Consider the following 66,421-nt stretch of genomic DNA (forward strand, 5'->3'; position numbering starts at 1 on the left):
CAATGTAAGTGTGTGTGTGTGTCATCTCGGTCATCTCAGTCAGTTGACCCGTGGCACCCGGGTCTGCCCCTTGACCTACTGCCAGCGGGCGTTCGACACTTCACGTGGCCTCAAGGTGCACATGGCCTGGCACAAGCGTCGTGGTGATTTCACCGCCACTTAGTGTCGAATGGCGGTTGTTGTTGTTGTGTGTTGAACTTCTTTCGCACCGTGCGTAGCCGACCGTGCTAATCGCATGTAACAAGAACGAAAGCCTCACCGAGTTCCAACTCTCTTCTTCAGTAGGGTCCTGCCAACTGCATGCTCCTGTGTGTGTGTGTATGAGATCCCAGTTGAGTAAGTTTGCAATGTTTTCTGCATTTGCATATTGCGTGTCGTGTTCAGCTATGGGTGGGAATTTGAGAACCCGCAGTAAACCCATGGCGAGCATACGAACTGCACGCAGAAAGGCGCCCGGGTCGGGAATTGAACCCCAGGCCCTTGTTGCGGTTAGGCATGAGTTGTCACCACCCTGCGACCTGTCAATTCGAGAATGAAACCGATCCCGTGGAACCGTGTTCATCGGCTCTTTGCGGGTTAACGTTCGCTTGCTTCACACTTTGACACAAAAGTAACGAAAAAACTCAACAAAGTCAGTCTATCTGTAGGCTGCCGGGTTCACAACGCAATGTGCTAACTGCTGCTCCAACGCTCCCCACCCCCACCTCGTGATTGTTGTGGTGCTAAAGCTGTGGACAGCAACCGGTGGGAGGGAGGGGGAGGAGGAGATGGGGGGGACTTTGTTATTTGCGACGCTTTGAGTCACTTTTGCCGGCTCGGTGGGACGCGCGGGCAAGAGTCGGAGCGGACCTTGCGTGGAGACGCGGGGTGAGGTGAACCTGCAGGGGTTAACGCACGCCACCTCCCCCACCCCCTTCCCCGTGCAAGGTGACGCTCACAGCTTGTGACGGTTTGTTTCAGGGGCTGCTAAGTCTAACGTGAAGAGATCTCTGCCGATTGCCTGTGCGGTGGAGTAGGGGAGGGAGGGAGGGATGCACTTTTTTGTGGTTCCGTCAGTAACAATGAGATGTCACGCCAATGCGGTTTACGGGGCTTCACGTGTTGCGTCCGTGTCTTTCCCTGTGATTAACCCGCTCGCTGAAGCTGTGAGCAGGAGGAGGGGTGGAGAGGGGTGTGAGTTGTGTAGCCAGTTGACGTGTAGATACTCTCCCGTCAGCGCGAGTGTAGCTGTCGCCGTGTGATGGGAAGGCACACCCCGAAGCTTGCGTTGTCCTCGGCCGGTTTTGTTTTCCGTCGGTTCCGTACGAAGGTATAAATATGGCAATCACTTCCGGTGCTGCAACCGTCGATCGAATCGCCGGGTGATGAATTGTCTCTTTGCGCTCGGCGATGCGTGCGTCGGATTGCGTGTGCGCGAGCAGGGCCGGATTAAGATTTTGTAGGCGTCGTGAGGCCCCCAGTAATATTTTCAAAAGGAAAACAAAGTTAAAGAAAAATCCATTTTATTTTTACAAGGCGAACAACAAATAAAATTCGGCATTCACAAATAAAATATCTTTTCACTCGCCCCCCACGCCTTAATCCGGCCCTGCGCGCGAGTGTGTGTGTGTAAAGAAAGAAAAAAAGTGATTATTTTCTATCTGTACGTGGGCAATCCTGCAAAATCGTGCAGCCTGAAAAATATGAAAATTTCTCGAAATCACCCCAGTAAGCGCGCGAGAGCTGTCTGAGTGAAGTTAAATGTGTTGGCTTTTCATTTAAAAAAAAATCTTTTAAGAAATAACAGCTCTTAGAATAAATTATTGGTTCGACACTAAAATTATTGCACCATCACCACCATTCCGTTGTGGATGAAAAATATCAGGCGGGAATCGAACCTAGGACCTTTTAGCCATGAGGGAGGAGAGAAACTTGCACACCTACGGTTGGTTCCTCAATGTACACCCACGCTCTCTGCACCAGTGGGTTCCCGATCTCTTGTCAGATCAGTGGCTTTGGGATTAATGTCTATTTGGGGTTTGCGTCTCTCTCTCTTTCTCTCCCACCGTGATCGCGTCGATTTTTCTCCCGGGTCTTCCGTTTTTTCCCCCTCCACATTTCGAATCGACGTGCGTTTTAGAGTATTTGGCTGCTATAAATGTCCAAGCCACTTGGTTGAGATATCATTTTTGTGATAGCCAGGTCGCTTCTAAAAAAAAAAAAACTCCATAGCTAAAGTGGGCCTTACCTGGTAAAATTCTAAACGTGTTTTTATTTAAAATATATAGATATTTTTAGAATGTCGGTGAACCGTTGCACCTGTTCTACCCCTGTGTTGGGGAAACCACTACCGGGGCGGGATGCGCGGGGGAACAGTCTACACGTTGCTCCCCCCACTTGTTAACACTTTTTATTGTCAAAGCCATCGGCACGGCGGCTCCTGGCGGCGGCCACCACCGTAGGACGACGCGGATGGTGGGGATTGTGCGCTCCGTGCGTCACGCGGAGCGTGCGTCCTCGCCGTGAGTGATTGCGTTAACCCGCGGAGCGACACGCTCGCTCGGCACGCGATGAACCACTTCGGTCCCGGGCGTCACCCCGAGCCACCACGCGTGCTGCTGCTGTTTCCACTGCTGCTGTCGTTGTCGCAGCTAGTGCTGCTGCTGCTGCTGCGTGTTCGTGGTGACGCGCGCGTTCTTTCGGGGAAAGCGGCCGTCCCCGAAGTCCTTTGCAAGTAACCCCTTAACTGGTGACGCTGCCGCACTGTAACGGTTCGCAACGCTGGACTTTGCCAATCACAAAGGTCGTCCGCTTCGATGCGAATTTCCCCACGGCGTGACAGCAAGATGCGCCACCCGCTGTCGTAGCGACCGCCGCCGTGATGCCGACGCGATGCCGACACGTGTGCCAGGCACAGCCCTCGTCGTGCGCTCCACTGCTGGACGAGGGCTCCTCCCCCCTACTACGCATCGAGCGTGGCGGGTTGGCGAAGGACCAGCGGAGGGCGGGCGGGCGAGCCGAGGCCCGGGAGCATAGACGTACGGCACAACGGCGGATTGCGCCGTGACGCGTGGTCACCTGTCCGGGCACCGTGGTTGCGCTCTGCGCTCAGCCCCCCACCCCCCGTGTGTGTGTTTGCCGCACTATCTGCGAGGACGGACGATGGGTTGATTCGGCGACGGGGAGGGGGTCGTGAGTTTACCGAACCCTGCTCAGGGTTTCAGCCGCTGGGGAGCACTTCTGTAAATGTTTTGCCGTAACAAGTTTTTTTTTTTTGCTCCGATGTGAAATGTGAACGCCCTCATTCTCCCGACTCCTCACCCTCCCCCCACCACCCCCCCCGCCCTCCCCGACTTTGTGATTTCCTTTTGCTGTTTATCGAACTGATTAAAACAATGCAAATAAACTTGTCTTTTTTTTTACCTTCACCTCGTCTCGTTGGCGTTCCACTACGGGCATGTTGCGATCGATGTTCGGTTGCGTTAGTACAGGATTTGTCACTTTACAGGGGTTATTTTATGAATCTAGATCAGCCGGGGGTGCCGTGGTGGTGAGATGTTATCTCCCTCGCCTGACATGCAGGAGGTCGTGGGTTCGATCTCAACCCTGGCACCTGCATATTTGGAGTTTGCGTGTTCTCGCCGTAGTCTCTTTACTTATGCTATGATACACTTAGACGACTAAACTATAAAAATATAACTAAATTCAAGATGGCAAATAGTTTTAATATAAACTTTTTTTTACGGGGGTCTGCGCTTAACAATGCGCGTCACCTTTGAAAATGTTCGTAAATTTTTGAATCGCGATGCTCGCACTCTGCCGTGGCCTCTTGCGAATGAAGTTACGCGGTTTTGTAACGGCCGCCGTGAAGTGTACGGACCGCGGTATTTTTCATGGTTCCTTGGGAACGTGCGCGCTCGTCCCGAGGGCTGCCACGGCACGATCCCGGAAGGTTTGTATCGGGCACTTGAGTCGGGGGGGGGGGGGGGCGGTACATTGCTAACCGGGGGGCGAGCGCTGGGTTCGAGCCGCGAATCGTCGAACGCGCCGAAACCGCTGGGTCTCGTCGCACGACCTGCCCATTCGGGCTGCTGCCTCGCGACGGGGAAATTGTGTACGGGGTGCTTAAACAAAAATGAAAAATTAAATTTAACACGTCTGAGAATTTGCAACAACACCACCAGGAATGTGCTGCCATCCGGGCTCTGGAGAACCACCTGGAGATGCTTTCCAGGCACGCGTTGATACTGATGGCGAACAACTATGGGGACCTCATTTGCCAGTAAAAATATGATAATTGGTTCTTTACCCTTCTATCTGGCAACAAAACTGACACCTTTTTACAAGGAGTCATGTTTGCATAGACCGCAATACCTGCAGTCATAAATACAAACAAAAGACATAACTCTTCAAGGACAGTGCACATTATCAGAGTTATGTCTTGTTTGTATTTATGACTGCAGGTATTGCGGTCTATGCAAACATGACTCCTTGTAAAAAGATGGCGAACATGTTGAGACTCGGACTTTTAGAAGTTATTAACATTACATTTGTTAGAATTGTAACATTACATTAGTTACGCAGTGTATTATCCGTAATTTTTCCATTAATCACGATAGCCCCATGTAAGTGTTAGCATTTTTTTTGAAGCGTGCTGTACAATGGGCTCGTCAGAGAAAGGAGAGGGCAGAGAGATTAACACAGCTGGAGGATTGCACTTTACAGCGTGGGCCCCGTGAATTGGCGGCAGTGTTGCGCCGAGTAAATCTACCGACGGGAGACCTTCATAGTTTAGCTCAGGGGTCGGCAACCAAAATAACAAGAAGAGCCATTTCTTTCCAATTCGGTACAAAATTCAGTATTTCAAGAGCCGCAATGCATCTGAGTACATACGTACTCATCGTCAAGAAGCAGCCCGTAAAAAGCCGCATGCGGCTCCGGAGCCGTAGGTTGCCGACCCCTGGTTTAGCTGCATGTTAATAATGTATGTGGGTGGCGAGGGTGGCGCAGTGGTGACGCAGCAAGAAGGTCACCGGCTTCGACTCCCCCCCTATTCCGGTTGCCTTTCTGCGGTGAAGTTTATTTGAGTTTAACACGTAGGCTTTCGCGACCAATGTTATTCATAATCAACAATTTTTGGGTTTAGATCGCGTTTATTTATAAATGTGTCGTAACCCTCCACCACCCGACACGGCCAATCAGTAAAAATGTGTCACGTTGACAAAGACAAATAGTTCACTGCTTTAGCCCACCGGTGTGTTGAAGCAACAACATTTACAATTTGAGTACGACGTTTCGCTGGTAATTGCAATCAGCATCATCGGGCAATTCGCCAGAATGGTGAGGCTCTCCTGTGTCTCCCGTTCTTATATAGAGCAGCAGCAGGGTGACGTCATCATTAACTCATTAACTCATCAGGTGCAAAGATTCAAGGGGGGAGTGATTGTAATTATATACTAGATTAGTAATCAGCGCATTTTTCGTCCTGTTCGCTGCGTCGGTTTCCTCCCAGAGCTCAAAACATAACAAGAAACTCGCAACGTGTCACGGGCATTGGCCAAAAACATCTCAATGCTCAAAAAAAAAATTGTAACCTCCAAATGACTCTCTTGGGATTGCACACCGCAGCAGCTACATCGCTCCTGTCCTGTGAAAACTTCGGTGCAGGACCCTCTTGACAAAGAGTCTTTGAGACTACTCGGCGAGGCTTTCCGGTCAATAATAACAACAGCAACGTTCGTTTCGCTGTTCAGACTCAACATTATTTACCCCGTCGAGGTGTTGAATCTACCCCGGGCTCACGAACTTAAGTAGGCGTTTAATAATCCACGCAGCCACCCGCATGCTAACCGATTCCATCGCTCCATCTCCTAAGTTGGCTGATCACGTGATAACCTAGGACCTAGGTTATGTCAGAGTTACGCGTTCAGAAATGTGCCCAGGAAACACATTCCTGCGGAGGGAGCTGGTAGGAACGTTGGGTTGCCCGGTCAATTGCCAGGGTCAACGGCGGCGTGGTGTATTCCGCAAATATGGCCGACTGTGAGGGCGGGCACAAGCCGGCGTGAGTAGGTTAAACGTTGAGTTTTATAAGGGCACCACGGGGTGACCAGCCCCACCCAGCCCCACCCTCCCCACCCAGCCCCTCCCCACCCACCCAGCCCCTCCCCAACCTCCCCACCCAGCCTCTCCCCACCCTCCCCTCCCCACCCAGCCCTTCCCTCCCCACCCAGCCCCTCACTGCACGACGGACACAATAATCCCTGTGGGCTGGTGTAACCAGGAGGTTCCTACCAGTATAACAATGTGCCCTCTGCCCATCTCCTGCTGATCAAACGCCTTCCCACCATGTGTCAGTAACGGGGCTTTGTTTGGCCATACTTCGCCACGCCGGTCAGTGCAGCTTCTGGACGGAGGCAGACGAGGACTGGGTCAGGTATCACTCGCCACTGATGTTAGCCGTGTTCGGAAATCGAACTCGGGTTAGCTATATCCGTGTCGCAGTGCGTGAACCACTGTGCCACCCACTGCTGCTGGTCACGTGCAATTGGATTCATTTTGTCTTATATATTTATTTTACTTTTTACAGTGCAGAATGGTCCGTGGAAGGCGATACTACAAAACGACTTCTCAGACGCTTTACAGTGACCTCTCGTCAATCTCAGTTGGCTCCACCTTTCCTAAAACGCCCGAACGAGAGCGATGTTGATCACATGGCACTCGAACCGAGTTTGATATTGTTTTTGTTTCGTGTGCGATGAAGAAGGGCAATTGCCCGAAACGTCGTCTATTATCTGTTTCGAATTTGGTGTAGTTATTTGTGCTCGTGCACCCGTGCCAACGCAACAGCATCACCAAGTAATGTCTTGTTATTTTCACAGACCCTGACCAGTGTAACGCACACAATGCTGTCACGGCCATTGGGTTTGGTTTAGAGTACAGGGTGAGCCAGATTGTATTGTGACCGCCATATAATTCCGTAAAACTTCCTTTTTTTAAAAGTACATTTTATTTAAAACTAAAATTTATATTAAAATTACAAATATGTGCGGGATCAATTAATTTGTGGGAGGGGGGGTGTCACAAGACATTTGGACCGCCCAGTACAGTACTGTAACAGGCTTTCGCAAACTCCAGTCCTCGCGAGCTATCCACCCACCACTCTCCTTCGTCTCTCCGCCTTTACCAACTTACTCCGCCATTCGAAATGCGCAGCGCAAATTAACTCGGTGCGCGCCGCACGCACCCGATGCTTGTTAAGACACTTCCCACGTGACGCGCTAAGCCAGGCATGTCCAAAGTCCGGCCCGCGGGCCAATTACGGCCCGCGGGCAGATTTCATACGGCCGCAGCTTCGGTCTTATAACGTGTTATTAATGGCTCGCTAGCTCTGTCAGAATAAATACATCATAAAACGCATGGAAATTTAAGGTATTCTATACAGTTTGTTCAATGTTATCTGACTGAATGAAAGGCAGAATTGCGTTTTTAGAGTTGTTCCCGTCTGCCTGAGTGGCTTATATTTGGTTACATTGTCATTTGAAAAATGAAGGTAATTGTGACAATGAAAATTGTTTTATCACAGTGTGTATTTCCACGTAACTTTTGTGGTTAAAACAATGTCAGAAGGAACTATTGGCCCCCGGGCATCTTCACTTTATCAAATGTGGCCCGATTTTGCAAAAAGTTTGGACACCCCTGCGGTAAGCAATCGACGAACGCTCGCTCGCGTCAAGAGTGGGACCGCGCGCGTGACGCACAACCGAGAGAATCAATGTATTCGTTTGAGATTCGGAGTAAAATTGAGATCTTGTGATTTCATTGCTTAGCGCGGCCACGTGGAACTGTGTTGTGTTTACCGGCAAATGATCGTGCGCGCGTGGAACGAGTTCATTTTAGTTAGACTGATGGCCTTAATCTAAGTTGTCTTGTGGTTGTTGTTGTTGTTTGACTTGCATCCCACTGGGATGTTTGCACACAGCGTTGGTGTACGGTGTTTTTTTATGCAATATTTTGCTGTCTTTTCTTGGATTTTCTGTTTGCACTTAGTCACATATTCCCTTTAAGATGTTTTTTGTTCATGTTTTTTGTTTGTTGCGGTTGCACCCGATTCAAGAGCCGAATGGCTCACAGGGCTACACCTAATACATGCACTTGAACATTTGTATTTGGAGGTCTGTTAAGAAAAAAGTTTAATAGCTCATCGGATTCCTTTCAGTGTCAATACAGAGTCTGAATGGGGTGGGTAGAGGGGGGGGCGGGAGTAAATTGGCACGGGCGTTGGTGGGTGGTAGGTGGGGCCGCTAGCACTGGAGTTTGGGAAAACCCTGGCTCAGAGAACCCTTAGCCCAGAAAACTCGGCCACGTGCATTTGTGTCATCGTCAGCCGCGTGGCTTCCCCTTGCTGTTGAATCGTTTTTTTTTTTGGCGAACGTTCAGGGTGTAGGCTTCGCTCGCGGTCGTGTCGGCTTCACCTTTCCTGTGTCCAGCTTCGGACGGAGCGAGACACTGGGACGGGCTTGCGGCCAAGGGCATCAGCGACACGGCGCAAACAACGAGTCGACTCCCCCCCCCATCCCCCACCCCCCAAGCTACCGGTTCATTTGTTTTGTTTTTTGTCGAGGCCACTCTCTTTAAGTGAGGGCTCCCTGTTTGCGTTCCACCTCCTTTGCTTCCTTACGCACCCCCCCCGTCCACCGCATCATAACATTGCTAGCTCTCGAAGTGGAGGAAGAGGGAGGGAGGAGGGAGGGAGGCAGGCAGGGAGGGTGCGACACGGCAAGTCTTTTCGAACGTTCTTTCCTCCCGTGTTGCTTGCACCCAGCCGAGGCCACGCTCGCAACGCGTTTATCAAGCTCCACACGCGTGCGAGCAGCAGCGAGTGCGTCATGACCTGGGTAAAGAGAAGAGAAGTCACAGATTCCCCCCCCCCCACAACCTCCCACAACCCCCCACAACCCCCCACCGCCTATCATCCGCTGCCCAAACAACGATTGCTCAACCACTGTTGACTACAGCCCTGAGCCGTTGCCGGAAATTCCACATTCCCGTCGTATGGACGAGCAGCTCGTCCACATTATTCGCACCCTTTGGTTGGTTTTGCATGCCACGTTCGGCATGATGACGCATGTCGTGGTGTCATTGCGGTGTCGAAAAACACGTGGTACAACATGGAAACATGATGTCATATGTCACGACGTAATGTCGAGCTAAACACGTAATTTTCGGTGCGATTTCTAAATTGCACAAATTTGCATCGCCGATGTCGGCACACAATGGCCTACTCTTTTCGAATGATGTCACGTGATTGTTTTATAATCCACTGTATGTACGCACGTTGGACTTCTTTCGCACCGTACGAACGCCAACCACGCGAATCGGAGGTGCGGGGGAATGACGACAACCTGAGCACAAAAAGCAATTCTTAAGAAATTACTTTTAGTTTTTATTGTTTACGGTCAACACCACACCGCGGTATTAACTAGGGGCGGCTCGCTGGGTTAGAACCGCAAACTTCTGCAACGAAGGACGAGCGTTATCCGGCTGTGCCACTTCACTGCCCCCGAAATAAACTCGTGGTAATCTTAAAGCTTTTACAGAATCGACCGCAGAAGCGTCTGATCGGCGAACATCAAATGTTAAACCCGTAATCGTACAAAAAAACGCCGGTGATGTATAGGAAATATCTATCATTGTAAACTTTTCGGGGGGAAAAAAATCTACTTTAAACCAAGAAGATAGGGCGAAACACTAGTTACCTCTTTTCAGCGAGGTCAAATGTATTCTTACGCTTACTTAAGGCCCCACAGAATCACTAATAATACTATTACGATTCTTAATTCATACGTTTTGGGTGAGATCATCGTGTAGGTATAATGTCAATTCTTAACTCGAGACCTCCACCCAACAGAGCTAATCAAATCAAGTTGCCACGTGGGCATCTACGCCAATTTTTCTTTTTTTCAGAAAAATCACGGAGGAATGTTGAAGGGCGAGCATAATTTGACACATTTTACAAATTCGTAAAAAATATATCAATTGGCATATTTGCCTGTGACGTGACAACTCGATTTTATTGGCTGTGTCGAGTGGTGGAGGGCTTAAGAGTTAAAACATTGACATCATACCCACTACACGAAGATCGAACCCAAAGTTAACCAATTGTGAATGATATTGGTTGTGAAAGCATACGTATAAATGACGTGATACTAATAGTCTTATAATATAATTATCCAGTAAAGCCTCGCTGAGTCTCAAGACTATCTTTCAGGCGTATGCTGTCACATTGAGATGCTGGACCATGAATCCTCTCGGTAGTGAAGAGTCTGGCTTCGTGTTGGAGGAGGAAACCCGCCACGCGATCAAGAGAGCGAGGGGAGGGGGGGTAGCGTATAAAGCCCAAAAGATGGATTCAATATTCCATCGTTATACATTGGGATGTTTGACCCAAGTCTATTATGAATGAGCTTGGCTTCGTGTGGGAGACAAGCTACTGGACATCTGTGAATACAAGCTTTGTAGCTCATCGGATTCCTCCAATATAAATACTTCTTCTGATAAAGCTGAGCATGGACCGGTCCACTCTTTAGTTCTTTCTGTTCTGCCCGCGTGATAAATCCCACAGCCCGCCGTGTTTTTGTGAGTCTCACGAATCTGTACGTGATCCGTCAATCATTGCCTCCAAAGCGCTGGATCACAGCTGTTCCACCGCCACCACCGCCACCGCCACCACCACCGCCGCCACCACCACCGCCACCACCACCGCCACCACCACCGCAACAAACAACGCGCTGCCGGGAGGACTCGCGCAGGAATCGAACTGTCCACTCCACGTTCGGGGCCTCGACATTAGAGCTGGAACCAACGAATTGATGAAGTCGAGAAATCTAAACTACAAATCGCGATCGACTAATTTTTTGTGTGGTGGTGGTTTGATTAACTGGTGTCTCAAACAACAACACCTCACCCAGCCCCACCCTCCCACCCCCCACCCAGCCCCACCCTCCACACCCAGCCCCTCCCCACCCAGCCCCTCCCCACCCTCCCCTCTCCACCCAGCCCCACCCCTCCCATTTTTGGATGCACGACGGACGGGCGGACAGAATAATCCCGTGGGCTGGTGTAACCAGGAGGTTCCTACCAGTAAAAAAATAAGATTTCTCCACTCAGAAGTCAACACGAGTACTGTTATGAGATGTCATAAACTGGGAGCAAGCTCGCTCCGCTGACTGCCAGCCACACTCGGAAACAAAACACAAAAGATCCCCCCCGTGTAGGCGACGCAGACTGTTGGGGCAAGTGCTGTTAGCGAGCGCCTATGAAGGCCGCACGAAGGGGAGGTGGTGTTGCCAGTAACGCGCCCGGCCGCCTTTGTCTTCCCGCTTGCGACGTTTACACAGGCTGAGTAAACCTAGGGGATAGTGCCCCGGGACCGCTTAAAATGTTCGTTGGCTGTGAGCGGGAATCGAACTCCGGTGGCCGGGTTCGCAGTGCAAGTGCGGTAACTCGTGCGCCACCGCTCCCAACCCACGTGCGCGCACACCCCAACGCACACCCCAACGCACACCCCAACCCACACCCCAACGCACACCCCAACCACCCCATCCATCCACGTGCATTGAGTCGGCGACCCTCGATACGGGGAAGTGCAGCCCAAAGCTGAAGGGTAAACGAGTCGGACTTGCCCGTGTCACGTGAGTGGTATTCCGTCGCGCCTTATAATAAAGCTATCACCGTCAGTCCACTGCTGGATGAAGGCATCTCTAAGCCACCACCACCACCGTCAGCCTTGGCCAATCCACTGCTGGGTGAAGGCCGACTCCATGCCACCACCACCGTCAGCCTTGGTGAATCCACGACTGGGTGAAGGCATCTCTAAGCTACCACCATCGTCAGCCTTGGCCAATCCACGACTGGGTGAAGGCCGACTCCATGCCACCACCATCGTCAGCCTTGGTGAATCCACTACTGGGTGAAGGCCGACTCCATGCCACCACCATCGTCAGCCTTGGTGAATCCACGACTGGGTGAAGGCCGACTCCATGCCACCACCATCGTCAGCCTTGGTGATTCCACGACTGGGTGAAGGCCGACTCCATGCCACCACCATCGTCAGCCTTGGTGAATCCACTACTGGGTGAAGGCCGACTCCATGCCACCACCATCGTCAGCCTTGGTGAATCCACGACTGGGTGAAGGCCGACTCCATGCCACCACCATCGTCAGCCTTGGTGAATCCACTACTGGGTGAAGGCCGACTCCATGCCACCACCATCGTCAGCCTTGGCTGATCTACTGCTGGATGAAGGCCGACTCCATGCCACCAATCATCGTCAGCCTTGGTGAATCCACAACTGGGTGAAGTCCTCTCTCAAGCTCTTACCATCCCGCACGATCCTGCCATGTAACAATCACGATCTTTATTCATACCGGAGGAATCCGATGAGCTATGAAGCTATTTTTCTACAGATCTAATTTCATCGCTCCATCTCCTTCGGTTGATCGACTCTCTCTCCGACGCGTTCCAAATCACGAGCTGCACAATTCTCTCCCATCCCAGAAACAAAAAAATTCGTCCTCTTCTGCCCTCGTCCGCCCGTCGAAGATGGAGTTGTAAGTTCGCGTGTGCATCGTCCCAATTTGCCGTGCCCCTGCGGGGTAGCTCTATCCCCCCGCTCCCGTTCAGTGGCAGATCCAAAGGGGGAGGGGGTGGGTGGGTGGGTGGGGTAGATCGCCCCCCACCTCATCATCTCGTTGAGACCCCAAAATGTATATTGTATTGATACTTCGTGGCTATATATCACACGTGAATTGTATTATTTTTTATGTCGGGCGCGAGAAATAGGGCCCCTGCGAGCAGTGGCGTGAGTGAGAAATTGCAGGGCTGCGCCTAGAACCTCCCCAAGCGCGTCACTGCCAAGCACGGATGAGTGAATTCGGCGTTGTTCGCGATCTCAGTGTTGCGGGTGTCACATTGCGTGGCGCGTGCGTGTGTGTAGTGTTTAAAGGGCGCACCTTTTAAGCTTAAACAGGAACACATAATGACACGATTGTTGTGATTTCCCTCCGCCGTTGTCTGTTTTGCGGAGCTCCGACGAGGCTGTCAACATTTTGCATCCACGAGGCGACGATGATGAGTCAGTCGCTCATCCACACACAACACCCCACACACCCCACACCCCCCCCGGTGCAATTTGAGGCAATTAACTTCGAGTGCTCGGGAGTTGGTACCCACCCCGGCGCTGACGCAGATCATAGCCCTCCATCTGTACCCTGCTATTTAAACATACTGCCTCCCATTCATTAAACATTCGCCCCGCTAATGTATGTGTGCGTAGAGGGAAAAAAATGCGCTTTTTGTGTGTGTGTGTGTTTGCAATGCGTGACTCATGGCATCTTTATTATAAAAGCGTCGGCGTTCGGTGTGTCCGTTGTTAACTAAATTAGAAGAGAGCCTTTCCGGAGGCTTGAATCAAAAAGTTATAGACCCCCCCTTCCACACCAGATGTGGGAATCAATAATTGATCCAACAGGTTTACAAACATTAAAGCCGCCACGGCACGCGAGGGGGGTGGGTGGCCAGCACAACGCCCGACCGCCTTTGTCTCCCCAGTGGCGATATTTTACACACCGCACCGGGTACCCCATTTGAGGCTGAGTCGACCTAGGGTAGGCGCAGGACCGGTTCAGATAATCGTCACCGGTGTTGGCCGTGAGCGGGGATCGAAGTCGGGCACCCGGGTTCGTAGCGCAGCGTAGCGCTAACCACTACACCGCTGCTCCCTCCATAGAACAAAAGTAAACACACGCACGCCTGTGAACATACGTTCGATTGAAATTACCAAGGAATGGAACTTCCTCCAACGGAGAGACGGAGCGATGAAATCCGTTCCTTGTCACAGGTGCAGGGTGGTGCTCACAGCACTTGCCCCAAAGTTCTGTTACGGCTATACAGGGGTTCTTTGTTGTTGCATTGCAGGGTCGTGAGAGGTGGTGGAAAGTGGAGGGGAAGGGGAGGGGGTGATTTCCCCCACCGCCCCCTCGACCCTCCACGAGACCCCGAAAATTGGTATTTTATTGATATTTACCACATATAATGTATTGATTATATTTTATGGATGTAAGGGCCCTATTTAAAAAATATATATTTCAGGAATACCCCCCCCCCCACTCCGTCCCCCCTCCCTCCGTCCCCTCTCTCTCCCATCCTTCGGGAAGTTTCTAGATCCATCTCTGAGTGGCAGCGGTGGATTGGGGAGGCCTTCAGCCATCAGTGGATCGACCATGGCTGATGATGAATTGCAACGTTGATTCATAACACCTGTTAATAATACCCTTCGTGGACAGTGATAATTATTTCCATGCGTCAGAATATTCGTAAATCCACTGCTGGATGAGGGCCTCCCTATTGCAGTCGCTGGTCACGTGGGGGCGTTATCTGACCATACTTCACCACGTGGGTCAGCTCGGGTTAGTGAAGGCGGAACAGCATAGACGTAGGAGCATCGAAGTACAGTCCAACAACGGCTTTTTTATGCACAGCCCACAATTATGTCGGCTTGCATTAACATCCATTGTTGTACCGTACTTCCATGCCCCCAAAAAGAGCCGTGCCTAGGGTACGGCGAACCGTGGGCGACTGCCCCGGGCCCCGTGCTTTGGGGGGGGGGGGGGTATCCCACAACCTTTCTATGGACGGTCCTGCCCCCAAGTCAAATGTGCCACTCCTTCAACCAGCACTAACCAGCACTAACTAGCACTAACCGGGGTGCTGAGATGTGGTCTGGTCAAATAGATCCCTCCTATGGATCTACACGACAGTGGCAAGGTCCTGGCTCCATCCAGCAGTGGACTGAGCAAACGGGCTGCTGCATGCTACGCGTCCTATTGTTGACGTGTGTTTTGGTTGACGTTTCTGTTGTTGTTGTTTTTCCGGCGCACGGGAGCCGTAAACGATATGCGTGACTCATGGAATTTAACAAGAGGCAATAGTGGTGGGCATTTTAATACACGTGATGTTCTTTGGATATTTCGGGAAAGCCACGTAGATATTAAAAAATAATCAAAATAATAACAATATCACGACGTTTCGATCGCAACACAAGCAATCGTCTTCAGATGAAAAAAAATATATATCAAGTTAAATTTATATTTTTTGGAGAGGCCAGAAATAAAATGAGATATTTTTTTTCTTCCAAAATAGCAAAGCGGAGAAACAAAACGTGCGGCAACGATGCAAAATAGAAAATTGTGAACACATACACACACACAGCGGCTAATTAGGCAGCTAACGGCGCCCGCGTGCTAGTTTGGTCACGTTGTTGATAATTACTATCATTTATATTCTTACGACGCTGGTTTATCCAGGAAAAAAACAGAATGTATTTATACTCGAGGAATCCGATGAGCTATGAAGCTTTTTTTTGTTCACAGCTATTTCCACGTAAGTCTCGCTGGGTCTCAAGGCTCTTTCTGGTCAGGGATGTTCCTGCCCAGTTGAGTAGCGGTAGGGGGCGATGTTTGCCGCTGTGTCTGTGATTCCAATTGAGTGATTTGCAGGTACATTTTTTTTCGTCTGTGTGTTAGGCATTGGTGATGCTTGGACTAATACCGGTTTACACGTCGTGTGTCATTTGCTATTTGCTCGGTTGTTTTACATCGTAATGGTGTTTATGGAAGGATCAGAGGGATCAAAGAGTTTATGTAACAAACACTGACGAATAACGTGAGCGAACATTTACAATTCTGCAACCTCCCTCCCTCCCCGCCCTCCACCCACCCACCCCAAATTCAATTCCTGATTAAGCTCCCAGCACGTGGAACGAAACGTCTAACATGAAGCCGGACAACAGCTGTGGTGGTGCTGGTGGTGGTGGTGGTGCTGGTAGTGCTGGTGGTGGTGGTGGTGCTGGTGGTGGTGCTGTTGGTGGTGGTGCTGGTGGTGGTGCTGGTGGTGGTGGTGCTGGTGGTGGTGCTGGTGGTGGTGCTGGTAGTGCTGGTGGTGGTGCTGGTAGCGCTGGTGGTGGTGGTGGTGCTGGTGGTAGTGCTGTTGGTGGTGGTGCTGGTGGTGGTGCTGGTGGTGGTGCTGGTGGTGGTGCTTGTGGTGGTGCTGGTGGTGCTGGTGGTAGTGGTGGTGATGGTGCTGGTGGTGCTGGTGGTCGTGCTGCTGGTGGTGCTGGTGGTGGTGCTGGTGGTGGTGCTGGTGGTGCTGGTGGTGCTGGTGGTGGTGTTGGTAGTGCTGGTGGTGGTGGTGGTGGTGCTGGTGGTGCTGTTGGTGGTGGTGCTGGTGGTGGTGCTGGTGGTGGTGCTGCTGGTGGTGCTGGTGGTGGTGCTGGTAGTGCTGGTGGTGGTAGTGGTGCTGGTGGTAGTGCTGTTGGTGGTGGTGCTGGTGGTGGTGCTGGTGGTGGTGCTGGTGGTGCTTGTGGTGGTGCTGGTGGTGCTGGTGGTGGTGGTAGTGGTGGTGATGGTGCTGGTGGTGCTGGTGGTGGTGCTGCTGGTGGTGCTGGTGGTGGTGGTGCTGGTGGTGCTGGTGGTGCTGGTGGTGATGGTGCTGGTGGTGCTGGTGGTGGTGCTGCTGGTGGTGCTGGTGGTGGTGGTGGTGGTGGTGCTGGTGGTGGTGGTGCTGGTGGTGGTGGTGGTGCTGGTGGTGTTGGTGGTGGTGCTGGTGGTAGTGCTGGTGGTGTTGGTGCTGGTGGTGCTGGTGGTGGTGCTGGTGGTGCTAGTGGTGGTGCTGGTGACGGCGTCACTCGCCACTGACGTGAGCCGAGCAAGGAATAGACGTCGGGGCCGCCACCTGTTCGATCTCGATGCAGTCGCCGTTTGCGCTTCGTGTGTTTTTCTCCTTGCGTGCTCCCGCTGTGGTGAATGTGGCGGCCTCTAGCGGCTGCTGGGAGGGGGGGGGGTCGAACCCAATAATCGATCCACATACGCAACCGGCACTCACCAATGTGTCCAAGTGATGGTGACGACGACGATGATGATGCTGATGGTGACGATGCTGATGATGATGCTGATGATGACGATGATGATGATGCTGATGATGGTGACGATGCTGATGATGATGCTGATGGTGACGATGATGATGCTGATGGTGACGATGATGATGCTGATGGTGACGATGATGATGATGACGATGATGATGGTGATGATGGTGACGATGATGCTGATGACGATGATGCTGATGATGATGCTGATGGTGACGATGATGATACTGATGGTGACGATGATGATGCTGATGGTGACGATGATGATGATGGTGATGATGGTGACGATGATGCTGATGGTGATGATGCTGATGATGATGCTGATGGTGACGATGCTGATGATGATGCTGATGGTGATGATGCTGATGGTGACGATGATGGTGATGATGCTGATGGTGATGCTGCTGATGGTGATGGTGATGCTGCTGATGGTGATGATGATGCTGATGGTAATGATGGTGATGCTGCTGATGGTGATGATGATGCTGATGGTGACGATGATGCTGATGATGTATGTTTACCCCGAGCTCGCAGCACGGACCCGTGCGTACAGAGTTGGGGGCGGGTGGGGGAGGGGTTGCGCGGGGGGGGGGCGAGATGCGCTTCAGTGACGTCATTGAGGGGGAGCCACGCGTCCTGTCGAGAGGCGGGGCGGGGGTGATCGTCGCTGTGGACAGAGGGGAGGGGGGTGGACAGAGGGGAGGGGGGTGGACAGAGGGGAGGGGGGGGTGGAAAGCGAGAGGGAGAGAGAGGATGGGGTTGTGGCCTGCAGAGGAGGAGGTTGTGGCTGGAGAGAGACTGGAGGAGGTTGTGGATAGCGAGAGAGGAAAGATGTTGTGGCTGGAGAGAGAGGCATGGATACGAGGTTGTGGCTGCAAAGGGACGGCGGGAGGAGGCGATTGTGGCTGGAGAGAGATAGAAGGAAGTGGGTGGCTGTAGAGAGGAAAGATTTTGTGGCTGGAGAGAGACAGGAGGAGGTTGTGGATAGCGAGAGAGGAAAGATGTTGTGGCTGAAGAGAGGCAGGGATACGAGGTTGTGGCTGCAAAGGGACGGCGGGAAAGAGGAGATTGTGGCTGGAGAGAAATAGAAGGGGGTGGGTGGCTGTAGAGAGGAAAGATGTTGTGGCTGTAGAGAGGAAAGATGTTGTGGCTGGAGAGAGACAGGAGGAGGTTGTGGCTGAGAGAGAGAGAGAGGAGGCGGTTGTGGCTGGAGAGAGGGAGGGGATGGGAGTTCGACTCGCTCTCTCACTCTGCGCACACACGGGTGGACAGCCGGGGCGGGCTGGGTGGCGGGGTGGGTGGGTGGTGGTGGTGTGCGTATTGGTGGGGGTGAGCGGGCATGCCGGAATGAACTGGGCTGGGCTTGCTATGGGAGGTTGGGCTACGTTACAGCAGCAATGCATGCGGGCGTTGGTGCATGAGTGGTGGTGGTGGGGGGGGGAGAGATGAGTTGGGGGGGGGAGGAGGAGTGGGGGGGGCGTGACGTGCGCACCACGTTATCGGGGCAGCCCAACGCGGCTCGTGCTGCGGTGATTCTATTTGAGCTGCGAGCGAGGCGACGAGCTGGGCAGTCGGTGGGCGAGTCGAGATCACGCGGCACGGAGAGAGAGACAGCGAGAGAGACAGAGAGAGAGAGAAGCAGCAGAGAGAGACCAAGCCGCGCGCAGTGGCTGGAGCGAGGTGGTGAGGTTATCGAAGGGGACATTACCGCAACCTTCTTTGCTTTGATCGGCACTCGAATCATCTTGGTCGTCTTGCAGCACCACCGTCGTCTGCAAAGTCGTCGTCGTCGTCATCCACCACCACCACTCCTCCGGCGTCTGAGACCCACGGATGTGTTGCCGTGGGAAGCTCTCGGTGAAGAGTGTCCCGTGCTCCGTTCGCAGAAGCAACAGCGGCTGCTGATTTATCTCCGAAGCCTCAAGAGCTGAGCGGAAGACTCAACGTTTGTTTATTTTCTTTGCAAACATATTCGAGATATACTAGCCCAAGCATTTGTAGTTGAAAAGTAGACCTCGTGCGTTTTTTTGTTATTTTTTTTTTGCACCAAGTCGCAGCAAAGCGAGACACACCGATTCGCAGTCCTGCCCTCCCCCCCTGCAATCGTTAGCGAAGTTACCCGGACGTCGCGGCTACTTTACTTTCTCACTCTCTCCTCCCATCCTCTTACATTTGACTTTTGATTCCGGATTTCTGCGTGTGTTGGGAGTGGGGGGGGGCAAGAAGGAGCGTGCTACGGAAAACGCCAAGAAGCCCTTTAATCGAGTGTTCCAACCCACCCCATACGAAGACGAAAAAAACCCAACAACTCCTGAGTCGGATCTTCGGAGCAAAAGAGGGACCCCCATCCCCTCCCTTCACGGTGAGTACCGCAACCTTCCACGTCCCTGCACCACCACGCCGACTTGCACGCTTGCTCGGACGAAAGCCACCCCGACGGCGCCGTGCCCTGCTCGTTTTGGCGTGGGAGAGGTCTCGTTCGGGGCCGGTGAGCTCGGGGCTGGCAAAGGCGAGCGAGCGTAGAGCCGCATCTGTGCGCGCGCGAATTCGAGATCCTCTGCTGATCCGACTTGAAAACGTGGGTGTGCTAACCGCTGCGCCACCGCTCCGTTACCCATTCCCCCCCCCCCAACGCCAACGTGGACATTGCGTCGCAATGCGACCCTGACTGATGACTTTATTCGAGGAACTAGTCGATTATATTTCACGGTGGTGGTGATCGTAATGTGATCGGCTCTAATGTAGGACGCGGGCAGGTTGTAGTATTGTAACCGGAGCGGTGGTGACCATCGGCATAGTAAGAACTAGGCTAGCGAGAAATGTCCTTTATTTTACCCAGGGAAAACCTCCCAGGGTGCCAAGTCTCAGGAGAGTACTGCTGCAATTGGGGATGCTCGGTCAATTCCGTTGATGTGAGTTTGGCTTCACGTGGCAAGAGACACGGAGATATGGGCTGACACTCTATAAACTAAAATACAATTTTTTAACCAAATGAGGCCCACTGAGCTATAGCGTGGCTCTTTTTCAGAAGCGACTTGGCCACAAATGATTGTTCAACGAAGTGGCTGATCGTGTGGACATTTATAGCCTGCAAATGTTCTAAACGCGTGACGTTGATTCGAAATGTTGGAGGGGGGGAAAAAAACGGAGGACCCGGAGACAAATCCACGCGACCACAGGGAGCGAGAGAGAGAGACACGCAAACTCCAAATATACAGACATCAGGGTCTATGATCGAACCCACGACCTCTTGCATACCAGGCGAGGTCGTTAACATCTCGCCACCGTGGCACCCCCACTGGAAAACTCTCCGCGCAGATAGTTTCGATTAAAGAACACGGTTCTACATTCGATATATATCATCGCCACCTCGCGGCGCGAAGGTCTGCATGCGATAACATTTCATTTCCAGGCAGTCCGTCAATCTTAACAGCGATGCTCGCCAGGTTGCAACCCTGCTTAGGTTTCCGCGTGTTGCTCGCAGCAAATCGATAGCGCCAGCTGCGCGCGTTATCACGCATGTTCCCACAGCGATGTGAAATCGATTACTTTTGATGATAGGATCATAAATACATCAATTTTGTTCAGTTCGCCACGTAACGGGGGACTAGGTGAAGCCCTGTTGCGGCAGCAGCGGTGAGCGCACTGCGCTAAGAACCTGCACAGGCAGCGATCCGACCGAGTGAAATCCTATACCCGCTCAGAGCTATTTGCATCGGCGGCTCGGGATATATGAACCAGGATCTGGTCACTCTCCAGCCCGCCCCGACACCATCCCTTGCACACACGCACGCGCGTACCAGCGCGGTGAAGTATGGTCAAACATCCTCCACGACCGGTAACGCCGTGGGGATGAATTCCCTTCATCCAGCAGTGGATCGACAAGGGACTGTAAATAATTGTTACCTTTTTTGGGGGAGGGTTTGTTTAAAACGGCAAACTAGAACTCTGGTTACCGGCAACACGATGGATGTGAGGTGTGGCGAGCGGGCATTGTCGGGAAGACGCAGGCTGTTGACGAAGAAGAAAAAAGAATTCACAATTTCACGAGCAAGTGAAATATAAATTCCAGCCATTCTCAATCCACCGATGGGTGAAGTTAGACCTCCCCCATGTCTTGCCGCTACGGTGAAGGCGGGAGAGTTGATCATACTTCACCATGCTGGCAAAAGGGGCATGTGGGTGGGGTGAGTGCCCTGATCTGCTCTGATATAAACTCGCCGCTACTGCTGACGTTACAGCCGCAACCGGGAAATGTTGAACTCGTTTGTGGGCCGGGTTGGTGACTACAAATGCGCTAACCACTTGGCCCACCGCTCCCCCTCCCCTCCACTTGATATACACGATACTAAATCGACTTGCGCGCACTTTGGACTGCCCCTAAGACCACTACCACCGCCGCCACCACCTGTGCAGGGCAAGCGCTAGCAGTTGAAGTGCAAATTGCTGATGCGGTCATTGACCAAGAATACCTTCCCGACAGCTGGAGAAAGGTTTTTATTTTAGATGTCATCGCCACTGGGGGGATATTGAACGCGCACACGCGTGTAGCAGAACGGTGAGAGATTGTTGAGGCTTGCCGGAGGCCTGAAATCCAGCAGTGGATTGATCATGATGATGATAATGATGATTGCTACGTGCAGCTCGTTATTGCCAAACCACTGTCGGTGTTGTATATTCTCTCCCCGCCTTTGTCGGGCGTTGCGGTTATTTTTGACCATACTTCACCACGCTGGTCGGTGAATGCGGCGTGCGAGGCGTGGATGTGGACGCATAGAAGTGGAGTACAGCAAATGATGTTTTAGAGTCGATGGGACATTACCCTGGAAACTGTCCGATGGCAATGCCACGTTTGCTTATGCTGTGGTTCTTTCGGTAAAGTCACGGGGATAGAAAAAATAATAACAATTAATGAATAAAAAATAAAGTGAAAAAATAATAATAAAACGTTTGCTTCTGTAAAAAAAATAATTGTTGATCCACTGCTGAATGAAGCCCCCCCCCCCACACACGCCCATCTCATGGGGGGGTTCTTTAACCATACTTCACCACGCTGGTCAGTGCCGGTTGGTTGAGGAGGGCGGGCGGGCGGGAGGGGGGGGGTAGAGGAGGGGGCCCGCTGTGAACGGGGCCAATTTCACCCACCCACTGAAGCCAGCCGCTGCCGGGAATTGAACTCAGGTGGCGGTCCAGCTGTTGCGCAACTGCGCGTGTTTACACTGAGCGGTCACCATGAGATAATGTAATAAATAAATATGTCCTTTGTATCTTCACGTTAAATATACATTATTCTTGTTCAGCCTCTCGGTCTATTTGCCTTCCGGCTTTCTTATAATCGTGATTTAGTATTGTTTAAGCAAACCTCGGGGGGGGGGGCAGTTTTCAACGTGCTCTTAGGCTGTGGGGGGCTGTGGGGGGCGGTGGTGCAGCGGTTAGCGCGCTGCGCTACGAACCTGGCGACCCGGGTTCGATTTCCGCTCAACGGCCAACACCCAGTGACGATTATCTGAACCGGTCCTGGGCCTCCCCTAGGTCGACTCAGCCTAAAATGAGATACCTGGTGCGATGTGTGAGCATCGCCACTGGGGAGACAAAGGCGGCCGGGCGTGGTGTTGGCCACCCCATCCCCTCGTGTGCCGTGCCGGCCTTCATAGGTGCTCGCTCACAGCACTTGCCCCTACCGTCTGTTAATGCTATACGGGGGGATCTTTATCTTTTTTGTAGCCGTGGGGGGGGGGGGGGGGTTGATTAGTGACAGCCGTGGTGGGGGGGGGGGGTCCCTTGTCTTACTTGTGAAGTGACTGACTCGGGTCGTGGTGGAAGTGTGATGCTGCATCGTTCGCCACCCGTGCAGGCGATTTAACTCACGCTGCTGCGTACAATTGCAGGTGAAGTTGTTTTCGCGTGCTTGCGAGTGCGTGTTGTTACCACCACCCGTACAACTTTATTCGAGGCACGTTCACGCGTTGATCATCTGGGTGGCATGATACAGGGTGGCAGGACGGGGGGGGGGGGATATTAGCAATGGTCCCCCGCTGTTATGGGACGTCAATTATCTCTGGAGCGGCCTTGCTGCACGGGGGGCTACGTACGGTGCGAAAAAAGTTCAACATACTTACAACTTAAACTAAACTACATTTTTATTTTATTTTACAAGCTAAGGCCCACCGAGCTATCTAGCTCTATTCTTAGAAGCCTGTCACAAACGGATAGCCCAGATTAAGTGGCTTATCACGTGGGAATTCATAGCACACAAGTCGAAGACTCTAAACTTTGCGTGACGTTAATCTCTAAAAAATGTGGAGGGCAAAAAGCGGACGACCCCGGAGAGAGACGCCGCAAACTCCAAACACACAGCAGCAGCAGGAAGTCGGGGGTTCGGGATCGAGCCCACGAACCTCCTGTATACCAGGCGAGGGAGTCAACATCTCCAACGTGCATGGCAGCGGCCCGTGTCCGGGTCAGTTGCGAAGCGTCGGGACCTCTGCCGGGAGTCGCGACTTGTGCAGCCCTCGCGTCTCTGCTGCCCAGCCTGCCCCAGCCTGCCCCAGCCTCGGTGTTGTGTTTGATATCTTGACGTGCTAAAGCGACGCACCATCCCCACAATACCCCGGGCACCCCATTTAAAACCGTGCGTCTCGTCCAGTGGCCCTCGATCACTTTTGCTCCTGCGCCCCCCCCCCAATAATCGACTCCCCAGCCCCCCCCACTCATAGCATCGTGTGTGTTTCGTCGCCGAAAGGTGACGGCCGAACGAGCCCCCCCCGACACAAGCCCCCGGGGTTGGCGAACAACGATTTGAGAACTGCAGGGCTTTGTCATAGGCATTTATTAATTTGGAAGATTCGTTTTTTTGTTTAGGGGGGTGGGAGTGGTGGGGGGGAGGCGAAGAGCCTACTGGACATCTGTGAAAAAGGATATTTTATAGCTCATCGGATTCCTCCAGTACAAATATTCTGGTTCTGCCAATTTCGGGAGGGTCACCGCAACTCGGCGAGCGACGCTCGCGCGCGCCCTTAAAGGCGCACTTCCAAAAGCTGCCTCTGCTTCCGCAGCAGCATATGGCTTTTATATTCATATAAATATCTTTCGGGCATTAACCGCACATAATCCGTCCAGATTTATAGAAAGGACGTAGTCAAGAGTTTTATTTATTTATTTCTACGATGATCAGAAGCTGGCGTTACCCCGAGAAAGAAATAAACGCGAACCTCATGCGAGAACAAACTAAATAAATATTCCACCGACTAAGAATTTGTGAATGCAAAGCACGTGCCCAAGATTATCTCACACGGGAGATCGAGCGGGACAAACGACCTTTTTTTTAGTACCAGGTGTCATCGCCGTTAATCACTCTTTAACAGCCCGCGGAGATCAGTAAATATACTTATTCATGAGCCCTTTGCCCAAGTACTTGCAGCGAAACAGCAATCACCACCGACCACGACAACCAACAGTGCAATATTCGCACGGTTGGCTACGTACGGTGCAAACGAAGTTCAACGTACCTACATGCAAGAGCTAAAGGCGCAGCACTGCAATTCCTTGCTTTACGCCACTGCTGACGGAAGGAACTCCACTAGAGGGGGGCTCTAAAGACCCCCCTCCCCATTCAGGGTATGTTTTGGCCTACTTTTAATAAACGCTGGAAGAGGTGGCAGTCACCCACACTTTACCACACCACACACGCGGGATCGACATGCCGTGGTGGGCAGACGCGATGTGATTGAATAAAGTTGCACCATTGTTTCAACTGCCCGACTAATAATACAAGTTCCACGACGTTTCGGGCGCAACACGAGCGTCCGTCATCAGGTGGGAAAACTTTGATTTATTTTATTTTATATACCCACGTGACTTTACCGAAAGAACCAGAGAATGTATGGATTCCTGCAGTCACGAAAGCTTCAAATCAAGAATACACATTGCTTTGCCCTAGCAAAGCCTACGTCTTCAGACGAGTCAAAGATTCCCCGTATAGCCTTAAGAGACTGTTGGGGCAAGTGCTGTTAATGAGCAAACTTATGAAGGCTGCCACGGCACGAGCGGTGACCAGCACCACGCCTAGCCGCCTTTGTCTCCCTTGTGGCGATGTTTACACGTCGCACCTGGTACTCATTTGAGGCCGAGTCGACCTAGGGGAGACGCAGGACCGATTCAGCTGCTACACCACCGCTCCCCACAAGACTCGTGACGTAGCCAGGGTCAACTCCACTTCGCTTCCGAGATCTGACGAGATATGGCGAACACATGGCGCCAATATGTTAACTACCTCGCCTGGTATACAGGAGGTCGTGGGTTCGATCCCGACCCTGACGCCCGCTGTATATTTGGAGTTTGCGTGTCTCTCATCATCACAGTAGCTACGAGATGTTATCTACCTCGCCTGGTATGCAGGAGGTCGTGGATTCGATCCCGACCATGACGCCTGCTGCTGTATATTTGAAGTTTGCGTGCCTCTCTCTCTCATCATCATCACAGTAGCTACGAGATGTTAATTACCTCGCCTGGTATGCAGGAGGTCGTGGATTCGATCCCGACCCTGACGCCTGCTGTATATTTGGAGTTTGCGTGTCTCTCTCTCATCATCACGGTGGCTAGGAGATGTTAACTGCCTCGCCTGGTATGCAGGAGTTCATGGATTTGATCCCGACCCTGACGCCTGCTGTATATTTTGGAGTTTGCGTGTCTCTCTCTCTCTCTCTCCGTGGATTTTTCTCGGGGTCCTCCGGTTTTTCCCTCCACATTTCGAAACACGCGTTTTCAGAATTGGGCTGCTTCTATAAACTTCTGCATGCTGAGCCACTTCGTTCAGATGTCATTTGTGGCCACGTCGCTTACTGAAGAAGAGCTATATAGCTCGGTGGGCCTTACCTGGTAAATATATTGTAATAATATTACATTTTATTGGTCCCACTTGCTGTACTGCCACCGCTTGGCCACCTCGTGTGTACAGCCCCAGCAGTGGTTGGGAGTTTCACGAATCTACGTGTGATCCACCAACGCTTGAGCTCTCAGTTTTCGATAGTTTTGTTGTCAAATCACGATTGCTACGCCCAGGCCACCAGACTCAAAACGCCAAGCGGCCAGCAACTAGCAGCACTATTGAAGGTGTTATTGAAAAGAGTCAATATGTTCCTTGAACTGAGCGAGGTTATTTTAAGAACCTGGCAAATGAGACGATGATGCGAGGTGGGGATTCCGCAGTGGAGCGGTGAGAGAGAGCGAGAGAGCAGTGAAGTGACCTGCACCGCGGCGAGTGGATGGTTGATGCGAGTGAATGAGTAAGGGGGCGGGTGAGTGGTAGGTGAGTTCATGGTTGAGTGTGCGGGTGAGTGGTAGGTGAGTTCATGGTTGAGTGTGCGGGTGAGTGGGTCCATACAGGGGGGGGGGGGGGCTCGGGGCGAACCCCACCGTGTGGGCCCCCCAACGCCTTCAAACTAAACCGAAACGATTACATCTGACACAGCGATGTCGAAGCGCTGTTCCCCCAAAACGCGGGGCCCGGGGCGGTCTCCCCGATTCGCCATACTCTTCGGGACGGCTCTGTGCGTACGTCAGTGTGTTGTCAGTCTGGTTAGACCCGAGTGCTCAACATGCCGTAGGTGTAGTAACAGTCTGTGAGCAGAACACCGCAACTGCCCGCGGAGAAGTACGGTCAAACAATCCCCTTGTTCCACGCCGAGTAGATGGAGGCCTCTCATCCGGCAGCAGATCGACAAGGAGGTCATCATCGTGATCACCGTCGAGTAACGTGAAGGACAAATAAAAAATTACCACGTGCTAAATCATGGCACGTGGACCTGGGTGTGAGTCACGGGGCGGCTGTGGTTTTTCACGGACACTGAGCGGTGGCGCAGTGGTTAGCGCGCAGCGCTGTGAACATTCGGGCCAACCCAATTCAATTCCCCTCCCCGTTGCCCACCCCCCCCCGATCGGTCTGTGTTTATCTTGTACGCAACTCCACGTGCGTTTTTTAGGCTGGCTCAGCATTTATCTGGGACCGCTGGAACAGAGCCAAGTCACCAAGGACGAGTATATTAATCACATCTCAATGACGGGCAGCTGTTCACAGCTGACCACAAAAAAAATGTTTTTGCATGTCCATGACTATTCCTGCCCATCGCAATCGGTAGCGGATGATGGCCTCCCCCCAAATCCTCCGCTTTCTCACTTCGCTAAGGATCCTAGCTAGCGCCGTCGATGATGCACACGAGCCGATTTCAATTCATGGCTCCATCTCCACGGGGTTGAACGTTCTCTCGGCCGCTTTCTGGTCCCATCCGCCGTCGCTTTCATCGTAATTCCTAAAAAGAGATAAAGGGGCAGCCCTGGAATATCTTGCTCCACGCCGCTGCTGGGGAGCTCAAGAGAGGCACTCTGGAGGGTGCTTTTGGTCTACTCTTCCACGCTGGTCAGCGGCGGGAGTGGCCACACTTTGCCCCCACCGCACGCGAAATTCCGATGGGATTGTGGTTACGCGCCCGTAAATAATGGCAAGTGCTGTCGGGCGAATTTTTAAGGAAGTTGCTCATTGTTTGAATTGCCACGCCGTGAGATCGAACAAAACCGTCAATGCAACAACCACGGCTTCATCAACTAAAATAAACTCTTTTTTATTTGACCAGGTAAGGCCCACTGAGCTATGTAGCTCTTTTCCAGAGACGACCCTGGCCACGAATGATAGCTCAAACCAAGTGGCTTATCGCGTGGACATGTATAGCAGCCGAATAATGAATCCAAGGTAACAGCGGGATACAAATACAAAAGACCCGCATGCATCACAATTAGCATACTTATCTGCGTCACTTGAGCGACGGTCGCACACATATCCGAGCAATCGCGTGCGTGCCAAGATTACTCAAATGCCGCGTGTGCATACGTTAAATGAATAATTCGCCGAAACACCGTCATAAATTCCCGCCGAAGATTGGGGGGGGGGGGATCTAGCCAAGGCCGCTGGGTGTGTCTGCGTCATGCTAATGTGGTGTTGGTGGTTGGCCGACCTTCAAAGCAAACAAGTATAACCCGTAAAAACAAAGTTTTTCACTATAAATTCTTTATATGCGTGGCGGCTAGAGTCATCTCGTCCTCTGGCTTGAGATGGCTGCCACCTATGGGTCAGATGATTGCATGGCAGCATTAAGCAATTGGTAATTAAATATAATATTTTTGTCCTAAAAAGTGTAAAATTTTGGGAAAAATTTTTTCACGAACATTAATTGTCACGCACAACGAGTCTGTGTGTCAGCTCGATTGGATCACGGGAAGTGGGTTAAAAAACGACCGAAAGATTTGCACGGTCGTAAGCGCGCAAGCAAGTGAACTTAATATAAAGGATTTAAAAATACTCTGTCGAGTGAATTTCTGCCCACGTGGTCACCGAGGCATCGCTGCTCACTCGCCTCTTTGCTCCCCACATGCATTGCCAGCGGTGAGTTTATCTGCAGCACAGACACTGTTTGACTTACCCCATAAAGCGGTAGGAATTTTATCGATCCCCCACCCCACCCCCCAGGGAAAGATGATGATGATGGGCATTTCAAAAGAGCAGATGCTAAGCATTTTAACTCACGTCTCCGCCTACACGTTCAGGTCATGATTTTATAGAGCATGTGCAGGGAGAGAGAGACCACTGGTGAATAAATGCCTCTCCACGCCGTGTCGGTGATGGGGAGGTAGTGTTTGACAAGACACTAAAATATACACTATTATTTAACTTTACCAGGTAACGCCCACTGAGATAGATAGCTCTGATTAAGCAGCGACCAGGCCACAAATGATAGCTCAACGAAGTGGCTTATCGTCACGTGGTAATGTATAGCAGCCAAATGCTCTAAACGCGTGATGTTTCCAAACGTGGAGGTGAAAAACCGGAGGATCCCGGAGAAAAATCCACGCGACCACGGGGCAGGAGAGAGAGAGAGACACGCAAACTCCAAATACACAGCAGCAGGCGTCAGGGTCGGGATCGAACCCAGCACACGTTCCCGCATTCACCAACCCGCACCACCAAGCGTGGTGAAAAGCGCGGGTTGATGAAGGCGGGGAGCATGGGAGTACAGCACAACAAGGCTGTGTGCTGCGCTGTCATCTGCGTATATCTGCTGGCGACTTAACCCCGCGGCAGCCTATAACACCTGTTAGCTTCCGCAGCCCGTCATGTTCGAGCGCTCTGCGTGTGATGTTTACCCGAACGTAGGCCTTAGGGGTTAAATGCATTGAACGCAAACGGTGTAACTAATACCTCGTGTACTTTTACTGTCAGATGTACCCGTCTTTAATTTAGGTGAGTACTGTCCCACGCCTTTCGTAACGAATTCTGACCCCGTGCCACGACGAGAGGGCTTCAGCGGAGAGACAGAGAGAGAGAGAGATCGTGTGGCTTTGCTGTTCCTCCGCCGTCGACGCAACGCAGGCTACAGAGGACTGTGTGGTCCATCGTTTGGGTTGAATGGCCACAATAGCACGATGGCTTATCTTGAATGCATCTCTATAATCCCTATGGGCCTCTGTGCCTCTGTGCGTTTCCATGTATCCCTATGTCTCTGTATTTCTATGGGCGTCTACGAAACTCCGCGTCTCCGTGAATTTCTACGGGTCTCTATGAATCTGTGTGTGCCTCTGTGCGCTCAATATGTGGCTCATAGTTTGGGTTGCATGGCCACGACAGCACTGATATACTAATTCGAATGCAAACATGACGCAAAAATAATATTCGTAACAATACACAACTCTGCCCGTTGGCAATCCACTGCTGGATGCGATGATGCCACCATAATCGACATCACAGTTGTGCACAATCTCATCAGGAACCCCCCTTCCACCGCCCTTCACCGTCCGTGCCATCGGCTCCCTGCCCCTGTCCATTGAGTCGACTTTCATCTCCCAAGCGAACGCGTCCTTCCCTAGCCCATGCACCTGTCACAGAGCCCAGTGCAATTGCGAAAGATACAGCACAGAAGATCCCCTTGGGTTTTGATCTTCTACGAAGCTCGTGGTACACCCTAAACCGCATCCGCTGCACAAAACCACGGCAGCAGTAGATGCGGGATACCCTGGTGGTGATGATGATGCAGCACAAATGTTAGATGTGAAACTCTCCAGTAGCGTGGGTCATCCAGAAGAGACGGCGGTGCAACGCGTAACGACCCAAATGCCTCCCGATCCACAAACACGGAGGAGACATCGCAGCGACACACGACTCCGCTTGCTGCTCCTGCTGCTGCTGACGCGGTTGTCTGCGCTTTGGCCACCACGAGTGTGACATTGCAGTGGGTGCTCTGCATCTACATCAGCCATATGAAGAAGTACGACGAGACATACGTTTTGTTGTCTGACACACGTGTTTTCTCTCGGGTTTTTTGCAGCGCTACTCTGCCCATTGCATCGTCGTCTCTTTCTCTCTCTCTCGATGATTCTGCTGCGTACTTTGAAATCTCGACCGGGGGGTATTAGCGATGACGCTGTCGTGGACATAATGCTTCTGCGTGCGCAAGCGTTGTCAGTACAGTGCAGCTATTTGCGTGACAGACGAAAAAGGGGCTCTTACGTAATTCCCAGCCAGTGCCATTCAACTCTCCAGCACCCCACCCACCCACGTGCCCCCCACCCACCTACCCACGTGCCCCCCACCCACCCACGTGCCCCTCCACCCACCCACGTGCCCCCTCGCCCCCCACCCACCCACGTGCCCCCCACCCACCCACGTGCCCCCCACCCACGTGCCCCCCACCCACGTGCCCCCACCCACCCACGTGCCCCCCACCCACCCACGTGCCCCCCACCCACCCACGTGCCCCCTCGCCCCCCACCCACGTGCCCCCCACCCACCCACGTGCCCCCACCCACGTGCCCCCCACCCACCCACGTGCCCCCCCACCCACCCACGTGCCCCCCACCCACGTGCCCCTACCCACCCACGTGCCCCCCACCCACGTGCCCCCCACCACTCGCTCCTTCCAATGTAATCTCGTCGCATTGCCACTGCTACGCGCGCATGCCGCAGCGGCAGCGGCGTCGCTTTGGGGCACTGCAATTGCAGCGCAGAGGTCGGCACGCACGGGTCGATCTCCCGTTGCGGCAGTGCAGAAAAAGTTTTTGGCTCTTTCTTGCAGGGGCAATTGCTCGCGCACGCTGTAAGAAATTGCCTCGAGTAATTTATCTGACTGGTGGACTGACAAATTCACATTCTCGTGATGTAGATATTTTTGTCATTATGACTTCGTCATCATCATCAGCAGCATCGCCTTCGTCGTCAGCCATGATCAATCCACTGCTGGATGAAGGCCTCCCCCAAACCGCTGTCCACCCACCTCTCTCCCAGCACGTGCCTGGCCACGAGGAGGTGGCATTAATATCGCCAGCGCGTTCGGCACGTGGCAGTGAATTCGATATTTCGATGATTGCGTTTCGATGAGTATTTGCGAGAGTTGGACTCTGCTAAGAGTGCGAGAGCACGTGCGGCCATTGTTGTATATCCACTGCTGGATGGCTGCCCCCCCACTTCCACTCCTATTAGAGTCTTCAGGGGGGGTATTTGACCATACTTCACCACGCTGGTCAGTGCGAGTTTAATGTGATTGGGGAGCGGTGGCGCAGTGGTTAGCGACCTGCGCTTCGAACAACCTGCCACCCGAGTTCGATTTCCCGCTCACGGCCACCAACATCGGTGACGATTATCTGCGCCGGCACTGGGCCTCCCCTAGGTCGACTCAGCCATAAATGAGTACCTGGGTACGATGCGTAAACATCGGCACTCGGGAGACAAAGGCGGCCGGCCGTGGTGCTGGCCACCCACCCCTTCGTGTGCAGTGTTGACCTTCGTAGGTGTTCGCTAACAGCACTTGCCCCAGCAGTACGGTCAGGCTATATGGGTATCTTTGTATTTTAGTTTTTTTTATAACAACGACCGCTGTTCACCACTTAGTGGCGGTGACGTCGCCACGGCGCTTGTGCCAGGCTAGGTGCACTTTTGAGGCCACGTGAAGAAGGCCCGCTGGCAGGAGGTCACGGGACAGACCCACCAGGTCGACTGATGGAGATGACTGACCACCAACTGTGCTCCCAACTCGCTGCGTTTTCGCCGTCCATTTACACACGCGCACACGTGTACATCGCTGGACATGTTTACCACGGGCGTGATGGTTGAGGGTTATTTTAGCAAAGCAATACACCTTAATGTGCAAATGAGCTTGAATTGTACTTAATTAGCCCATAGGTAACCCGCCCACGACCCAAAGTGGCAACTCCGGAGCACGATTTAATAACATCAAGTGCTTGTGTACTATGCTCATAATGGGCGAATGCAATGTTTGGGTGGCGTGATGTGTAAAACGACAACACGAAGTTAATTGTAACAAATGTCACACCAGCCTCAACTCACAGCAGCGCACTGCCATTCACATGCACGGCAATTGCCTGGGAACAAAAATTATTTGCCCCTCGTGACTGCTGGCGGAAAGGGCCTTCAACTGCAGGGAGCTCTGGCGATAAGATGATTGTATTTTTAAAATTGGGTGCAATTGTGAACAAAAGCCATATCTCAGACGTGAGTCCGTGTCTCGTCGGCTTACTAAATTGGGTTCACTGCAACTCAAAGACTCGGTCTCTAGAAGGATTGTGGTGAAGTCAGGAGATATCACGTGTGTATGTGTGTGTTCGGCATTGTGAAGGCCCAAAGACCAGAATCGGTAATCTCGCCGACAATGTCTTCATCGCAGAGTTCCATATGCGCACAGCTGAGTGAAGGGAGCTTTTGTCCAGAGAGCAGTGTTCCTGGAACTGGACAAGAACATCTTTTATATGGGGGTGAAATACGTGTAAATGTGTAATCAGAGAACACCGCCTTGTATATCTATGATGAAGAAAGTCCGCCGACTCGCTGATAACTTAACGAGTAACCACGATAGACTATATACACTTGGGTAACTTAAATAGCTCTATTCTGAGACAACACAATTCTAGCCTTCCAAGGCTGCAAGGTGCCCAACTCCAGGATGATGAAGACCATCCGCAATTCCCCCACAACAGTAGCCCAGAGCCCAGAGGTCGCAACCGGGTACCCGATACCCGTACCATACCCGATACCCGTACCCTACCCGATACCCGGCTACCCGTACCCGGCCGGGTAGCCGTTTGCGTACGGGTAGCCGTTTGCGACCCTGGTGCGGCCGGGTTTGGGTACGGGTAAGCCGTGAGTCACTGGTGAGTAACCGTTTGTCACTCATTTCGGGTAGGGAGCGGGTACCCGGCCGGGTACGGGTACCCGTTTGCGACCCTGGTGCGGCCGGGTACGGGTAAGGAATCAAAACCCGTTTGTGACCTCTGCCAGAGCCCCCCGCCTGCCCCCGTGTCTGTCTCTGTCCTTATTACAATTCACAACCGTTGGGTCCGCGTGCTTGCCCTCACGTGACCCTGTCAACCGCTTAGTCCCATCAATCATTATTAGCGACCACTTGGGTACCGCATTGCCCTAACGTGACCCCAGTCCGTTTCCGGCACGTTAATTAGTAACCATGGCCACGGGGAGTACGACTGTCCCTGCATCACCCCGTGCTGTCCTTACAAAGGCTCCGTCCCAGCAGTAGCCACAGCCGTACCAACCTTAACAAAAAACAAATCCTCAACCATTATACAGTATATACAAGGTCGGGTCTCTTGGGATTTCTCTTTATTTGATATAGCAATCGTGCTGTGACCGTTCCACCTGAAGACGGAAGCTTGTGTTGCCTCCGAAACGTCGTGATTTTTATTATTTCATTTCTATTATTACTTTATTAATTTTTAATAAATTTTTTTACCTACGTGACTGTACCGAAAAAACCTAAGAGTATTAATCCTTGCAGTCACGAAAGCTTCAAATCTAGAATTATTTCGTTGAGGATTGCTTTATCACGTTGGTTTAGACGTCACGGAACAACTTTATAGACTGTTTTGTTAATGAGGTAAGGGCCCACGAAGCTGTTGCATAACTCGTTTTGCAGAAGCGACCTGGCCACGAATTGTAGCTCAACGAAGTGGCTTGTCGTCATGGTGTGGAAATTAGCAGCACGTTGATTCTAAATGTGTTGGGAAATATCGGAGGACCCGGAGAAAAATCCACGTGCGAAAATGCATTAGGGTCGGGATCGAACCCACGACCTCCTGTATACCAGGCGAGGTAGTTAACATCTCCTAGCCACCGTGATGATGAGAGAGAGAGACACAAACTCCAAATATACAGCAGGCGTCAGGGTCGGGATCGAACCCACGACCTCCTGTATACCAGGCGAGGTAGTTAACATCTAGCCACCGTGATGATGAGAGACACAAATTCCAAATATACAGCAGGCGTCAGGGTCGGGATTGAACCCACGACCTCCTGCATACCAGGCGAGGTAGTTAACATCTAGCCACCGTGATGATGAGAGAGAGACACAAATTCCAAATATACAGCGGGCGTCAGGGTCGGGATCGAACCCACGACTTCCTGTATACCAGGCGAGGTAGTTAACATCTCCCAGTCACCGTGGCACCCTAAGACAAGCTGGGATTCGGTCCCACGCTATACCCCACTGCACAGGGTGGTCCAGATGTCTTATGATCCCCAATTGATTGACCCCTAATATGTGTTTTTATTCCTTTGAACATTAATTTTTGTTTAAAGTAAAAATTTCTGTAAAAAATATGAATACTCTTTGGTTCTTTCGGTAAAGTCACGTAGGTATATAATAAAATGTTAGTATGGATTCCTGCAGTGACGAAAGCTTCAAATCAAGATTGAAAAAATATGAAGTTTTTAGAGAATTAAATGGGGGGGGGAGGGGGGGTCACAAGACATCTGGACCACGTGTACCACAGCCTGCCGATCGATGCGTTACTTCCGCTGGGTGGACGGAGCTTGATAGTTTAATAATTAATCTGTACCACGCTGTCTCGAACCGCTCGAGATGACTGGATGATATTTACAGGTGCCCGTGTACAGAGAGATGGAGAGATGCCGTACGAAATGAATATGGAGGAATTATAGATGAATCTAAAATGTATTGAAAGCACTCTCTTCAAGATACGGAGGCTATCCCGTTATTGACAATATGCTGTTGAGAACGACATCTAAGGGGGGGGAGGGGGCAGCATTAGAAATCAGTGGGATATTTGTAAACGTATCGGCGTGTTATCAATCCCTGGGGGGGAGGGTGGAGGTGGGATTTGACCATACCTCACCACGCTGCTCAGTGCGGATTGGTGAATAATTTAGTGGGACCCAGGACCCGCTTCGGAAATCACTCACCACCACTCATTTATGGCGATCGTGTTCGGCGTGGCCCGGGAATCCAACTCAGGTGAGCGGCTCGGCTCGCGCACTAACCGCCTAACCACTGCGCCACCGCTCCACCGCAAACTGCGCCGCATACAGGCCACGAAATTATTCAACACATTCCAATGGCAGCGCGTAATTGTTAATTGCTCGGCATGCCCCGGGTCTGTGTGTGTGTGCGTGGCAGTGACTCACGCGTTTTGGCTAATAGGGCCCTGGCTGCTCTAAATTCACCAGCGGGCTGAGCTATTAGCGGGCGCGTTAGCGCCGATGAGCTTCAAAAACGCCGACGCCTTGACGCGTGGCCACTTCTTGTTGACGCGTGGCCACTTCTTGTGGACGCGTAAAAGCGCGCGGTCAAAATCCACTGCTGGATGAGTTCGAGGGCCCCTCCGCACGCCGCGCGGGTCGCTCCGTGAGCGGCTATTTGACCCCGAAATACGTCGCAGCATCGCCGGTTCTCACCGTAGGGTCGGTGAAGGCGGTGAAGGATTTACGTGGGAGCATAGAAGTAGAGTACAATGGATGTTTCTGGCGATGTTCGCCGATTGCCCCAATAACACGTTGCGCCGTGACCTCTGATCCCTGTTATGCACGGTTAAATAAAAACAAGCAAACTAAAATATATCAACGAGAAAAAAATAAGAACAGCAACTACGGTCATCGTCCGAAACGTCACCTATCATTATACAAAAAAAAACATACCTAATAAGTTCTAATTCTTGGTTTGACGAGTTGACCTTCTGCCGCTGTGCAGTTATAATTCGCGTGGACGCGTAACGTCGCCGCGTTCATAAAGCAATGCGCAGGCAGCAGCATCGTCAGCGGTGGTGGTGATAATAGCAGCTGAGTCGGTTGGCGGGCGTCAGCTCAATACAATGCATAATCACCGGGCGTGCCCGCTCGCCTATTGTGGCTTTGTGTGACGGCACAAAGCTCCTCCGCACTCCACGCACACACCTCGACCGTTGGCGCAAACGCGCGCTTACGAAATTCACACCTTTGGCCATGATCGGCGAGCACCCATCATGGAGGCCCACGTCCTTCGAGACGAGGAAGAGGACGTGGAGCAGTGCCGGTGTGGTGCAGTGTGGCCGAGCGGCTTATCAGGCACCTTGGTCTCCCCCAGCGTCAGACTGTTCCAACCCTGTGGATGTAAGAAGGCCAGGCTGCTTTATTAACACTGAAGCCCTGACAATCGTTTTATTTTTATGTTATGAAAGTGGTACATTTCGATGTTCTTTGGGTGTTTCGGTGAAGCCAAGTGGGTAGATAAAATAATCAAAATCACGACGTTTCGATTGCAACACAAGCAATCGTCGTCCGGTGAAAAAAGAGGACATTTAGCTTTGAAAGTCGCGCATGAGTTCGTGTGTGTTTAACCCCGCCGCGTACATCCGTGGGGTTGGTCAGTGTGCAGTCCACTCACGATGGATGGGAACGGAGAAGGGACACGGGGAAGGGAAGAGAGAAGAGGAGGATTGGGAAAATGAATGGAGAGACAAGAGCGTAGGGTCAGGAGAGGTGAGGATGTGAGGATGTTGATTTTATGTGAGGATTTTTATTTGACTTTCATTCATTTGAACCCATCTACGTGACTTTACCGAAAGACCCAAAGAATAGCAAGAGGATACATCAGGGCCTCGACGCTGCAGCTGCTGCACGGAGCCGCGTCTGTTTTCACAGGGGGCGGAGTGGAGGGATTCAGAGTAGCGGTTGGCTTCACCTGAGTCACGTGATTTACGGGGAAGGTTCAGCTGATTTCGCTATTTATCGATGTTTGCACGGTCGCGCAGGATACCCATTCATATCGAGATCGATGACGGCCTGCGTAGGGTGGGGGCACAGGCCCCTCCCCCCGCTTCCCACGCACGGACGGCATCGGCGCTTAAATCATCGTCACCATTGGCAGCTGTGCACGGCGCCTCGAGCAGGTGACGCTGGGGCGGATGAGCGAGGGGACATCGCCCGCTCGACTGCTCTTCGCCGGGGGGACGGGGGGGGGGTGCAGCTCGTGCTCTGGGCCTGGTATTGAGGGTCACGCTCGCGACGAAAGCAGAAGTCGACACTGGAACGGAGGGGGGGGATGCGCCAGATTTTGCACGTGGGTCTTGTGACCCTGGAAGGATGAGTCGTCGTCATCAACATCATTGAAATATCTAGATTGAAAACGTATTTCCTTCGACCAGCTTTTTGTTTTATAGTGCGCTGTCCTTCCCGCGCACCTCCAAATCGCACGGTTGGCTACGTACGGTGCGAACGAAGTTGAACGTGAATTCGTCAGCATCGGCAGATCGCCCGTGGTTTTGACGAATCTCCGTTACTCGCCGCCGCTGATGCTACATGCAGTCGTGCATACTCAGTTCAGGCTGATTCGACCTAGGGGAGCTTTTGACGTCACTCACCACGAATGTTAGCCATGGCCGGGAATCGAACTCACGTTTGCTGGATTCGAAGGGCCGTGCGCTAAACACCGCTCCACCATGGCCTGTGATTAACCCGCGGTCGTAGGAGCTACGCAAGTTGCAAATCATGGATTGTGTCATTTCACATCAATCCTCTACAGAGACATTCATTGCCCCCACCATCACCTCGCCCGACCGGCCTTCACAGTTTTAAGTGCTGGAGAATTTCCCGGCACACTCGCGCGGATGAACTCTCCCTCGCAAACTCCCCGGGGGCATATGTCTCCCACGTGCTAACGCGGAATTCCATTCATTTTACACAACTGTTTGCAACTGTCAACTCAACAGAAAACCGAGAGGAAATTTCCATAACCTGCACGCCCCTCCTCCCCCGTACCCCCCCTCCTCCACCGCCATAAGATGAGCATGGTGAACATTTTTGATCGTGCTTTTTTTGGCTGTTTTGTACCGAGATCAAATGTCACAGGTTGTACGCACGTCATCATTAATGCCATATAGGCCTCGTGGTTTTTCCTTGCGGTCACAGTGAGCCCTGGGCTCAGCTCTGTAAGAAATTGGCTCGAGTAATTTCTCTGACTGGTGGACTGCTACGCGCGCATCCGCAGCGGCGGCGTCGTCGCTTTTGGGCATTGCAATTGCAGCGCAGAGGTCGGCACGCACGGGTCGATCTCCCGTTGCGGCAGTGCAGAAAAAAGTTTTTGGCTCTTTCTTGCAGGGGCAATTGCTCGCGCACGCTGTAAGAAATTGGCTCGAGTAATTTCTCTTGACTGGTGGACTGACAAATTAACATTCTTGTGATGTAGATATTTTTTTCATTATGACTTCATGATCATCATCAGCATCACCTTCATCGTCAGCTATGATCAATCCACTGCTGGATGAAGGCCTCCGCCAAACCGCTGTCCACCCATCTCTCTCCCAGCACGTTCCTGCCCACGAGCTGATTTCATTGCTTACGGGAATGCTCACCCCGTCAAATAATAATTTACGCATTCAATGCGTGCGGAATCGTGTGAGGATGATTCTGCCTGTGCCGCAATCCAACGACGACAAGAGATAAAGAGAGCAAACGATCAAAAGAGCAAATTTTAAAGTTGCTCTCGTTGGCTGTTGAGTCAATTCCATGAAGAAAACAAGACGCACTATGACGCTATGGACGAGAGAGGGGGCCTCCTTCACACCGTGCCAGTTGTGGTGGCCTCAATTGACCATACTTCACCACGCTGGTTCGGGGCGGGTTCATGAAAGCCGGGGGGAGGGCGGGGGGGGGAATGGATGTAGGGACATAGAGGTTTGGTACAATAAGTGAATTGGCCGCACTGCACTCTGACAACGTGTCGCCTACAGCAGCCTACAACATCAGAGTGCAGCGCCACGTTAAATACGCACTACAATGACAAGAGTTTAAAGCGATTTGAAGCATGTTTTTTGTGGGGGGGGGGGGGGCAGAGCTTTGTGACATATTTGAAGGGGGGGTGGGTCTGACTTTTTGTGACGCCGTGTGACGAGGGGGGGGGGTGTCAAAAATCGTCAAAAATCGCGTGACGTCATTTATGGACGGCCCCTAAACTCCACCAACCGCTACCCCACCACGACCCCAGACCTCCCCCAGAGTCCCCCAGAGCCCCCAGCTCGGGCTCTGTGCAATGTCAATTGCTCAATGAAGCATGAACTGCGCAATTGCAGACGGGCTTTGGTGTCAACACTGGCAACAGCGAGTAAATAAATAATGGGCGACGTTTCGGGCAATGATGCTTTTTCATGCGCTGAGTTTTTGTGTATGTGATTCGTGCTTTATGGCTCATGCACCCACTTGCAGCATATCAGAATACAACACGCTGATGTGCACAACACACGATATACACAACACACGGTATACACAACACACGGTATACACAACACACGATATACACTACACGATATACACAACACACGATACACAACGTACAATATACACAACGCACGATATACACAACACACGGTATACACAACACACGGTATACACAGCACACGATATACACAACACACGATCTACACAACACACGATATACACAACACGATACACACAGACCTATGTACACAACACGTGTTTGCTGCGGTGGTAGTTGTTAGAGTCTGATGCTACGAGGTGTATGCTGTGGGTCGGGTAAATAGTGGGGGGTGGAGGAGAGGGGGTGGGAGGAGGCAGAGTGGGGGGGCTGGAGGGGAGGGTGTAGGGGGATGAAGGGGAGGGGTGGGAGGGGGTGTGGAAAGGGGGGAGGGGTGGGGGCAATGAAGGGGAAAGGGGGGGACTGAAGAAGGGGAGGGGTGGGGGGATGAAGGGGAGGGGTGGGGGGATGAAGAGGAGGGGTGGGGGGATGAAGGGGAGGGGTGGGGGGATGAAGGGGAGGGGTAGTGGGATGAAGGGGAGTGGTGGGGGGATGAAGGGGAGGGGTGGGGGGATGAAGAGGAGGGGTGGGGGGATGAAGGGGAGGGGTGGGGGGATGAAGGGGAGGGGTGGGGGGATGAAGGGGAGGGGTGAGGGGATGAAGAGGAGGGGTGGGGGGATGAAGGGGAGGGGTGGGGGGATGAAGGGGAGGGGTGGGGGGATGAAGGGGAGGGGTGTGTAGGGGGATGCAGGGGAGGGGTGGGAGGGGTTGTGGAAGGGGGAGGGGTGTGTAGGGGGATGAAGGGGAGGGGTAGAAGGAGGCGTGGCCTAAGTTGTCCCTTTAATCTTGTGGGGGGGGGGGTGGGCAACCATCGGCCCCTTCCACCCCGCGCAGCGTCGTCACCACGAGGGAGGAGCGAGCGAGTGAGCGCGCAGCTATTTAAAGGGACGGCCGCTACCGCCGCAGCAGCTGCTGCCGCATCTTCGGAGCGCGCGTGTTCACACCCACCCTCCGTCTACGCTTGTGTCCTCTTTTCCACACACCAACCGCACCCGTGCCGTGCCGTGCCGTCACCGTAGGTCGAGTTCCAATGGCCGCAGCGAGTGAGCAGCAGTCGCGGCGTTTCAGCGTGCTGGGCTGGGAGCAGGTGGAGCGTCTGGACGCCGTGCTGGACCAGAAGGTTCCCATTCACGGCAGGGGGAATTTTCCCACGCTCGAGGTATGGCGGCAGTACACACACACACACTACATACTGTACACACACTGTCTACTGTACACACACTGTATATTGTACACACACTGTCTACTGTACACACACACACTAGCTAATGTACACACACACTACCTACTGCACACACACACTACCTACTGTACACACACACTACCTACTGTGCACATTGTACACACACTACCTACTGTACACACACACTACCTACTGTACACACACTACCTACTGTACACACACTACCTACTGTACACACACACTACCTACTGTGCACATTGTACACACACTACCTACTGTACACACACTACCTACTGTACACGCACTACCTACTGTACACACACACTACCTACTGTGCACATTGTACACACACTACCTACTGTACACACACACTACCTACTGCACACACACTACCTACTGTACACACACACTACCTACTGTGCACATTGTACACACACTACCTACTGTACACACACACTACCTACTGCACACACACTACCTACTGTACACACACACTACCTACTGTGCACATTGTACACACACTACCTACTGTACACACACTACCTACTGTACACACACTACCTACTGTACACACACACTACCTACTGTGCACATTGTACACACACTACCTACTGTACACACACACTACCTACTGCACACACACTACCTACTGTACACACACACTACCTACTGTGCACATTGTACACACACTACCTACTGTACACACACTACCTACTGTACACACACTACCTACTGTACACACACTACCTACTGTACACACACACTACCTACTGTGCACATTGTACACACACTACCTACTGTACACACACACTACCTACTGTACACACACTACCTACTGTACACACACACTACCTACTGTGCACATTGTACACACACTACCTACTGTACACACACTACCTACTGTACACACACTACCTACTGTACACACACACTACCTACTGTGCACATTGTACACACACTACCTACTGTACACACACACTACCTACTGCACACACACTACCTACTGTACACACACACTACCTACTGTGCACATTGTACACACACTACCTACTGTACACACACTACCTACTGTACACGCACTAGCTACTGTACACGCACACTACCTACTGTGCACATTGTACACACACTACCTACTGTACACACACTACCTACTGTACACGCACTACCTACTGTACACGCACTACCTACTGTACACGCACTACCCACTGTACACACGTACTACCCACTGTACACACGCACTACCCACTGTACACACGCACTACCCACTGTACACACGCACTACCCACTGTACACACGCACTACCCACTGTACACACGCACTACCCACTGTACACACGCACTACCCACTGTACACACGCACTACCTACTGTACACACACACGCACTACATACTGTACACACACTACCCACTGTACACACGTTACTTGTACACCAACCTAGCACTTGCCCTACAGTCTGTTGGCCTACACAGGGGAGCTTTGTATTTGTTTCCCCACGTGGTCTAGACTCTCTAGAGAACGCGTCGGTGTGTGGTGCATGTGGTGTGTGATGCATGTGGTGTGTGGTGCAGTGTGTGATGCATGCGGTGTGTGGTGCATGTGGTGCAGTGTGTGATGCATGTGGTGCAGTGTGTGATGCATGTGGTGCGGTGTGTGATGCATGCGGCGCGGTGCGTAAACATCGCCACTGGGGAGACAAAGGCGGCCGGGCGTGGTTCTGGCCACCCACCCCCTCGTGTGCCGCGCCGGCCTTCAAAGGTGCTCCCTGACAGCACTTGCCCCTAGAGTCTGTCGAGGCTACACGGGGGATCTTTGTCTTTGTTCCAGTATGATCATGCGTGCGTGTGTGTATGCGTATCTGTCTTCCCGTACGTGACCTAAACAATTCTCTATCTGAATCTGCGTCTCTTCCTCCGGGGTCATCAGCGGCGCGTGCAGCGCAACCTACGACTTTGTTTCGTGCGTGCGGGCAGTGCTGTGGCCAGGAGCTTCAATACCAATGTCGAGGTCTGCCAGCCACGACGAGAGAGGAGAGAGGGCTTCAGGAGAGAGTTGTTTTGCCTGCCTCGAACTACAGCGGTGTTGCTGTCTAACTTTATGATTAAAAACGAATTCCTACGATTGATCACGGGGCGAATTGCTTACTCGGTACCATCACATGAACAGGCAGAGAGAGACATTTAATTGTGGTGTTGGTGGCAGCATTCGACGCGCACGCATTACGACACTCTAGCCTGCAACAGGCACGGATGGATATCACCAGTTGCGAAATCTCGTTTCATCCCATCTAGCGCATCCACCATGGATTGTGCAGGGCAATGGGGATGTTGCTGACATTTTCACCACCGGCGCAATCCGCTGTTGTGTTGGGGCACGCAACCCGGGCAGAGGGAACTCGCCTGTTATCATCAGCTGGCAGGCCTGCGGCAAAGTTTTGAAAGTGAAATTGCCATGCGGCATTGCATCTCAACCAAACTATTCAATTTAATTTTGCCAGGTAAGGCCCCACCTGAGGTTTCTAGCTCTTTTTCACAAGAGACCTGGCCCACAGATTGATAGCGACGTGGCTTAATCGCGCGGACATTGATAGCAGCCAAATACTCTGAACACGTGGTTGATTCTTCTCGATGTGGAGGGGAAAAACCGGAGGACCCGGAGAAAAATCCACGCGACCACGGGCAGAGAGAGAGAGACACGCAAACTCCAAATATACAGGCGTCGGGGTCGGGATCTAACCCACGGCCTCCTGACTACCGGGCAACTTGGTCAACATTTAATTCTGTTAAACGAAATATATTTTTCAAGTAAAGTTTCTTTAAAACAGAAATGAATATACTAAGGAAAATAATGCTGGGGGTCACAAGATGTAGACTGTGTAGCAACTTTAATGTGAGCACATTTCTCTATGCTGGACATAAACAGTGGGCCTACGCTATGTTTTTTTATGGAGAGAGAAGGGGGACATTTGCTGATAGGTTTTATAATCCAGGCATCTATTTCGCTGTGAGTCTGTGGGTCTCTGTGCGACTCTTATGGATATGCTGTATGAGAGTATGTGGGTCTCTGTGCGAGTCTGGATCTGTCTTTAGTGAGTCCATGGATCTGTTGTGTGAGGTGTAGGTCTCTGTGTGAGTCTGGCTTCTTTTTGTGAGTCTATATAAAATACAGTGTATTATACGCAGCATATAAATGCAACCGCGTCTCAAGACACTGTACATAAAGAGTGCAGCATATTTATTTTCATAAGCGAGGGAGAGGTCCAGTCAGCCACGAGCAGAGAGATACAAAAAAATTAACCCGTAAAAACAAAGTTTTTCACTATAAATCCTTTATATGCGTGGCGGCTAGAGTCCTCTTGTCCTCTGGCTTGAGATGGCTGCCACCTATGGGTCAGATGATTGCCTGGCAGCATTAAGCAATTGGTAATGAAATATAAAAAATTTGCAAATTTTTTTTCACGAAAATTAATTGTCACGCACAACGAGTCTGTGTGGAAAATGTCAGCTCGATTGGATCACGGGAAGTGGGTTAAAAAACGACCGAAAGATTTGCACGGTCGTAAGCGCGCAAGCAAGCAAGCGAACTTAATATAAATGATTAAAAAAATGGGACGTCGTGAGTCTGGATTTGAACAGGGTCAGGGATTCAACAGCACGGATCGCTAGGGAAATGGAGCTCCAGGCTAGAAAGGGCAGCAGACGAGAATGATCGACCCCCCCCACCCACTGATCGATTGCTCCTTTATTTGACCAGGGTGGGAACCCGCCGAGACCCCGAGTATCTTTTTACAAGGGGTGACATGGCACAATGCAAGCAGCAGATTGTTGAGGTCGGAAAGTCTTGGCGGTGTTTCAAGCCCGGGACCCGCTTGAGTTTACCGATCGCAGGGTAAAGGGCTAGAGGAAGCGGGAAACGTCCTTCCCCCCCCCTCTCCTAAGAAGCTATTTGGCCTCCTATTCCGAGCCGGCCAGTCGTATCGCAAGAGGTTGCCCACACTTTACACCACCACACGTGACCTGCGGGTCAACTTAACTGTGGGTGGACACATTTATACAGCTGCTGGGTGGACAGAGGTGCTGGAGGGGAGGGGGGGGGGGGCTTTGGAGCGGGGGGAGGGGGAGATTTAATAATCATGCACCGATGTTTCAACCGCAGTGCCGGGAGATCGAATGAAACCGGCGACCTCTAGATTGCAGGTCCATCTTGCTGACCGCTACACCACCGTCACCGTGGCAGCGTCCAATCGCTGAGTGTCCCACGGGGCCCTTTAAAGTCTCGCCACGTGGTGTTCTCTACGGTAATCGTGTTGTAAAAGAACTACAAGATTGCTAAACGGCTTAAATGCATACAGCAGCGTACAGTGACTTGCATGATTGCCAGATAGTGCTGCTGTGCTTGCAATGACTGTGCGTGTGCCAACGTGCGTGTGTGCCAACGTGTGCGTGCTGGTGTGTGTGTGCGCGCGCATGTGCCAACGTGTGCGTGCTGGTGTGTGTGTGTGTGTGTGCGCGTGTGCCAACGTGTGCGTGCTGGTGTGTGTGTGTGTGCGCGTGTGCCAACGTGTGCGTGCTGGTGTGTGCAATAAGCATTGCTCGGCATGTTGGTTGCCCAACGCTGAGCCGTACTCCGAACCGCCAGGCCTCCCCTGTCAACGCCGATCTCTCTGCGGCTGCTGCTGCTGCATCCTCGGAATCCAGAGCCCAATTCTAATAATAATAATATTTCTTAATGCGCTTTGTTTGCCCATAAAGAGCCTCGCCCAGTCTCGGGAAGAATTTCGTTTTGTTTTCGAGAGGGTGTCGCTGCATTAGCGATGATTTTGGTCAATTTGGCTGGTACCCGCTAACGGGTGTTTAAATCAATCAAGTCTTTATTTCTAGAGCACGATTTCGTGCAAAGGATGCCATTCAAAGTGCTGTACAGATTAAAAAAAAACTAAATTAGCAGAAAACCCCGGCGAAAACCCAACACGAATGGGGGTGGGTGAGGGTAGGTGTAGCGCAAGAAACTCCATACAGATGGGTTCAATAATCCATCAGCCTCCTGACCACCTCGCATTCTGGACATTAAATCACTAGCCAGGCCTGTCGTCCCTGGCATTGTACGTGTGTGTGTGTGTCCGCGCCCGTTGAACTTCTTTCGCACCGTACGTAGCCGACCGTGCTAGTCGGAGGTTCGACATCTTCAATTGTGACACATCTTCAATCTCTTATAATAATAATGCAATTTATAACGCGCGCAAATTTGCGGACGTAACGGCCGCAACTCAGAGGCGCGGAGCCAAGCTCAGAGTCGCTCGGAAGCACGTGGTCGTAGAGGTGAGTTTTTAAGTGTCTCTTGAAGGAGGCGATTGAGGTGATGCTGTGAATGTGCAGAGTGGATGACGACGTTCCAGACTGTTGGGGCTGCCACCGAGAAGCGGCGCATAGATGTGACCATCCTGGATCTTGGTATCAAGAGGAGGTCCGCCGAGATACCGCCTGGCAGTGCAGTGGCGTGGATATAATAGTTGACCCAGTATTTCCTGGGGTGAAATATTGGCCTTTTGAAAGAATGTGTCCACACACGTATATTACAATATATCGCTTGGCAGGTCGCCACTTCGGCTGCGTAGTTGCTTGTCCATAAACTATTCTCCTCGGTCATGCCGAGTCATGCCCTGTGCTTGTGTCCGCCTGCCCTTGTTGTTAGGCAGGTAAAGGCAATAAACGCCCCGTGTTTGTGTGTGTGTGTGATTCACACTTTGAATTACTAACGACTTGCACCTTTGAACGGCAGTAACACGGGGACATTAATAATTAAATTCGTTTATGGACTTCTAAGTGTGCCCCGTAGCTTCTTGCGTCTTCAGCCCCCCCCCCCACTCCTCTGCACGCCCCCCCCCCCAATAATTTGTACAATGATGACGATCGCGTTCGAACTGGAAGCCAAAAGAAACGCGCACGGCGAAAAAGCCGTCGAGAAAGATCGCCTTGGGGCGATTGCTGTATAAGCGAGCTCCTGTTCGGGCTCACACGCCCTGCCCTTATTTTATTTTTTGAAGGCTCCCTAATGTCAGCTGCGGTGAGAATGTTGAGCTCTGGCAGCAGTCGTGGTTCTCATCCTCTGCGTTAACGGCCGTGCCTCCCGCACTTCACAAGAAAGGGCCACCGCACACCCCCCTAACGTGTTTAACCTTTAACTCGCCGTTGGGTCAAGTGCTGTACGTGAACGCCTATTCAGGCCGACACGAGGCACGCGTTATCGCAACAACGACGACGACAATAGCCGCCATTCGCTGCTAACTGGCGGTGACGTCGCCACGTGAGCTTCAAGAGGGTCGCGGGACAGAGACCCTCCAGGAGCTGTGAGTTGACCGCCCGAGATGACCGTCAGATGCTTCCACCTGTGGCACCTCTACCGCTGTGCCTATCCTTCCTACAAAGGAAAAATGGGGGTGGGGGGGTGGGTGGCATCGCTACATCCTCCGTTCATTGTCGCCTGCACGGCGCATTGCACGTGAACGCTCCTTCCTGCGTGCGGCGTTCGCCACGGCTGCGCACGCGCGCACAAAGTAGTGTGTGACATCCGTTCTTCTGTGCACGCGTGGACGGATGGCTTCCCGATAGGCGACGTGCAGTGATTGTGTAACCCGGCGCCGGCACAATGCTTCTCCTTTCACCGCCAGGAACTATTCGACGCAGTGCGGTCCGCCTATTCAGGTTGCCTTGCCTTTTGTCGGATTGCACGCGTGCACAGATTTGTTGGTGCTCGTGTGCCGGCAAGCGTCGAGAGTTCCAGCGTGGTTTGTCCGCTGCTGGATGACAGCCTTCATTCCCAGCTCACGCTTTTCTTACCGCGATTCCACGATGCAGCGATCCACCGCAGAACTCCCCCCCCCCTCCCTCCCCCTGACCCCATCTGCAAGCAAGGGGGATGCTCTCGGGATGCCGTGCGTTCCCTGGCCCGCCCGCTGCGGCGTCCGTTCCGGTGCCGCGACGCGTCCTGCCAGAGAGGCCCTGCTCACTTTTTTCTCTCTCTCTTGTCTCGCAACGTAGTCCCAAGCCTGCAACCAATCCCCATGCTTAATGTGACGGGGGTGGGGAGGGTCAGCTGGGCCGTTTGCATTGTCGCGGAGAACACTTGGCTGTCTGGCTCACTGGTTCGCTGGCTCGCTAGCTCGTTGGCTCGCTGGCTCGCTGGCTCCCTCGTGCCTCCTTTTAAAGCGACCGAGCTGCCGGGCCGCGGTGGACTGCCGAGCCAGGCCCGGGAACAGCGAAGGCCCTTCGTGGTGAATGGCGGTTGTTGTTCTTGTTGGGCAAAATCCTTCATTGGCCGCATTTTATATTTATACATTTTTTACCGCCCTCCCCAGTCCTGGCCACATCTGCGTTTTTAGAAAATGAAAAATGTTGCCTGTGGGATATATTAAATGCAATTGGAGTTGCTTTATTGATCTTTCCACTTATGAGTTTCTGTCTCTCAATTTTTTTGTTTGCCCTGAAGGGTCAAGTATTTCCAGAGAAAGCTGTTTGTGAAAATCTGGTTTTGCCACTTGCGAAATCCCCCCCCCTCCCCCCGCTTGCGTAAAACAATGCTCACATCCCCCCCCTCACCGATTGTTGAGCCAAGGAGTCGCAGAGGTGGTTCGGCTCGTGCGGCCGCCCCTGTTAATACCGCGCGCGGTCTGTGGCCTTCTTCAAGGTTCCCGTGACGTCATTCGCAAGCGCAAGGGGGCATCGTGTAGCTGGTGGCGGGGGGCTGCAGGGGGAGAGTTGTCATCTCGGGGGGGGGGTCACAGTTCAAATTGTGTCGTATTGGGAAAAATGATACCGCACATTACTCGCTTGGGATTATATAACTCTATATATCTAGCGGTGGTCGCTCACCTACTCCGAACACTTGGCAGGACCCTCCTGAAAGGAGGGTCTTGAGACCCGGTGTGGTTCTTCTGTGGAAATAAGCGGAATGATAATCTTAAAAAATACCAAAAATCTTTATTTAAATTATTTGAAATTGTGTTGACATTGTGGTACTGATGGGCGACAATGTGACGCATTTCACCGAGCAGCGCTTATGATAATAATAACAACAACAGGATATTAACCTGGCTTATTCAGCAACCAGCACTGGTGAAGTATGGTCAACTAATCCCCATAATCGATTGCAGTGTTGGAAAGTCCCTATCCGGCAGTAGAATATGGCAGAGGGTTGTGTATCCTGTTATCTAATGTTAATATATAATGTTACGTAATATATATTGTGAAGATAATTGCAGGTTATATAAACCCAGAGCTGTCAACCCATGCGGTTTAACCCCGTATTCTTGTACAGGAAGGAAATTGAGTGTCCAGGGCCATACGGCGAACACCCGCGTCAACACGGGAAACAAAAAAATAATGATACGGCCAAATAAAAAAAGTTGTGGGACGGAATTTTTTTTTTACACTCTGGAGAGTAGCGATCCCCGTAGCAGCTGACAAATTTAATCTGAAATTAAGACGCTCTCGGTACAGATTGTGCGCACAAGCTACATCTCCAAATCCCGTTTTACAAACACAAGCCACACTACAGCACAGCGACAAGCGTTACCTCCTGCAGCGAAGTTAGCGATGCCGTGGTGCGTTTACAACATGAGTGTGTGCGTTTACAACATGAGTGTGTGCGTTCACATCAAGCAGGCGGCAGCATCCGCATACAGGGTCACAGAAGGTAGCATAATAATTAGCTCGTGGTGTCAAAATGAATACGTAAAATGGTTTTTGTTTAGTAACGTAATTTTCGTCTTTGTGTTTCTCCCTCGTGATGGGACTTTGTAGGATGAACATTGAGACTTATAAGGGCACTGGGTGACCAATAAGGTCTGAATTGGTTTGTAATAGGGGAGGCACTGATAAGTGGTTGCCAGGTATGTAAACCCGAGCTTGGGAAATGCAAGAAGTTAGTGGATCATGGGCGAGTGCGATTGCGAACCCGTTCGCGCGGATTCGTTTCTGTTCGTGCGGTTGGGTTATCTCCGTTTTTCTCCCGCACGGAGCCAATTTATTTATCGTGGGCGGCATCTTCGTGGTGCATTCTACCCACCCGTGTCCCACTGGCAGGGGGGACACCCTTACCGTAAGAGAGTCTACTGAGAGCTCTGTAGAACCACGTCAGAAATGGCACCTCGACCCAACTCTTTCACACCGACCCAATACGATCTCGGGAGAGGTGGACGTACCCACATTTCACCCCACCGCCGCCGACGCGGAGCCTGGTGATGGACCGAGCGAACGTGTACGGGCACTTGGCTGATTAATGCAGGACGCTCATAACGAAGAGTCATGAGACTCAGCGATGCTTTCCCGAATATAAAAAAATGGCGTTATTATTATAATTTAGTTAGTGTTATTATTATAATTTAGTTAGTGTTTGCTATGGGGGGTGGGGGGGTGGCGTTGCAAATGGAATACTTTATATGGTCGCACTCATTACACACAAAGTGCTTGCCATAAATGAACCACAATACCTTACTGATCTCGTTAAGGAGCATAAACCATCATCACTCGAACTGCAGTCACCCTCGCAGCGACTTTTGGCTAGCCTGTCGAACGAAGATGGTCGCCGCATCCTGCGCTTTCAGATGCGCGCTTCTGCGGCCGTCTGGAACCATCCTTCCGATATTAGGAAACCACTGGGGCTATGCAGTTTTAAATCGTCGATTGAAAATTCATTTTTTTTATAAATGCTTTTTGCGTTTCGTTTGTTGTCCTTCCCCCGCGCCTCCTATGAGCACGGCTGGCTTCGTACAGTGCGAAAATAAGTTTGACATACATGCATACATACAAATACAACCGGTCAACCGACTTGACTGAGCGATGCCATCTGCCCATGGGGACCATCATAAGACCTGCGCTCATTCATGCCAATAGCAACCCACAACGCTCTACATAAATTATGTGTAAGGACCAGATCCCATATACGCGGTGCGAAATAAGTTCGACGTACATACATATGTTACGGCTATACGAATGGTAACTTCGTTTTTGTGGCATCGGGCTGGGACTGAGCGAGCGAGTGGTGTGTTCCGTGTTCGCTGGCACGGTGTGTAAGCAGTTCACCGTATATACATACATACGTACATTAAGGCTTTGTGGCATCGGGCTGGGACTGAGTGAGTGAGTGGTGTGTTCCGTGTTCGCTGGCACGGTGTGTAAGCAGTTCACCGTATATACATACATACGTACATTAAGGCTTTGTGGCATCGGGCTGGGACTGAGCGAGCGAGTGGTGTGTTCCGTGTTCGCTGGCACGGTGTGTAAGCAGTTCACCGTATATACATACATACGTACATTAAGGCTTTGTGGCATCGGGCTGGGACTGAGCGAGCGAGTGGTGTGTTCCGTGTTCGCTGGCACGGTGTGAAAGCAGTTCACCGTACATACATACGTACGTTAAGGCTTCGTGGCATCGGGCTGGGACTGAGCGAACGAGCGGTGCGTTCCGTGTTCGCTGGCGGTAGGTGCGCCCGCGGGACATCGTGCGGATCGTGCGCGGGCGGCTGGAGGAGCGGGGCATCGCGGTGCGCGACGTGCGCCTCAACGGCTCAGCCGCCAGCCATGTGCTCCACCACGACAGCGGCCTCAGCTACAAGGACCTGGACCTCATCTTCGGCGTGAGCCTCACGGGGGAAGCCGAGTTCCAGCTCGTCAAGGTGCACGTCACGCCACGTCACCCCCCACCACCACCCCGGCAGTGATGCGGCGATCCGTTGTGTTTCCCCGTCGCACGCATGTGATTGAATTTTTTCTTCCCACGTGCTCCTCCCACACATATAACGCTGATTAATTGGCCCGATACCAACTCAATATGTTGAGGAGTGCAGAGCTTGGGCAGTTGTTAGTAGCGCCTGCTCGGCATCGCATCACTGCTGCTGCCTTCCCGCTCATCGGTATCAGCCCCTCTCTCTTTCTCGCTACGAGAGCGAGTTGGGATACTGTGCAGCAGTGGTGCGTTACAAGTTGACTCTTGATATTAAGACCATTCTCCACGTGTGCACCTGTGTCTGTGTGCCATTGTGTATGTGCTGCAGCCCGTTATTATTTTGTAATTAATGGATTAATTAAAAACACATTTTCGTTGTTGCAAGTCTATTTAATCCAGCAGTCATTATGGGGCCCGCTATGCATCGTTACACCCCAGTGCCCTTGCCTCTTCCGTGTTTTGATGAGAGTGCCAGACTAACGCTACCACTGTACCCTCCCCTACCCACCACATGCACTACCACCACCACCACCTTCATCATCACTAACAATACCACCACCATCGCCACCACCTGCAAACCTTGTCCACCACCACTATTCTAACATTCGCCGTCAATTATCACCACCTCTATTAACATCGCTACCACCACCGCCACCTTCATCACCACCATCAACCACCGCAACCAACCCGACCCACCACCACCACCAAAACGCCTACCGCCCCCCCCCCCATCTACCGTCGCCGCCTCCGCCGCGCACAGGAAGTGGTCCTGGACTGCCTGTTGGACTTCCTGCCCGAGGGCGTGAGCAAGGAGAAGATCGGGCCGCAGACGCTGAAAGAGGCGTACGTCCAGAAGATGGTGAAGGTGTGCAACGACACGGACCGCTGGAGCCTCATCTCGCTCTCCAACAATAGCGGCAAGAACGTGGAGCTCAAGTTCGTCGACTCGCTGCGGCGGCAGTTCGAGTTCAGCGTCGACTCGTTCCAGATCGTCCTCGACTCGCTGCTGCTCTTCTACGAATGCTCCGAGCACGCCATGTCGGAGCGCTTCCACCCGAGCGTGCTCGGCGAGAGCATGTACGGCGACTTCGGCGAGGCGCTGGAGCACCTGCGCGGCAGGCTCATCGCCACACGCAACCCCGAGGAGATCCGAGGTGCGCGCTCGTGTCTGCGTGTGTGCGCGTGTCTGCGTGTGTGCATACGCACACGTGGGTTGTGGTAGTGTAGCGTTTGGCGCGTCGTGCTACCAACCCGGAAATCTCTGCTCGCGGCCGATGCCAGTGACGATTATCTGAACTGGGCCTGGGCCTCCCCTAGGTCGTCTCGGCCTCAAATGAGTACCTGGTGCGGTGTGTGAATATCGCCACTGGGGAGACAGGCGGCCAGGTATCATTTTGGCAGCACCACCAACCCCGTGTGCCATCCCGGCCTTCATAGTTGTTTGCTAATGGCACTTGCCCCGAACGTGCTTGCGAAGTGTATACAGCGGGGTGAGTGGGTTCCTGTTTGTGCGCGCGTACATCTGTGCCCGCGTGCCTGCGTGCGTTCACGCATGAGCACCGTGCGATCCACAACGCTTTAAGCCTGCCCGCGAAAACTGCCTGGCCCCGAGCCTAGCGATAAACAATGTAGGCCGCGACCTCGTCATTAATAACGCTGCTCCTGCTCCAACCAAGCCGTGTCGAGTTTGTCCGACCACCACCGCCAGTGAAAACCGCACGGGGTTGGTGGGCGAGGGGAGGAGGGAGTCCCCCCCCCCGGCGTCACTACGCCATTAGTTTCCTCCGAGCTCTCTGCGTCACGCTGGCCCACGTGCGCGCGTTTGTCCACGCATCGTCCACGCGGCGACGCGTTGGAGTCAACGGCGGCGCTCTGGTTTCTAACTCTGGACAAACGAAGCGGTTAGCCCCGCGGGGAACATTGAGGGGCGCGTGCGACCGCCTCCCCCATCGTTGACTGGACATCTGTGAACCTTGGCTGGACAGAAGGTCTAGTCAACGGGGCTAACGGCGGCTGTAAGTTCACAGATTTCCAGCCAAAACAACTATTTAAACTGTGTTTTTTATTTTACCAGGTTATCAGGCCCACTGAGCTGTATAGCTCTTTTTCAGATGCCACCTGGTCACAAAGGATAGCTTATCATGTGGAAACGTATAGAAGCCATATACTATAAAACGCCCATTGATTCTAAATGTGGAGGGCCCGGAGAAAATGTACAAGTCATTTTGGATCTAACCTTGAACCTCCTGTATACCAGGTGAGGGAATGAACATCTCGCCACCGTGGCACCGACTGGACATCTGTGAAAGAGAGCTTCGCAGCTAACCGGATTCCTTCATAATAAATAAATAGTCTGTTTCCGAGTGACGCCACCCATCGGAGTGAGCGGGTTGGCCCAAGCCCTAGGCTCAATGAGGGATGAGTGTGCTGGGGGGGGGGGGGGGGTGTAGTTGACTCGGTACGAATTCGCGTTGGAATTTTCACCGTGATTTTTATATTTACAATAAACCCATATTTATTCGACACACATGGGGCTCTGGTCTTGCCGAATTATCCAATATTCCGAACTATTTACAATCGTACTCCCCAGTGCCTCCTGCCCCAATAAAAAAAAAAATCCAAATTTGTTTTCCAAACTCTTCACACACCCTGCCTCAATTCTATCCAAAACTTTGGATTTGTCTCGCAGACTAAGGGATTTATACTTCAGACCCCTTCCATTTATTCTTGATGTAGGCTTAGAGGATTGCCTTGCACAGTGTGCATAAGCAAAGTAAAGTCCATAGCAACAGGGTCTGCTCTAACGCTCACCACGCGCGCTGCCACTAGACTGAGTCGTCGTTTTGGCCGTGGTGCACAGCGTTGCTCCGCGTGTATGCAGAAATTGGACAGTTCGTTCAGGGAAAATTCGGCTTGTCACCAATAATAGACAGTATATGCCGAAAATGCAGCCGTGCCGAATTATCCCCAATTACGAATGATCAAATTAGCGAAATAACGAGGTTTTGCTGTACATGCTGCACACGTGTGTGCCGCCTACGTTACGGTCTTGAGTTATAATGGTCGTGGTGATTCGCTGTTAGATGTTTTTGTATGTCCGATGGCGATTTTTTTTTTGTAGGTCTTTTTCGCGCGCGACAGAAGTTCAACATCATACGAAAATCGGTGCGCAGCTGAAGCATTAGTCGATTGGCACGTTTGTTAAACTTTATTAATCTGCTGTGTCGGTCGTAGGAGGGTTTACGATACCCACGCCCGACCGCCTTTTGTTTTCTCTCCATTCGCGATGTTTACAAACCACATGAGGTACTCTGTTGAGGCAGAGTTGATCTAGCCGGAGGCCTGGGACTGCTTCCGATAATCGTCATTGGTGTCGGCCGTGAGCGGGAATCGAACTCGGGTGGCGTGCCGGGTTCGGAGCGCAAATTGAGTTGGCCCTCCTGAATAACAAATCTTGCGGCTCCGTGAGGCCCTGCTGGGTAAATTCGGCGTTAATGGTAACAGACTTGCCGACGTTACTACGAGGCGTCGGGGAAATAAGTCGCGCTTCGGGAATCTGCCCGCCCTTCGAATGCCGACGTCCGCACCTCGCTCCTCCGGCTAACGCAGGCCGCCCGCGTTCTTTGTCCCACCGGGGGTGGGGGGGGACACTTCTTGAGAGGGCGATGCAGTGCCCACGACGTGACCTGCCATGCAGCTCATCGGATACCTCCGGTCTAAATTAATATTCCGATTCTAATTGTGACCTCGGACAACGTCTGGCGAAGAGAGGAGCGCGGTTCGCTCCCTTCGTTGTTGTTGCTTATCTTTTATTGTTGTTAGCGGCGTGCTACCGTCTGCCCGCTAACCCCTGCCACTGCCGCGATCTGGTCGTTTGCAGGAAAGAGTGCTTTGTAGCTCATCGGATTTCTGCAGTACAAATACAAATTCTGATTCGGCAGTATTGGCGCTAAGTTCAAGCAGCCCCCACCGTGTGCGGCGTTTTCCACGGCCGTCGGAAGTCGGGCCGTGCCAGTCCTGGAACGGCCCCTTGCTGCTCCTGCGTTCAAACCCCCCACGGCGAGAGGGAATCGACCGTAGTACATTTTTTACGAGTTTAAAAGTACGCTTGGGTTGGATTGCGCTGTCCCAAGGTGTATCAACTTTTATGTCGTAATAATCAAAAACGCAGCCCAGGTGTTGACTGCGGCGTTAGATGATGATGACGACGATGATGAGAATCCCGACGATGATGACGACGATCACATCGTTCCTCGTGACATCGCCTATCTGCTTCCGACGGGCCGCCTGATATTAAAGCCCCAGCAGCTCGGACTGCAAACGGAGAGCCGTGTGTGTTAGTGCGGTGCCAAGGACCAGCGCGTGAACGGGCGTTGAGCCCCCCCCCTCACCCCCCGGTTCACTCCGAGTGATCGTCTGATGGATGCGACGTTGAGAGTATCCACGTCGCTCATCATGGTGGGGGGAACGGAGAGCGGGGAGCCAGCAAGCGGCGCCTGCTGGGACTGTGGCCTCACAAAGTTCGGTTCGTTCCACTGGAATAGTGGGGGGTCCTGTATTTGGGAAATTTCGTATGGAAATAAATTATTTTGGATTTAGGAAAAGTCCACGTGGGCAGCTGACTTACCCATCCGTCTGTCGCTGCTGCGTCGGTTTTCACGGTCGCGCTGCTCCGTTGCGGTCACAATGCGTTTTCGATGTCCGACGTTTCTCTGTACATGCTTGTAAACATAACGTGGACTGGTGGAACATTGTGGGTGGGGGGCTAGGTGGCAGCTATCACCCCCAATTTTCTGAATAGGGGTAAGCAATTGACTCTAACCCCCAACTAGTACTGAATGGCAGTGCGTCTTATCAGCAAGCAATCCGTGGAACCGTTTGATACATTTTTAGTCTTGCCAGCAGCAGAGTCGGTTGTTGCTTGAACCAACCAACTCTGACATTTCTGAAGCGTCCTTCTTCCCAACGTCCCGGCTGTGGGTCCACATAATTCTGTGTGGCGGGTGGGGGAGGGGGGGGTAGTGGGAGGGGGGTGAGGGGACGTTAGGGGTAGGGGGGGAAGGCGGTCGTCGCCAAGTTGGGAGTGAGGGAGGGGAGCGGGCGAAGACGCCGACAGACATCTGGGCCCGACATTAGCGCTCGCGTTCTCACAAGGCGGCTTGTGTCCGCCCAACGTTATTATCTTATCGAGGCTAAGGAGTTTTCAAGGTCTCCCCCACCCCTTTTCCTTATGAATCGTTTAGCTGTTTGGGCCGCTTGTCAAAGCGACGGCGTTTGTCCGACGCCAAACGGTCGTTTTCGAAATCCGGACGCGGATTCGGGGTCGGGCACTCCGCTTCGGGGCGGGGATTCTCGACTACACCGGCGGGGGGGGGGGGAACTATCCGGATCGCGACCCTTGTACGACCGTGCATGTTCTCTTCCCCCCCCCCCCACCCCCCTTTTCCCTCCCCACGGGTGTCAGAGAAACGCACTCGCAGCACCGAGTCTGTCTGGACGCCGCTCGGCAGGAAGCGGAGAGGGCTGCTATTTTATTAATGGCAACGTCTGAAGGAGATAAATTGGTCGAAATGTTTTTGTTGGGGCTGAGCGAGCGCGCACGTGTGCGTCTGGTTGTGCCGAGCCGGCCGAGCGAGCGCAAGGGGGGGGGAACGTGCATTTTGAGTATCGGCGGGAAAAAAAAAAAAAACGCTTGTGGTTCTAAAAAAAGATATGAAGAAAAATAATTAAATATCGTTTTTTTTTTTGCCCTCATACGCGTGAACCGGAGGTTGCTCGAAGGATTCGCCGAGCGGTAGTTCTGCGATATCCGCTTCTCGAACGCGAAAGGGTCGCGCAGTTGCTCCGTGAATAAGTTGGGGATTGATGACGAAGTTAAGTTACGAACAATTAAAATATTTTGCCCCCCTTCGTCAAACGGTGATCTCCGGGTGACCCTGACGACCCTAATTTGAAACTCGCTTTAATTATCGGCCCGGTTACGTCGGCGATGAGACCATTGGCGTCCGTTGTTTAACCGTTCGCTCAAGCCTGATTTTAACAAGAAATATTTACGCGTAGTCGGGGGCGCTGCTGTTGCGACCTGCTTACTCTGGCAAGCACTTTGCACGCAACACAAAACACGCGCGAACGTTGTTCGCGTTGATTGCGTAGAGCAGTTTGAATATTTATATCACGGTTATGTAAGCACGCTTTTTTTGTTTTGTTAATACGGCATCATCACTCGCGCACGCCCGGAATTCGTAACTCGTACGGATTCCTCGCGTGGGGGGTGGGGTTGGGCGGTGGGCGTTAAGGCAGCCAGAACCAAGAAGCACCGACAATTTTCTTCCAAACTCCAGTCCTAGAGTCCTACATCGCGACGTTTTTCTTTCTTTCTACCGCCGCTCACAAAACCCACTCGTTGCCCTTTGTCCCCTCCGCTCCCCCCCCCTCCCCTCTTTGTTCAGGCGGCGGCCTCCTCAAGTACTGCAACCTGCTGGTGCGCGACTTCCAGCCGGCGTGCGAGCAGGAGATCAAGACCCTGGAGAGATACATGTGCTCGCGCTTTTTCATCGACTTCCCCGACATCTCGGAGCAGGAGCGCAAGCTCGAGTCGTACCTGCAGAACCACTTCCTGGGCGAGGAGGGCAGCAAGTACGACTACCTGCTCACGCTGTGGGGCGTGGTGAACGAGAGCACCGTCTGCCTGATGGGGCACGAGCGCCGGCTCACCCTGGGCCTCATCACGTCGATGGCCTTCCGCGTCCTCGCCGAGCAGAACGTCATCCCCAACACGGCCAACGTCACCTGCTACTACCAGCCGGCACCCTACGCCAGCGACTTTAACTTCAGCGGCTACTACCTGCCGCCGCCGCCGCAGCACGCGCTCGCCTACGTGCCGTCGTACCACCAGCACCACCACCAGCAGCAGCACCACCAGCACCAGCAGCACCAGCAGCACCACCACCAGCAGACGTGGCTGCCCTGCAGCTAACGCAGCCGGCGATGCCCCCACCGTGATGCCCGCCCACCTGCCCGCCCGTCTGCCCCGCCAACCTCGCTGATTGATGACGGACCGCAGCAATTACCCCCCCCCTCCCTTCCTCCCCCAGGACCAATGCCGTGATACCACGCGGTCTTTTATTTTATTTTCGATTTTCCTTCCCCTTGCCTACCCCGCCCCCCCCCCCCCGATTTCCTGATTCTACACCCCCCCCAACCCCCCTCCTCCACTGCCACTCCATAGGTGCCTGTGCAACAAGCTGCTGTCTCTCCGCGCCGTGTTTGTGGTGGTCGTTGCTGTTGGTTTCTCTCTTCCATTTTACGTCTCTCGGTAAGACGGGCAAAGCAGCAGCAGCAGAGGCGGCAGCGGCATTAAGAACTGTGCGCGTTTGGCAGCACGAGCCCCCCCCCCCACTCCCCTTCATTGAACCGAGATTGCAGAACTGCATGCACGGAGACTTGCACGCCCACACACACGCACACGCAAATGAGTGAAGAGTGACGAAGAGGAGGTTGAGCAAGAGAAGATACTGGGTGGTTTTGCCCGCCGCGCTGCTTTCCACGTGTGTACATATGTAATCCAAGGCTCGCGACGCTTGTGCCAGAAAAACTTCCGCGGGCAAGTTGCGGACGTTAACCGTTTAGCGCTGGTGGAAGTAAAAAAAAAAACTAAACTAAAACACACAAAAAAATGGAACTCGAGACTTGCACGCAAGATGTTTTGCGACCTCTCTTCGGGGGAACTCTCCCGACGGGAAGAAATTATACGCGCAAAGAAGATGAAGAAGAAGAAGAAAATACAACAACAAAAAAACCGGGACACGCGTTGTGAACGGGGAAAAAAATTTCATAAAAATTTTAATAAACGCTAAAAAAAATAAAAAAACCCAAGAGAAAAAGACTGAAAAGGAAAATATTGGCGGGGCAGCCGTGCGTGGCGAGCGCGACTGCCTGTCGCAGGTTGACTGCTAACGCGTCGTCTAGCTGATTAACCACAAAAAAAATATTACCGATTTACAAAGCGCTATATTTTTTGGGGGTGGGGGGCCGGGTCCGCATTTAAAACACGAGCCCAACGTGGACACCCGACGCTTCCAGAGTTACGTAGGGGCACGCGCGCGTGGGGTGAAATGGGGAAAGCAAGAGCGAGCGAACGCCCCGGGGATGCCACTGATTTTTTTTTAACACCCCCCTCCCCCCACATCGCGCGACGGTCAACCTTCACGCCGCGGGGCAAACCGAAATAATTCCTCCCCCAACTGCACGCAACGAACGAGTGACAACGGGACGCCTCCCACCCACCCCCTTCCCCGTTGTCCCTCCGTGCTTGGCCTGTGACCACTGCCGACCCAACCGTGGCACGTACACCGCTTTCTCGGCCTCGTCTGATGCCAAGCCCGGTGACGGAACGGACGCGTTTATCAACTCTCTGCGTCGCCGCGCGGTTGCGTTCGGTCGCTGGGCACGCAGGGACATGTGGGACAAGAGTCCGTGCCTTCCCGCTGTTTGCGAGCAAGCCGTGTGCGTGGGTTAGTCCGAGAGCCCGGACCAGAAGTTTTCACTTTTGTCGGTAGCAGCTGAGGTGGCGTCACTTTAGCGGTTCCACGTTCTTTACGCGGCCAATTACGCGATCGCCATTCCATTTCAAGCGTGCGAGTGGGTTATCGAGTTCATTTAACTCTCGTTAGCCTACATAAATAACTCCGTATGGACTTAACTAGAGTGCTGCCACCTTAGCCAGTACAAATTCTACTCTGGCCCGTGACACCGAATGATGTCGTCATTTCTGCGCGTTTCCAGCCTGCTTTTTGTCGCGTTTTTCCTGGCACGGGCGTTCTCTGCAAAGTCCATTTGCGTTCGACCGCAACGTTTCCTTGCAAACGCCTTCGGTGGGGCAGGTGGGGCAGGAACGTGTGTGTCGGTGCGTCCGTTTGCGGCGGTGCCATCGTCCTCGCCAGCGCTACCGGCAGCGCCGACGCCGCTACCGCCCGTAGCTGCGGTTTGAGTGCCGTTAAAGGGATGCATACAAATTGACCTCTCATCTGTGCAATTTTGAAAACTCTTTGAATCTTTAGTTTGCACTTGTTTCGGAGTTGGGAGATCGAATCCCAAACATAGTGTTTTCCCCCATTCTCCCCCCTACACCTTCCCTTTCATTTGTTATTGTCGCTTGTTGTTGTTTTTTTGCGTAATTGTGTTCTCTTAGGTAATTTACACAAGTGCTTGCGTTGAACGTGTACGGTAATGCCGTTGGTTTTTGAGTAGCTGAGCGACTCGAAGCCGTAACTGGAGGGTGAGGGGGAAGGCCGAGGTTGGATGTATCCATGCCCCCTTCCCCCCCCCCCCCATTGGCACATCTCAGAGCCGTGCTGGGGCCCAGGCTTGCGCCACTCGGGAGAGGCTCCAGACCCTGCGTCCCGAGTCCAATTCAAAATATCACGACGGTGCATGCACGTGTCGCAGTTTGGTTTCCGGGCTCGGCTTGGCCAGTAACCATTCGTGCTGGCTTGGCTCTGATGTTCCAGTGGGGGTGGGGGAGGGGAGAGGGATCAAGATGTGTGGCAGAGAATGAGACCTAAAATGAAGGTGGCAATTTTTAAGGAACAGCAAAGTTGGCCATGGAATTGTTTCGGGTTTTTCCAATCCCCCGCGTGGTTGGGTCAAATGAGTGGACAACCGTTGCCAAACCTCGCCTAGAGTTCCACCGCAGGAAAAATCGCAGAATCCCTCGAAATGATCCAGTTAAAAAGTCTTACTCCCTCACGCGCTCACCCCCAGAAGTGTTCAGATCCTTCCATGTTTGAGAGGGAAAGATCAATTGCAATCCATTATACTTTTTTTTGCGAGTGATATTTACCGTGCAATTTAGCGTTAAGACGAGAGAAAAAAAGCCCTACATAGATACAGTATAAATATATGTTTACAAAACAAATCGCGTCAAGGTTCTATCAATCGGAGTAAAACAGGTCCGAAGAGATGATGACCATGACGACGATAATGATGGTGGTGGTGGTGATGCCCATGATTTATTGTGAGTAGGGACGAAAAATTGGACTTTGAGGAAAATGTTGACGGGAGCGCGGTGCATCTTGGGAAGAGACGATGGCTGTAGGGCACCGCTGCTGGATGGTTCTGTCAACGCTGTCAAAAAGAATAAAATAAAACCATCGCGGCGGTCAAACGTCAAACGGGATGTAACGATGCACCGATTTGGTCGCGTTTTTTTCGTAACGTTTTTTTTGAGTTCGCAAATTCGTGCGTGCGTGGGAACCTGATGTTGCAGCCGCCCCGAACTCGTCGCCACTACGAAATTGAGCTTTGCGTGACCCCCTGCCCAGCCACTTGGGGCCCACTACAAAACTCACGATGTTCAGGACTTGAGCGAATCGCGACGAACGATCGAATCGCGGTTTCTGACCGCTGGTGGTGGCATCAGTGGTGGCATCGGTGGTGGCATCGGTGGTGGCGCTGGTGGTGGCACTGGTGGTGGCGGGTACTGGTGGTGTGCGGCTCGTAAACTTGCCATGCGCAGCACTTGAGGTGCTACAATACTTTTGGGCATTATGTTTATGATGATGTTGTTTTAGATTTTATTTTAACTTAGCCTAAGGTGGGGATTTTCTTTTTAAAAATATATACGCGGGAAAAAAAATTATAGAGGAAGGGCAAAAAAAAATATCCGTGCTGCCGATGGTCCGACAATAAGCTATATATGGTAGAATATATTCCAGACACTGAAGAGAGAGAGAGAGGGAAAAAAACAGGAAAAAATATATATAAATATATAAACCGAAAAAAATGTCTACGAGCGCGTTCGTTTTTGAGTTGACGGATTGCAGAGAAGAAATATTACGGGGCCCACGATTCGCTCGCGCGCCTTCGCGATGGCGAATGACTAAGGTGTCCATCGATTGCGATGATTCACGATGGTGGGGGCGGGAGGGGGGGGGGTCGAATGGGTGACGTCCGATGGTCGAGGACCCCCCCCTCACCCCCCCTCGCCCCCCCCACCCCTCACCAACCCACCCCCCCCACCCCCCCGCACGCGCTGTGCGTTTATTTTCAAACCGGGCGATTTGTAGCAAAACGGTCCCCACGACGCGAAGGAATCGCGTGCGGGGGGCAAACCCAACCACCCACACACCCCCCTACACACCACCCCACCCCACACTAACCCCCACACACACACCCCAACACCCCCCCCCCCCACTTCCTTATCTCAGTCTTTCGGCGACTTCTCAGTGCATGCGATAGTGATGATGAACATGCCTGGTAGTCTGTGGACTGCGTGTGTGTGTGTGTGGTCAACTGTGCGGTGTGTCAACTGTGCGTTGTGCGTGCGGTGGTGTAGCGGTTAGCGCGCTGCGCTTTACGAGCATTGGCAACCCGGAGTCCCCCCCCCCCCCCCCCCGATTCCCGCTCGCGGCCGAACCACTGGTGACGATTATCTGGAACCGGTCGTGGGCATCCACCTAGGTCGACTCCGCCTCAAATGAGTGCCTGGTGCGATGCGTAAACATCGCAACTGGGGAGACAAAGGCGGCCGACGCGTGGTGTGGCCATCCCACCCCTCGTGTGCCGTGCCGCCCATTTATAGTGCTCGCTACAGCACTTGCCCCTACAGTCGTAAGGCTATACGGGGGGATCTTTGTCTTTTCTTTTGTGCGGGGTGCGTGCCTCGTGCCACTCGCTCTGTCCGCTTCCTCCTCCCTCAGCGCCCCCTCGTCCCCAACGGTTACACACGCGGCGAGGGATGATGTCGAGTTCGATCGTAAAGACACACAAAAAAAGAAATATATTTTGTTATATCAAGACTTTGCCTCGGAGACATTTAGTGAACGTGTAGCGGATTTCATTGTTCTCCCCCCCCCCCCCGTTGATCCAAAGTTGTTGAGGACGTGAAGAAAGATCTGTTCCAAAGTATGAAAACAAAAATAGGAAGAGTTTTTTTTTAACCCTTTTCTGGCAATAAAACGGCTGTTAAGATGTTCAAACCACCCCTTTGCAAGGCATCGACATCTCAACGCGTGTTTTTATTGCCAAAAAGGGGTGTAAAAAAAACCGCTTGTTCTTTTTTTATTTTCATACTTTTGATACTGGCAACAACAACAAAAAAGTGTCCCTTTTTTCAAGATCGGGCCCTCCCCGCAGAGTTTGTGCGCGGCTGCCCCCCCCCCAACCGCTCCATTTGCCACCGGGACATGTTAACGCCGTGAACCCCGCTGCCTCAGTTCAATGCACTGGCTTTGCTTCCAAGCATTTATTACCACCACCACCACCGTTCCTCACCCTCCGCTCCGTACACTCCTCCTCCTGAAGACCGGTGGAAGAAAACATGTACCGTGCTAATCGGATGTGCGGGGGTTACGAGACAACAAACAACCACGAAAAAACTAATTTCTTTAATTGCAATCTAGATGAGTTAAGATTGCATCGTGTAGCTCCAGTGGCTTCCTAATATCGGGAAGGGAAGAACGTTCCAGACGGCCGCAGAAGCGCGTCTGAAAGCGTCGCGCGCTGCGGTGACCACCGTCTATGGTTCGGTCTGTCAGGGCCCCCCCTCCCAGCCTGCCCCCCCTCCCAGCCTGCTCCCCACCAGCCTGCCCCCCCCCCCACCAGTCTGCCCCCCACTGAAAATCGTGAATAGCCGCCACCATGATTGGTCAACAGAGACGTCCACTCTTGTACGTTGTGCAGGCCCGTGTGAGTGTACAACACTTTCAACGTTTTTGTTTTTTTGTGGGGTGACTCTATTTTTGTTTATTGATGTTGTCTGAATGTAAGATTCTAAGGACCAAAGAAACGGCGCGAGAGGGGGGGGCTGTCGTTTCCCGCATGGGTTTTGTCTGGGGGGTTGGGAGGGGGGGTGCCGTTTGGGGGCTGGGGGCGGGGGGGGCCCATGTGTGTCTAATTTTGTTGTATACATATACTGTAAGTGCCTGATCACATGACCATTTCATTAAACTCCTCTTTTGGGTCCACTTTAACATCGCTTGTCTCTTTTATTGTTATTGGTATATTTTAAAAACGCGCGTTAACTCGAGCACAGGGCTCTGCAACCCCTCCCAAAAAGCGAGAAGAACCCACGTTTATTTCGAATTCTGTAATTAAAAAAATATATTTTATGGTTCTTTTCGGTAAAGCCACGTAGATCGAAAAAATAACGATAAAATAATAAAAATAAAGTGAATCAAAATATCACGGCGTTTCGATCGCAACACAGGCGGTCTGATGGCGACCGCTTGTGTTGCGATCAAAACTCCGGGATATTTTTTTTATCATTTTATCATTATTTTTTCTATCTACGTGACTTTACAGAAAGAATCCCTGCAGTCACGAAAGTTTTAAGTCAAAATGAAAATATATAAAAAAAAAACACCCCTATTTCAAGAGCCCCGATGTGGTGGTGAATCTGTCTGGAGGGTGTCAATCTCTCCGGAGACGCGATTGACGGATGCCGTGGCTACTACGTACGGTGCGAAAGAAGTTGCACGTGTGTTCTCCTGTTCTTGCATGGCTTGTGCGGGTTTCCCCTGCCACGGCTAACGAAACGAAAATCAAACCAAGCAATGGAACCGGTGTTGGCCAAGCAGCCCAATGCAAATGGATCGATGAACATTACACACAACATCAACATCACCCCACCGGCCTGAAATCAAAACAACTGTGTAGGTACCTCCCGAAAACGAGTCTTGAGTCTCGGCGAGGCTTTCCTGGGAAAACAAGCACGAAGCTATTAATGACGATGAAATAATATTGTTCTGTTTATAAATCTTCGAAGTTGTGCCAGGATTTTCTCGAGGCTTTTTTGTCTGTGTGCGTGTGTGTGTATACACATGTGGGAAGCGGTAGTGTAGCGCTTAGCCTGCTGCGATATGAACCCCGAGACCCGGGTTTGATTCCCGCTCACGGCCAACACCAATGGCGATTATTATCTGAACCGGTCCTGGGCCTCCCCTAGGTCTACTCAGCCTCAAATGAGTACCCGGTGCGGTGTGTCAACGCCACTGGGGAGATAAAGGCCACCCACCCTCTCGTGTACCGTGCTCGCTAACAGCACTTAACCCCTAAAGTCTGTAAAGGCTACACGGGGGATCTTTGTCTTTGTTGCGTATGTCTGCCTCCACTTTTTCCAATTCCAGTCTGATTCCCTTCTACGGCAGAAATCTCTGGGCGGACAGATAAAATGAAAACCACATAGCGACTCGGCAACTGCTGCGGCGGTGGCGGAGGGCTGTGCCGTTGTGCAGCTGCGCACACGAAGAGCGTCCAAACGAATGCCACAGCCCAGAGCCGCGCTTTCGAGGTTGCTGGAGAAGAAGGGGCCAGAGGCAGAATGAGCGAGCGAGTGATCGGCGCGTGGCTCCTGGGGGACTCGACAGCTGGGGCCGTAATGATGCTTCGTGTGCAGTCGCCGGTCATCCGGCTTGTTCATCGTAGAGTTGGATTTGAAGTTTTCGTGACTGCAGGGATCCACGGCTTGTTCATTGTATAGTTGGATTTGAAGTTTTCGTGACTGCAGGGATCCACGGCTTGTTCATCGTAGAGTTGGATTTGAAGTTTTCGTGACTGCAGGGATCCACGGCTTGTTCATCGTAGAGTTGGGTTTGAAGTTTTCGTGACTGCAGAGATCCACGGCTTGTTCATCGTAGAGTTGGATTTGAAGTTTTCGTGACTGCAGGGATCCACGGCTTGTTCATCGTAGAGTTGGATTTGAAGTTTTCGTGACTGCAGAGATCCACGGCTTGTTCATCGTAGAGTTGGATTTGAAGTTTTCGTGACTGCAGAGATCCACGGCTTGTTCATTGTATAGTTGGATTTGAAGTTTTCGTGACTGCAGGGATCCACGGCTTGTTCATTGTATGTTGGATTTGAAGTTTTCGTGACTGCAGGGATCCATACTCCTTGGTTCTTTCGGTGAA

The 66,421-nt window shown here is 52.3% G+C and overlaps 2 protein-coding genes across 3 annotated transcripts in view; both read left to right on the forward strand.

The window, feature by feature from the left end:
* GDAP2 (ganglioside induced differentiation associated protein 2) overlaps positions 1-3,383 on the forward strand; it is an 81,075-nt gene extending 77,692 nt beyond the window's left edge. Inside the window, exon 12 of the mRNA XM_061566772.1 lies at positions 1-3,383. This exon is cut by the window's left edge and continues 1,599 nt beyond it. The gene's annotated coding sequence lies outside the window, so the exon portion shown is untranslated.
* Positions 3,384-18,512: 15,129 nt separating this feature from the next.
* LOC133351515 (terminal nucleotidyltransferase 5C-like) lies at positions 18,513-59,685 on the forward strand. Of its 2 annotated transcripts, XM_061566781.1 has the most exons (5): positions 18,513-19,323; positions 40,633-40,772; positions 51,274-51,465; positions 52,276-52,669; positions 57,965-59,685. In XM_061566781.1, exons 2-5 carry the CDS (start codon positions 40,644-40,646, stop codon positions 58,489-58,491), a joined length of 1,242 nt encoding a protein of 413 aa, XP_061422765.1. In that variant the 5' UTR covers positions 18,513-19,323; positions 40,633-40,643; the 3' UTR covers positions 58,492-59,685. The 2 variants fall into 2 exon arrangements, with proteins under 2 accessions (XP_061422765.1, XP_061422775.1); XM_061566791.1 differs by lacking the exon at positions 18,513-19,323 and having other exon boundaries at positions 40,541-40,772.
* Positions 59,686-66,421: the final 6,736 nt, after the last annotated feature.

This window comes from Lethenteron reissneri, chromosome 5, assembly GCF_015708825.2.
Source record: "Lethenteron reissneri isolate LAM-NWPU_2019-01 chromosome 5, ASM1570882v1, whole genome shotgun sequence".
NCBI lineage: Eukaryota > Metazoa > Chordata > Hyperoartia > Petromyzontiformes > Petromyzontidae > Lethenteron > Lethenteron reissneri.

Coding starts and splice junctions, on each gene's coding strand:
- LOC133351515 (XM_061566781.1), top strand. CDS start 40,644: ATGGCCGCAGCGAGTGAGCAGCAGTCGCGGCGTTTCAGCGTGCTGGGC. Junction 40,773..51,273: donor GGAATTTTCCCACGCTCGAG/GTATGGCGGCAG, acceptor CGCTGGCGGTAG/GTGCGCCCGCGGGACATCGT. Junction 52,670..57,964: donor CAACCCCGAGGAGATCCGAG/GTGCGCGCTCGT, acceptor CTCTTTGTTCAG/GCGGCGGCCTCCTCAAGTAC.